General features: G+C 43.0%; 1 protein-coding gene and 1 pseudogene across 2 annotated transcripts; both read right to left on the bottom strand.

The window, feature by feature from the left end:
* Window positions 1-17,399: 17,399 nt before the first annotated feature.
* LOC129015152 (regulation of nuclear pre-mRNA domain-containing protein 1A-like) lies at window positions 17,400-18,719 on the bottom strand (annotated as a pseudogene).
* Window positions 18,720-27,995: 9,276 nt separating this feature from the next.
* Window positions 27,996-39,702, bottom strand: CNEP1R1 (CTD nuclear envelope phosphatase 1 regulatory subunit 1). Of its 2 annotated transcripts, XM_054454548.2 has the most exons (7): window positions 39,555-39,702; window positions 39,194-39,244; window positions 38,426-38,497; window positions 35,078-35,151; window positions 31,377-31,486; window positions 30,908-30,962; window positions 27,996-29,656 (listed from the first exon to the last, which is right to left on the bottom strand). In XM_054454548.2, the coding sequence occupies exons 1-7, from the start codon at window positions 39,577-39,579 to the stop codon at window positions 29,615-29,617; spliced, it is 429 nt and encodes a 142-aa protein (XP_054310523.1). In that variant the 5' UTR covers window positions 39,580-39,702; the 3' UTR covers window positions 27,996-29,614. The 2 variants fall into 2 exon arrangements, with proteins under 2 accessions (XP_054310523.1, XP_054310524.1); XM_054454549.2 differs by lacking the exon at window positions 39,194-39,244.
* Between the last annotated feature and the right edge of the window lie 26,542 nt (window positions 39,703-66,244).

Here is a 66,244-nt window from a genome sequence, read left to right as displayed (position 1 = left end):
CCCCAGCAGCTCCCGTAGCTCCTGTCATAGACAGAGACGAGTTAATGTTTTGGAACGAATGTGTGTCTATATTTGATAAAACAGAATCGCTTAAGAACCTAATCTCCCTGCCTTAGTTTCCTCATCAGTGAAGTGGGGACATCGATAGTATATACCTCATGGAGTTGTTACGAAGACTAAATGTGTTCATATATTTAAGGTGCTAAGAACAGAGACTGGCAGATAATAAGCACTATGTAAATGTTTGGAAACTTATTTAACAAAGAGATTCTTTTGCAAATATTTGTTGAGTACTAGGTACAGTGCTGGGCATTGGAATAAAACAGTAATCAGTAATCAAGACAGTTTGCTTCCTGTGCTCTCTCCCTGTCCTTATGGAGTTTACAGTCCAGGGAGAGATCTGTTGAATATATAATTATATGAATAACTTTGGTTATAATTGTGGTAAATACTAAGCAGAGGGAAAAGTACAGGATAATCTTAGGTGGTCTTTATAATTAGACATGTAACGAGTGAGTACTCTATATGCATAGCTTTGGGTCAACTTTCTTTTTTTCTTTTTGTTTTCGAAACAGAGTCTCACTCTGTTGTCCAGGCTGGAGTGCAATGGTGCGATCTCAGCTTATTGTAACCTCTGCCTTGGAGTTCAAGCAATCCTCCTGCCTTAGCCTCCTAAGTAGCCGAGATTACAAGCATGTGCCACCATGCCCAGCTATTTTTTTTATTATTATTTTTAGGAGAGACGGGGTTTTACCATGTTGGTCAGGCTGGTCTCGAACTCTTGATCTCAAGAGATCTCAAATGATCTCAAATGATCTGTCCACCTCAGCCTCCCAAAGTGCTAGTATTACAGGTATGAGCCACCACTCCCAGGCTCAGGTCAACATTCTACTGAAGAAAAGTTCCATTCCATGGTAACCCTACTGTCAAAGAGTTGACTGTCCAATAAGGGAAATAACATTAATTACTATGGCAAATTTTAGAGAGTAACAGAAGTGTAGCTCATGTTGCATTTGGGCGTATCAAAGATCAATCTTGGGCTGGGCACTGTGGCTCACACCTGTAATCCCAGCACTTTGGGAAGCCAAGGTGGGCGGATCACCTGAGGTCAGGAGTTCAAGACCAGCCTGGCCAACATAGCGAAACCCCATCTCTACTAAAAATACAAAAATTAGCCAGGCATGGTGGCGTGTGCCTGTAGTCCCAGCTACTTGGAGGCTGAGCCAGGAGAATCTCTTGAACCTGGGAGGCGAAGGTTGCAGTGAGCCGAGATCACGCCACTGTGCTCCAGCTTGGGTGATGGAGCGAGACTCTGTCTCAAAAAAAAAAAAAAAAATCAACCTTGGAGCTACTAAATACATGTGGCTGGGTTTTACTTCCTGTATATCTTATTGGGCCATCGATCTGCCTGCCACCTACCTAGTCCAGGCAACCGTCTTTTTGTTTTTGTTTTTTTTGTTTTTTTTTTTTTTGAGATGGAGTCTCTTTCTCGTTGCTCAGGCTGGAGTGCAATGGCATGATCTCGGCTCACTGAAACCTCTGCCTCTCGGGTTCAAGTGATTTTCCTGCCTCAGCCTCCTGAGTAGCTGGGATTACAGGTGCACGCCACCACGCCCAGCTAAATTGTATTTTTAGCAGAGATGGGGTTTCGCCATGTTGGCCAGGCTGGTCTCGAACTCCTAACCTCAGGTGATCCACCAGTCTCGGCTTCCCAAAGTGCTGGGATTACAGGCGTTATCCACCACGCCTGGCCTAGGCTACTGTCTTTTATCTTGAGCACGTGGCTTTCTGGTCTCTCCATTTCCACCCTGCCTGTCCCCCATCCATTGAGCAGCTAGCATGATCTCAAAATATCCCTCCACCTTTCTCCTTATATTGTATTCACTTCCTCACTTAAAACCTTTCAGTGGCTGCTGGGCATGGTGACTCACGCCTGTAATCCCAGCACTTTGGGAGGCCGAGGCGGGTAGATCACTGAGGTCATGAGTTCAAGACCGGCCTGGCCAACATGGTGAAACCCCGTATGTACTAAAAATACAAAAATTAGCTGGGTGTGGTGGCGTGGGCCTGTAATCCCAGCTACTCAGGAGGCTGAGGCAGGAGAATCACTTGAACCCAGCAGGCAGAGGTTGCAGTGAGCCCAGATCACACCACTAGTCTCCAGCCTGGGTGACAAAGCAAGACTCTGTCTCAAAAGAACAAACCAAAGAAAACAAAAAACTTTTCAGTGGCTTCCCTTTCTCTTTGGATAAAGATCAAAATCTTACCAGGGCTGCAGGGTTTTACCCCGGCCCCCAGCCTTACCTTTTCATTTTGCTCTTTTAGCCAACATCTATGGGGCCTCAGGGGTTTGCACAAACCCCAGCCCCTACCCTATGAACTAATGAACACAGTCTTCATAGGCAGAGACAGGGACTTCATACTGAGAGACAGGTCTCCCTTGAGACAGCATGTACCTCGTTTCTTTGCTTCAAAGCACATATCAAAATTACAGTCGTAATTTTCAATTTCTTTGTGAACAGTTATACAATTGCCTTTCTCCCCAACTGAACACTAGCACCTATAAAGACAAGACAGTGCCCATTTTCACACATCATGGTATCCCCAACACTAGTCCAGAGCCTGGCACAAGATAGTCATGCAATTTCTTGAATGAATGGAGAGACCACGTAGGAAAGAGTAAGGCATTAAATCTAGATGGAATAATATGACGAGAATTTAGATGAGATAGAAACAGATTCCTCCTCTTTCTCTCACTGTGGGGATGAGCAAGAAAAAAGTGATTCAAAAGTCAGGCTGGGCGCTGTGGCTCATGCCTGTAATCCCAGCACTTTGGGAGGCTGAGGCGGGCAGATCACCTGAGGTCGGGAGTTCCAGACCAGCCTGGCCAGCATGGTGAAACCCCGTCTCTACAAAAAAATACAAAAATTAGCCAAGCATGGTGGTACATGCCTGTAGTCCCAGCTACTCGGGAGGCTGAGGCAAGAGAACCACTTGAACCTGGGAGGTGGAGGTTGCAGTGAGCCGAGATCATGCCACTGCACTCCAGCCTGGGCGACAGAACGAGACTCTGTCTCAAAAACAAACAAACAAAAAAAAACCTTAACTAGATGAGCACAGAGGAATTTTAGGGCAGTGAAAATACTTTATATGATATAATGGTGGATATATGTCATTGTACATTTTTCCAAACGTCTAGAATGTATAACACCTAGAGCAAACTCTAATGTAAACTACGGATTTGGGGTGATAATGGCATGTCAAGGTAGGTTCATGGTTGTAACAAATGCATCATGGTGGAAGGTGTTATCATGGGGAAAGCTGTGCATATGTGGGGGCTGGGAGTATGTGGGAAATCTCTGTACTTCCCTCTTTTTGCCGTGAACCTGAAACTGCTTTAAAAAATAAAGTCTTTGGCCAGGTTCAATGGCTCAAACCTGTAATCCCAGCACTTTGGGAGGCCATGGCAGCTGGATCGCTTGAGCCCAGGATTTCATGACCAGCGTGGGCAACATAATGTGACCCCATCTCTACAAAAAATTAAAAAATTTGCTGGGTGTGGTGGTGTGTGCCTGTAGTCCCAGCTACTTGGGAGGTTGAGGTGGGAGACTCACTTAAGCGTGGGAGGTGGAGGCTTCAGTGAGCCGAGATCACACCACTGCGCTCCAGCCTGGGTGACAGAGTGAGACCCTGTCTCAAAAAATAAAACTAAAGTCTTTAAAAAATATAAATAAATATAAATACCATAGCTAGAGCAGAACTTTGTGGTCTGTTATCATTAGTTACTCCTTCCAGTGATAAATTACCATTGCTGCTAAAATGAATGATGAGCTTTACTTAATGAGCTTAAGAGCCCTTCTGGGAGCCGCCCTCAGTCAATTGTCAGTCTTGGAAGGAGCCCAGTGATCTTTAACCAGTCTAATCTTCCTTCACCAGTCATTTTTTAAAATGCTGTGAAGTAATGATTATCTAACCATCCCTTTTTCCTGCAAATTATCTTTGTCAAGAGGGAATTTTTGAATTAGACTGCTTAGAAGCCTCTTCCCTTGAGACAAGTTGGAAATAAGCTTGTCATCAATTATTGGTCTGACAAATTAAAAAAAAAAAAAAAAGGGGTTAGACTGGGTGCAGTGGCTCACCTGTATTCTCAGAACTTTGGGAGGCCAAGGTGGGAGGATCACCTGACTTCAGGAATTTGAGACCAGCCTGGGCAGCATCAAGAGACCATATCTCTACAGAAAGTTTAGAAATTAGCCAAGCACAGTGGTGTTTGCCTGTAGTTCCAGCTACTTAGGAGACTAAGGTGGGAAGATCGCTTGAGCCCAGGAGTTCGAGACTGCAGTGAACTGTGATTGCACCACTACACTCCAGCCTGGGCCATAAAGTGAGACCCTATCTGAAAGAAAAAAAAGAGCTGCTCTGCCAGACTCCTGTTCCTCCCACTTCGAATTTTTATAATGTAATCTTCCTATAACACACTCAGATCAATATTTTCTGGAACATTTAGACAGTCCCATGGTCTTATACAGTCAGGTTCAGCCTTTTACATGACATACACAATGTGGCCACAGCACTCTGCCATGTCCCTCCAACACCACATCTCCAGCCTCCTCAGTCTTCCCAGAAACTCTCTGGGACTTTGCTTTCCTTAGGCCTGGAGGACTGTAGAGCTGGGTAAGCTTTTATAACTCACACTGGCGTTAATCATCACCATTCTCCTAGTACACAGTCTCTGATCCACTTACAGTTCCTGTGAGCTTTAGGGACTCATTGTGGGAAGAATGAGAAATATAAACCCAAAAGATGGTCAACCCCTGGGGCCTGGCCTACTGTCCTCCACTTCCTGCTGCCCCAGCAGATGCTGCACCCTTGGGCCAGCCGTGTACTTTATGTGCCGTGTACCTCTCTCAGAATTGTTCATGAAGCCAGGTGTGGTGGTGCACGCCTGTAGTCCCAGCTACTCAGCAGGCTGAGGCAGGAGGATCGCTTGAGCCCAGAAGTTGGAGGCTGCAGCGAGCTAGGATCATACCACTGCACTGCAGCCTGGGTGACAGAGCGAGATCCTGTCCCAAAAAAAAAAGTAATTGTCCATGAGTTGTCATCAAAGGTATATGTGTGAGGCCAGGCACGGTGGCTCATGCCTGTATTCCCAGCACTTTGGGAAGCCAAGCTGGGCAGATCGCTTGAGCCCAGGAGTTCAAGACCAGCCTGGACATTGTGGCAAATCCTGTCTCTACAAAAAATACAAAAAATTAGCCAGGCATTGTGGCACAAGCCTGTGGTCCCAGCTACTCCAGAGGCTGAAGTGGGAGGATCACTTGAGCCCAGGAGTTTAAGGCTGCAGAGAGCTGTGATTGCACCACTGCACTCCAGCCTGGGTGATGGAGTGAGACCCTGTTTCAAAAAACAAAAAATGTATACATGTGAGCTGCCCACACTAGCCTCTGAATTAGCAGTGCCTGGCACTTCGCTGAATTAATGTCCCTGACTTGTCTACTCCCTCCTCACAGTTACTGTCGTCTGTCTCAGCTGGCCCTACATAGAGTGACTCAGTAGTCACCAACAAGGAATGTCACTGCTGGTAAAGTCATCTGCAAGATGATTAGACACTGGGTCTCTAGTTCCAGTTCTGCCACTAACAGGCTGTCTGAATAAGGGAAGTTTTCTTTATTTACATAGACTTGGTAAGGGTTTTTGAAATATTAGAGGCCTGGGAACCGTTTTGATGATTTCAAGAAAGGAAGGAAAATCGCCTGTTGTGTGCCTCCTGAGCAGGTGTCAGAATCTGGGATAGGCACTGTTGCTGGTCATCCCCCACTTGGTCCTCAGAACTTGCTGAGATAGGTGTGACAATTGCATAACTGCTGACAGCCAACCCAAGGAAGTCACTGCAAAGGAACCTACTACCCACTGAATTTCACACCATTCACTCATTCATTCATTCATTTAGCAGATATTTATAATTGAGGGCTTGCCAGGTATCAGTACCTGCAGCAGGTGCTAGGGATAATGAGAGAACCAAGCTCCAGTCCATGATGTCATGGCGTTTACAGTCTACCTAGCCTTGCAGCTCTATGCTGCCTTTAACAAAGGTCCTGTAGAAGAAATTATTACTCACTCACTGCCACTAGCCCACACACCGCATCCTCCCGCTGCTCAGCCACCCGCTTCTCCACGATGGTGATGGAAGAAGAACTCATCGGGCTCATCATTGACAATGGCTTTGGCAGGTGCAAAGCTGGCTTTGCTAGGAACGATGCCCCCCCAAACCATGTTCCCCTCCATTGTCAGGTGCCCCTGGCACCAGGTCATGATGGTGGGCATGGATGGGCCAGAAGGACTCCTATGTGGGCAACGAGGCCCAGAGCAAGTGCAGCATCCTGACCCTGAAGTATCCCATCGAGCAGGGCATGGTCACCAACCGGGATGACATGGAGAAGATCTGGCACCACACATTCTACAACGAGCTGTGAGTGGCCCGGGGGAGCACCCAGTGCTGCTGACTGAGGCCCCCCTGAACCCCAAGACCAGCAGAGAGAAGATAACTTGGATCATGTTTGAGACCTTCAACACCCTGGCCATGTGTGTGGCCATCCATGCCATGCTGTCCCTCTAGTCTGGGCATAACAGTGGCATTGTCACAGACTCTGGAGACGAGGTCGCCCACATGGTGCCCATCTCCCCTAACCAACTACCTCATGAAGATCCTCACCGAGTGTGGCTACAGCTTCACCCCCACGGCCGAGTGGGAGATCGTGCGTGACATCAAGGAGAAGCTGTGCTTCGTTACCGTGGACTTGAAGCAGGAGCTGGCCACCACCATGTTCTCCTCATCCCTGGAGAAGAGCTATGAGCCACCTGACAGCCAGGTCATCACCATCTGCAGCGAGTGGGTCTGGTGTCCAGAGGCAACTTTCCAGCTTTCTTTCCTGGGCATGGAACCTGTAGCATCCACGAGACCACCTTCAGTTCCATTGTAAAGTGTGACGTGGACATCAACAAATACCTGTAGGCCAAGACGGTGCTGTCCTGCGGCACCACCGTGTACTTGGACATCACGGGCAGGATGCAGGAGATCACCACCCTGGTGCCCAGCACCGTGAAGGTCACAATCATCGAGTCTCCTGAGCACAAGTACATGGTGTGGATTGGCGGCTCCATCCTGGCCTCCCTGTCTACCTTCCAGCAGATGTGGATTAGCAAGCAGGAGTACAAGGAGTCAGGCTCCTCCATCATCCACCGCAAATGCTTCTAAATGGACTGCGAGCAGATGCCTAGCATTTGCTGCGTGGATTAATTCAGAAGAATAAATTTGCCCCTGGCAAATGCATACACCCCATGCCAGCCTCATGAAACTGGAATAAGCCTTCGAAAAGAAATTCGTCCTTGAAGCTTGTATTTGATATCAGCACTGGATTGTAAAACTTGTTGCTGATTTTGACCTCGTATGCAAGTTAACTGTTCCCTTGGTATTTGTTAAGTATCCTGTACATATCTTGAATCTCAACCCTTAGTACATGTGGCTTGGTCTAAGAACCACATGTGACTGAGGTAAGTACGTGCTTGTGGAAGACAAGTCCATGGCTTGGTGGGTCTGTGTGGCCAGCAGTCTCCCACCAGTGCAGGGTGTTAATGTGTTAGGGATGAATGTTCTGGGATTTCTCTAGAGGCTGGCAAGGGCTCCTGAACCAGTTTCTGTCCTGCTGGTCTGTCAGGGTTGGAAGGTCCAAGCTGTAGGACCCAGTTTCCTTTTTTAGCTGATGTTTTCCTGCCAGAGTACCATGGCTGTTACTTGCCTTGAGTTGGAAACGGTTTGCATTTATACCTGTAAATGTATTCGTCCCTTTAATTTACGTAAGGTTTTGTGCGTGTGTGTGTGTGTGTGTGTGTGTGTATGCAATTCTCAATTCTTTAAGAGATGACAACAAATTTTGGTTTGCTATAGTTATGTGAGAACATTAGGTCCCAACAACACATGAGTGCGTAAGGAAAAATAAAAGTGCTGGTGGAAAAAAAAAAAGAAAAATTATCCAAAACTTGGAAATAAGGAAAAAGGATAGCTGCACATTTTTTGTTTCTTTTCTTTATATATGTTTTTTAAATCTTTTTTGAGACAGGGTCTTGCTCTCTTGCCCAGGCTGGAGTGCAGTGGTGTGGTCTCAGCTCACCGCAACCTTCACCTCCTGGGCTCTAGCCATCCTCCCACCTCAGCCTCCTGAGTAGCTAGGACTACAGGTGCCCACCACCATGCCCGGCTGATTTTTTTTTTTTTTTTTTTTTTTTGTAGAGACGGGGTTTCACCATGTTGCCTAGACTGGTCTCGAACTCCTAAGTTCAACTGATCTGCATGCCTCAGCCTCCCAAAGTCCTGGGATTAAAGGCATGAGCCACTGCACCTGGCCTGCATATTTTTTCAATATTACATTGTCCCAATGTCTAACAGACCAATGAAATGATTATTTCTCTAAGGCAGTACCATCAAGCAGAATTTTCCACAAAGAGGAAAATGTTCTCTGCCTGCCCTACCCAGTAGAGTAGCTACTAGCCAAACATGGCTATTTTGTTGTTGTTGTTGTTGTTGTTTTTATTTTCTTTTCTTTTGTAGAGATGAGGTCTCTCACCCTGTTGCCCAAGCTGGTCTTAAACTTTTGCCCTCATGCAATCCTCCTGACTTGACCTACCAAAGTGCTGGGATTACAGGAGTGAGTCACTGCACTTGGCCCACAATTGGCTACTGAACACTTGAAGTAAAGCTATTGCTAGGAACTAAATTTTCAATTTTGGTTAATTAAAAACATTTTTTTGTTGTTGCCTGCCCAATTTTCCAACAAGCCAGATGTCCATAGAACTGAAGCTTGAGAAACGTATGTTTCTTCTGTGGGATGCCCCTGCTGCCTGTTGACCAACTCTTCTTCCTTGCTGCTCCTGTTATCCTCCCATGATGTGTAAACACCTAACTTTAGTCAGGGAGGAGGAATGGATTTGAGGTTTATTTCCTGTCTCTCCCAGTGATGTCACCTGAAGAAAGCTTTCTTCCCTGCAATACTTGTTGTCTCAGTGATTGGCTTTCTGTACATCAAGCAACAGGACCTAGACTGAACCCCTGGTGTTCATTAACATTATGACATTAAAAAGTAAATAAAAATAAAATAAAAAATAAAAATAAATAGCTACACGTGACTAGAGGCGATGGATTTGTAAAGTGCAACTCTAAAGCAGTGTGTTTGACCTGGGGGCAATTTTGCCTCCCTGTGGGACATTTGGCAATGTCTGGAGACATTTTGGTTGTCACAACCGTGGGGGTGCTACTAGCATCTAAGAGGTGGGTACCACTGACAGTACGGCCTGGATAATTCTCTGTTGTGGAGGTTGCCAGTCTGGGCTGGATAATTCTTTGTTGTGGAGGCTGTCCTGTGCATTGTACAATGTTTAACAGCACCCCTGGCCTCTACCCACCTGAGGCCACTAACACTCCCCAGTGGTGACAACCAAACATGTCTTTGGCCATTGCCAAATGTCCTCTGGGAAGAAAAATCACCTTTAGTTGAGAATCATTGCTCTAGAGAAATATATGTTTTTGTTTGACTGACCATTTTCTTAGGGGCCTAGACTATATGAAATTAGATGTGAATTTATATATGAATAAATTGCAAATGATTTTGATTTTGTCCAGTTGAGATGCAAATTATTTCTCTCTAGCAGAAAAGATAACCCCAAAGGATAGAATTTCATTGCCTTGTAGAATATTAACCAGTTTCATATCTAACCTAGAAATCCCATTTAAATACATTTTTCCACACTGACTATATAAATTTCTGTTTCTCTATTGAACCAGTTTTACCATCCTCCCAGTTCCTTCATTAAAGAACATGTACATGCTCAGCCTATGTGTATATGAAGGTCAAAATTTTAACTTGAAAACCATCCTTTGATACTGTTTATTCATAAGGAAAGAAAGGTGTTCACCAGGCACTATGAAGTAAAAAGGCAGGTTACAAAGCAGCATAAATAGCATAATCACACTTTTGGAAACACAACACAGAGAAAAACTCATGGAAGTATATATACCTGGACCTTTCACATTTGTGAAAATGGAAAAAAAAAAAAACAAAGTGTATATACCAAAATGTTTCCTGTGTTTGCCTCTGGGCAGAATTAAAGGATATATATATATATATGTATATATATATATTTTTTTCAGATGGAGTTTCGCTCTTGTTGCCCAGACTGGAGTGCTGGAGTGCAGCAGTGTGATCTCAGCTCACTGCAACCTCCGCCTCCCAGGTTCAAGTGATTGTCCTGCCTCAGCCCCCCGAGTAGCTGGGATTACAGGCGCGTGCCACCACGGCCGACTACATTTTGTATTTTTAGTAGAGACAGGGTTTCACCATGTTGGCCAGGCTGGTCTCCAACTCCTGACCTCAAGTGATCCACCCACCTTGGCCTCCCAAAGTGTTGGGATTACAGGCGTGAGCCACCGCGCCGGGCCAGATATTTTTTAAAAAGTCTTATTATTGCCCTGTTTGTATTTTCTGGGTTTTCCAAAATGATTGGGTAGTATTTACATAATTTTTTAAATTATCAAATATTTTTTAGAAGAAATGCAATGCAATTCTGGCCTCCTCCACACAGTTCCCATCCATTTCTATTTCCCACATGCCCACCTATGACCCCCCAGTGGCTGCCTTTGGCGCTCAGAAGACTCATTTGGTAGCTGGACACCAGGTTATTTGCAGCACAAGTATTTCATGTAGTACAAAGATCTTACATTTGTAGGACTTTTTTTTTTTTTAAGAGACAGGGTCTCACTCTGTCACCCAGGCTGGAGTGCAGTGCTGTGATCATAGCTCACTGCAGCCTTGAACTCCTGGGCTCAAGTGATCTCCTTGCTATAGGCCCACACCACCACGCTAGGACCAATTTTTTTTTTTTTTTGAGACAGGGTCTCACTGTTGACTAGGTTGGAGTGGAGTGGTGCAAACATGGCTCACTGCAGCCTTGACCTCCTGGGTTTGAGTGATCCTCCTCCTTCAGCCTCCCATGTAGCTAGGACCACAGGTGTGTGCCACCACGCCAGGCTAAGTTTTTGATATTTTTGTAGAGGCAGAGTCTCTCTTTATTGCCCAGGCTGGTTTTGAACTCCTGGCCTGAAGCAATCCTCCTGCCTCAGACTCCCAAAATGACATTTGTAGAATTCTTTTTTGTTTTTTTTTTTTGAGAAAGAGTCTCGCTCTGTCGCCCAAGCTGGAGTGCAGTGGTGCGATCTAGGCTCACTGCAACCTCCGCCTCCCAGATTCAAACGCTTCTCCTGCTTCAGCCTCCCGTGTAGCCAGGACCACAGATGTGCACCACCACACCTGGCTAAGTTTTTGATTTTTTTGTAGAGACAGGGTTTCACAATATTGACCAGGCTGGTCTCGAACTCCTGACCTTGTGATCCATCTGCTTCGGCCTCCCAAAGTGCTGGGATTACAGGCATGAGCCACTGCACCCAGCCGACATTTGTAGTATTCTTATAAAATTTTCCACTTTAAAAAAATTATGATTTTCTGCCAGGCACGGTGGCTCACGCCTGTAATCCTAACACTTTGGGAGGCTGAGGCAGGTGGGTCACTTGAGGTCAGGAGTTCCAGACCAGCCTGGCCAGCATGGTGAAACCCCATCTCTACTAAAAATATATTTTAAAAAATTAGCTGGGCGCAGTGGTGGGCACCTGTAATTCCAGCTACTTGGGAGGCTGAGGCAGGAGGAGCGCTTGAACCTGGGAGGCAGAGGTTGCAGTGAGCCAAGGTTGAGCCATTTCACTCCAGCCTGGGCAACAAGAGTGAAACCCTGTCTTAAAAAATTAATTAATAAATTAAATTAAAAATTATCATTTTCCAAGTAAACTCACTTAATATTGCAGTTTCTTTTCTTTGATCCCAGGTGGGCAGCATTTCCTTTCTATTTGTATTTTCTTGTTTCCTTTGCTCAGCTCTCAATGACCCCACTCTCAGTCTAGGAACTTCTAGTCTCTGCTGAAGAGCTGGTATGTTCCCATCTAGTTTTTAAAAAAATTGATACGTAATAATTGTGCATATTTATGGGGTACACGTGATACTTTGATACATATAATCCATACAATGTAATAATCAAATCGGGGTAATTAGCATATCCATCACCTCAAACATTCATCATTTCTTTGTGTTGGGAATATTTGAAATCTCTTCTAGCTATTTTTTATTTCTTTTGTTTTAAATTTTGATTTTTTATATTGACAAGCAATAATTGTATATATTCATGGGGTACCTAGGGATGTTTCAATATATATAATGTATAGTGCTCAGATCATGGTAATTAGCATGTTCATCATCTGAAACATTTATTATTTCTTTGCGTTGGGAACGTTCAATATTCTCCTTCTAGCTATTTTGAAATGTACAATAAATTGTTGTTAATTACAGTTACCCTATTGTGATACTGCACACTAGAACTTGTTTTTTCTATCTGACTGTGTGTTTGCACCCATTAACCAAGCTCCCTCCTCTACTTCCTTCCAGTCCCTGGTAACCATCATTCTACTCTCCACTTCCATGAGAGCAACTTTTTTAGCTTCCACATGTGAATGAGAACATGCAATATTTGTCTTTCTGTGCCTGGCTTATCTCACTTAAAATAATGACCTCCAATTCCATCCATGTTGCTGTGATAGGATTTTATTCTTTTTTGTGGCTGAATAGTATTCCACTGTGTATATATACCACATTTTCTTTATCCACTCATTTGTTGATGAATACTTAGGTTGATTCTGTAACTTGGCTATTGTGAATAGTCCTGCAATAAACATGGCAGGAGCAGGTATACCTTTGATATACTGATTTCCTTTCCTTTGGATAAATACCCAGTGGTGGAATTGCTGGATTATACAGTAGTTCTATTTTCAGTTTTTTGAGGAAACTTCATGCTGTTTTCCATAATGGCTGTACTAATTTACACTCCCACCAACAGTATATAAGAGTTCCCTTTTCTCCACATCCTTGCCAGCATTTTTTATTTATTTATTTATTGTCTTTTTGATAATAGCCATTCTAACTGGAGTGAGATGATAGTTCATTGTGGTTTTGATTTACATTTATCTGATGATTAGTGCTGTTAAGCATATTTTCATATACCTGTTGGCTATTTGTGTGTCTTCTTTTGAGATGTGCCTATTCATGTGGTCTTTGCCCCTCCTTTTTTTTTTTTTTTTTTTTTTTTTTGAGATAGAGTCTCACTCTGTCACCCAGGCTGGAGTGCAATGGCATGATCTTGGCTCACTGCAACCTCCGCCTCCCAGGTTCAAGCAATTCTCCTGCCTCAGCCTCCAGAGTAGCTGGGACTACAGACACATGCCACCATGCCTGGCTAATTTTTCTGTGTTTTCAATAGAGACGGGGTTTCACCATGTTGGCCATGCTGGTCTCGATCTCCTGACTTTGTGATCTGCCTGCCTCAGCCTCCCAAAGTGCTGGGATTACAGGTGTGAGCCACCACACCCAGCCTTTGCCACTTTTTAATGGGATTATTTGTTTTTTTGCTGTTGAGTTCCTTGAGTTCCTTGTATATTCCGGATATTAGTCCCTTGTTGGATGAATGGTTTGGAAATAATTTCTCACATTCTACAGGTTGTCTCTTTACTCTGTTGATTGTTTCCTTTTGTTCTTAGTTTAATATAGCCTCTTTTGTCTGTTTTTGTTTTTGTTGCCTGTGCTTTTGAAGTCTTAGGAATAAAATCTTTGCCTAGACCAATGTCCTGAAGCATTTTCCCTATGCTTTTTTCTAGTAGTTTTATAGTTTCAGATCTTGTATTTAAGCCTTTAATTCATTTTTAGTTGATTTTTGTATGTGGTGAGAGAGGGGTCTAGATTCATTCTTCTGCATAGGGATATCTAGATTTCCCAGCACTGTTTATTGAGAGTGTCCTTTCACCAGTGTATGTTGTTGTCACCTTTGTCAAAAATCAGTTGGCTGTTTGTGGCAGATTTCACACAGAAAAAAAAATCAGTTGGCTGTAAATATGTGGATTTACTTCTGAATTCTCTATTCTGTTCAGTTGGTCTATGTGTCTGTTTTTATGCCAATATCATGCTGTTTTGTTTATTATGGCCTCGTAGAATCTTTTGAAGTCAGGTAGATGCCTCCAAACTTTGTTCTTTGTGTATTGCTTTAGCTGCTTGCATTCCCATCTGGTTTTAATTATGTCAAGGCAAGCCCTGATTCCTCTAAAGGTTACTCTATTTTTGTACTTTTTTAATTTATTTTTAACTGATCAATGGGCTAATATCACTTCAGTATTTAAATAAGTAACTATTAATATTAGTGATTATGTATTTTTGTTTTTGTATTATCTTCCATGCTACATCAAAATCAGGATTTATCAAATTTTCAGGTAACAATGGAGGTAAGAAATTTTTATTTTTATTTTCTTTTTAATTAATATTTTTGAGACAAGGTCTGACTCTGTTGCCCAGGCTGGAGTGCAAGGCATGATCTCAGCTCACTGCAGCTTCCACCTCCCAGACAGAAACATTCTTCCACCTCAGCCCTCCTGAGTAGCTGGAACTACAGGTGTGCACTACCATGCCTGCCTAATTTTTGCATTTTTGGTAGAGACAGGGTGTTGCCATGTTGCTCAGGCTGGTCTCGAACTCCTGGGCTCAAGTGATCCTCCCAACTTGGCCTCCCAAAATGCTGGGATTACAGGCGTGAACCACCACACCCAGCCTGGAAGTAAGGATTTTTTAAAAGTAACTGATGGAGTGACCGGGCGTGGTGGCTCATACCTGTAATCCCAGCACTTTGAGAGGCCAAGGTGGGTGGATCATTTGAGGTCAGGAGTTTGAGACTAGCCTGACAAACATGGTGAAACTCCGTCTCTACTAAGAATATAAAAAAATTAGCCGGGTGTGGTATCGAGCGCCTGTAATCCTAGCTACTTAGGAGGCTGAGGCAGGCGAATCACTTGATCCCAGGAGGCAGAGGTTGCAGTGAGCTGAGGTCATGCCACTGCACTCCAGCCTGGGCAACAGAGTAAGACTCTATCTAAAAAAAAAAAAAAAAAAAGTAACAGATGGCTTGTTTTATGTATCTCAAATAAATAAATAAAATGTTTACAATTGATTACTTAGGGAATCTGTCAAATGTGGTAAAACATGCAAAGTTAGGTAAACTCTAAAGAATCATGTCTGTTGATGCCACATTATACTTGCAAAAGAAATAGATAACCTTGGCTGGGCGCGGTGGCTCACATCTGTAATCCTAGCACTTTGGGAGGCCGAGGCAGGCCGATCACAAGGTCAGGAGTTGGAGACCAGTCTGGCCAACACAGTGAAACCTTATCTTTTCTAAAAATACAAAAAATTAGCCAGGCGTGGTGGTGTGTACCTGTAATCCCAGCTACTCGGGAGGCTGAGGCAGGAGAATCGCCTGAACCGGGGAGGTGGAGGTTGCAGTGAGCCAAGATTGTGCCGTTGCACTCCAGCCCAGGCAACAGTGCGAGACTCTGTCTCAAAAAAGAAAAGAAAAAGAAAAGGAAATAGATAACCTCTCTATAAAACATTCAGACTTACAATGTTCATTTCACTTATTTAACCAATAGCAAAAGGGACAAAAATAAACCAATTGCTGATATAGCCTTTCAATTATTTATTTTGTGCTAAGAGGTTAAAAATTTTTTCAAATAGAGAACTAATATTTAAAAAATTTTTTGGCCAGGTGTGGTGGCTTATGCCTGTAATCCCAGCACTTTGGGTGGCCAAGGTGGAAGGGTCATTTGAAGCCAAGAGTTTGAGAGCAGCCTGGGTTATATGACAAGACCGTGTCTCTATGCAAAAAAAAAAAAAAAAAAAAGGCTAGTGTGGTGGCGCATACTTGTCGTCCCAAGTACTCAGGAGGCTGAGGCAGAAGGATCATTTGAACCCAGGATTTCAAGGCTGCAGAGAGCTATGATTGTGCCACTGCACTCCAACCTGGGCAACATAAATTCCATCTCTAAAAAATAAAAATAAAAATATGAAAGTAAAAGTTTTTTTTTTTTGACAAAGCCGATAGCATTGCTTGAGCCAGATCAATTTTGTGTTGTAGCATATTTACATCTTTACCTTTGAAATCTATTGCCTGCTTTGTTGGCTGTTTAGCCAAGATGAACACTGAAAAGCAAACAAACAAAAACAAAAACCACCTAGGTTTCAACAACAAGAAGTCACACCTACTTGGTAGGATTTATTTTTTATTTTTTTATTTTTTATTTTTTTTGAGACAGGGTCTCCCTCTGTCACCCAGGCTAGGAGTGCAGTGGCATGATCTTGGCTCACTGCAACCTTTGTCTCCTGGGGTCAAGCGATTCTCTTGCCTCAGACTCCCAAGTAGCTGGGACTACAGGTGTGTGCCGCCATGCCCGGCTGATGACCTCCATGTTTAATGTTAAATGACCAATCTCTAGGGAATATGGAATCAAAGGCATGGAGACAGAATCCATATTTTGTTTGGGGAAAAGGGGGATAATCTTTGTTCCAACATAAGATTATGTTGGGACATTTAGTCTCATCTACAATCCAGTCCTAATGATACCACAATAAAGTCTCAACCAACTCTGATTGGTTCTTCCCCTTTTAGGAATCACGTAGTATACAGTGATTAGATACTGAAGAAAATAAAGAAAAACAGTTGAAAATATATGAAGAAACAGAAACATGAGATTTCTCACAAGGCCCTGGATAAAAAAAAAAATTACCAAAAGACCTTTTGAAAATAATCACTATTTGTGAGCTTATTAATACACAGAGATCTTTTTTTTTTTTTTTTTTTTTTTGGCAGAGTCTCATTCTGTTGCCCAGGCTAGAGTGCAGTGGCGCATCTCAGCTCACTGCAACCTCCACCTCCTGGGTTCAAGAGATTCTCCTTCCTCAGCCTCTCAAGTAACTGGGACTACAGGTATGTGCCACCATGCCCAGCAAATTTTTGTATTTTTAGTAGAGATGGTGTTTTGCCATGTTGCCCAGGCTGGTCTTTAACTCCTGACCACAAGTGATCTGCCCACTTCGGCCTCTCAAAGTTCTGGGACTATAGGCCCAGCCCATCACTTTGTTTAAATGAAGTACATAGGTCAGGTGCATGACCTATGTACCTGTACTCCAGTGTACTCCACTGTACTCCAGCCTGGATGACAGAACAAGACACTGTGTCAAAACCCCACCACCCCAAAACTAATTCATGCTAACTTACCAAGAAAATAGTAAACAAACCAACATTTCAAACATTTTTACTAATTGTCATTTATTTTGCTAGTGTTTCTGTCTCAAAAATATGCAAAAATACCACTACAGGACTATCCACCTGTCTCCACCTCTTGCAGTCTCGGGACCGGGAAAGAGGCTGGTCCATTAATCTTCACTGTAGATGTCCCTGCAAAGGGCAGGTGCATGCGGCTGCCAGTGACATTGGGTAATCAAGATTAGTCTGACGGGCTCTGGATCGGGGACCTGAATTTGCACACCAGGGAAACTCTGGCTCACTTGCACTTGTATTCTTCCAATTTATGCTTTCTCTGCAAGGGCTTCCATTGGACAATGAAGAAAATCTGCTAACATTCGAGTGAGTTGCTTCCTCTCATCTATTTCTGCTGCCATTCTGCCATTGTAATCTGCCGGCAACATACACGCATCCATCATTTTAGAAAGCCATTCTCCAGGTTCTTTATCTGCTATTTTATCTAGTAGAGATACTTCTTGGTCTACAGCAGGCAAAAAAGCGATCCTCTAGTGAACTGCTGCATCACCTACGGCTGCATTTTCTGGATTTTGTAATGCTCCCACGAGATTTAGAGTCTGTGGTGGTGGCTCATTTGCAGATCCCAGAGAGGAACAGTTTTTATTTTCATTCATCTTTATCTGTTTATAAATTTGCTTCCTAGGCTTCTTATCACCACACAGAGCTTAAGTTGCTCTAATACATTGTTTCATTGTTTCTTGTTTGTTTGCTTGTTTGTGGTTTTTTTGAGACAGGGTCTTGCTCTGTCGCCCAGGCTGGAGTACAGTGGTGCGATCATGGCTCACTAAAGCCTCAACCTCCTGGGTGGAAGTGATCCTCCCACCTCAGCCTTCCGAGTAGCTGGGACCACCGGAGCACACCACCATGTCCAGTTGATTTTTTTTTTTTTTTTTTTTCAGAGATGGAGTCTAGCTATGTTGCCCCGGCTGGTCTCAAATTTCTGAGCTTAAGTGATCCTCCCACTTTGGGCTCCCAAAGTGCTGAGATTATAGGCGTGAGCCACCACGCCTGGCCTCTAAATACATCATCTGCATAAACAGACCTTTCTTCCCAAATAGACAACACTCTTCCAATGTGCTTCTGTGCTTCTTACAACTCTCATCAGTTTCACTTGAAACATGCTTAAAAGCCTCCACTATAACCAGTGCAAATCTTTTGTAAGCTCTGGCCCCTTCCTTTTGCTTTGTATTTTAGTAGAGACAAGATTTCACCATGTTGCCCAGGTGGTCTCACTGGCAAGGTAAGAAAAGTAAGCTTCCTGTTTGGCTTTGCTCTCTGCAGCTCCAGCTACCACGCGGTGACCACGGGCCTGGGTGCTTCTTGCTGTGATGAATGAGCCACAGGGACCAGGTGTTCCTGCTCTGCCGCACAATGCTTAACCCCGACAGCTCCTTCTCCAGTGCCGCCTCAGAGACATCCCTTCCACCCCACATTCACGCCGTCCCACACTGGGGTGACAGGAGGAGAGTTAAGTTGCCCTCTCGCAGCCTCGCCCCCTCACCTCACCCTTTCCACACCCTCACTACCACACTGCTTGGTAGGATTTAATCCTAATACATATTACCCAAAATCCCATCTAACTCATCCGAACTTTGGAAAGTGACACACCTTAAGTGGTTGTGATTAAAACAGGCATTAACTTCTTTTGCTCCAGTGTGCTAAGAAACATTTGAAGGACATCCTTTTGGTTTTTTTGTTTGTTTGTTTTTGAGACAAGGTCTCACTCTGTCGCCCAGGCTGGAGAGCAGTGGCGCCATCATACTCACCATAGTCTTGAACTCCTGTGCCCAAGTGATCCTTCCATCTCAGCCTCTTGAGTAGCTAGGACTACAGGCACACACCACCATGCCTGGCTAATGTTTTTCAAAATTTTTTGTAGAGATGAGGTCTCTCTGTGCTGCCCAGGCTGGTTTCCAACTCCAGGTCTCAAGCGATCCTCCCGCCTCGGCCTCTCAAAGTGCTGGGATTACAGGCATGATCCACTGCGCCTAGCCAGTTTGATGGTTTTTAATAAAGCCACATACATAGGCAGCTCATGACCCAGCAATTCCACTCCATGGTATTCCCAAGGAAAGTGATGTATCCACACAGACTTGTACATGATTATTCATAGAACCTTTATGAATTATAGCCCCAAACTGAAAACAACCCAAATGCCCATCAATCCGTAAATGGATAAACAAAGAAAGGAACAAATTGCCAACATGCGTGTTAACATAGATAAAATCTCAAAAGCATGTTGACAAAAAAAAAAAAATCAAAAGCATGTTGAACAAAAGAAGCCAGAGACAGGATTATTGTACTGCATTATTATACTATGATGTCATTTGCATGAAAATGAAAAAAAAGACAAATCTACAGTGATAGAAGCGGGACAGTATTTTCCCGAGGCCAGGAATTGGGGATGGGACCTGGTAAAGGAAACATTTAAGAGGATAACAATATTCTGCATCTTGCTCATGGTGATTGTTACACAGGTGCCACATTTACTAAAATTCACACTGTACAGCTTAAATGGATGCATTTTATTATATGTAAAGTTTTTTTTTGTTGATGTTTTGTTTTTTTGTTTTTTTTTTGAGACAGAGTCTCACTCTGTCACCCAGGCTGGAGTGCAGTGGCACGATCTCTGCTCACTGCAACCTCCACCTCCTGGGTTCAAGTGATTCTTCTGCCTCAGTCTCCTGAGTAGATGGGATTACAGGCACATGCCACCACGCCCGGCTAATTTTTCTATTTTTAGTAGAGATGGGGTTTCACCATGTTGGTCAGGCTGGTCTCGAACTCCTGACCTCGTGATCGTGATCCGCCCGCCTCGGCCCCCCAAAGTGCTGGGATTACAGGTGTGAGCCACCATGTCCAGCCTAAAGTTAATTTTTTTTAAAGCCCACAAAACCTGTCTCTGTTTTGATTAGTTCCCCAGATTCATTGTTTTTTTTTTTGTTGTTTTTTTCTTTTTTTGAGTTTCGCTCTTGTCACCCGGGCTGGAGTGCAATGGTGTGATCTCGGCTCACTGCAACCTCTGCCTCCCAGGTTCACGCAATTCTCCTGCCTCAGCCTCTGGAGTAGCTGAGATTACAGGCGTCCGCCACCACTCCCGGCTGAGTTTTGTATTTTTAGTAAAGATAGGGTTTCACCATGTTGGCCAGGCTGGTCTTGAACTCCTGACCTCAGGTGATTTGCCTGCCTCAGCCTCCCAAAGTGCTGGGATTACAGGCATGAGCCACGGCGCCCGGCGTCCAGATTCATTGTTAATGTTAATGGGTTGCACTCCCTATTTGGAGAGTGAGCGTCCTGCTGATGGTCAGTATGTATGTATGTATGTATATTTTTTTGACAGCAGGTCTCACTTTGTTGTCCACAGCTCGCTGCAGCTTCCTGGACTCAAGCAATCCTCCGGCCTCAGCCTCCTGAGTAGCTGGGACTACAGACATGCACCACCACACTCGGCTAATTTTTTTTGTATTTTTTTGTATTTTTTGTATTTTTTTGTAGAAATGGGGTCTCACCATGTTGCCCAGGCTAGTCTGGAACTCCTGGGCTCAAGCAATGATCCCGTCTTGGCCTCACAAAATGCTGGGATTACAGGTGTGAGCCACCGCACCCGGCCGGTCACTATTTATTGATCCCTCGATATGTGCCAAATGCTGCTCTAAGAGCTTTGCATATATTAAGCTACTAAATCTACCAACCATGCCACACAATGTCAACAGCTCCATGTTAGAGATGGGAAAACTGAGGCACAGAGAGGGCAAGCCTCTTGCCTAAGAGCACAGCATGTGAGTTTGTAAGTGACAAACAGGATTTAACCTACATGGTCAGGCTCCAGAGTTTAGTTTGTAATAATTGCCATACACTGTCTCCTACTGAATTTGCTGATAGATACCTAAGAGCTAGTAAATTAAGGAAATCAAAGTTTTAATTAATAGATAACACCAGGTAAAATGAGGAACATAGAAAAATGACTAAATATGAGAGCAGGGGAAGGGTTCCCAAATTGGGCAATATGCTCTCTATACCTGTTTCCCCACTTGTGAAATAAACTACTCCACCTAGCAAACTCACACTTAGGCACCTCACTGAGAAAAAAGTATTTCATGTGCATACACAATTTAAGAAGTTAAGGGCCAGGTGTGGTGCCTCATGCCTCTAATCACAGTACTTGGGGGGCAGAGGCAGGAGGACCGTTTGAGTCCAGGAGTTGAAGACCATCCTGGGCAATATAACAAGATGCAGTCAAAGAGAAGAGAAAGAGAAGAGAAGAGAAGGAAAGAAATTCTGGAAGGAAGGAAGAAAAAAAAAAGAAGAAAAAGAAGGAAGAAAGAAAGAAAAGAAAAGAAAAAAGAAAAGAACAGAACAGCAGGTTCTTGCCTTCTCTAGAATCCCAAGCCCTCTATGGGAAGTAAACACTCCAGCCCCTTCTGTTTCTCCTGTTATTATCTCTGTATTCCCAAATGATAAGCTATCACACTTTCTGATTTATCAGTATCGTGTTATCTCTTGATTTGCTGGCCTGATAGGTAAGGACTTAGCTCTCCAAAACTCTCTCCCCCATTTCTCCTTTGCCCAACAAAATTGTACCGGAATTCTCTATTAAATCACTCTAAATTTCTAGGACAATGCAAATTTTGCTCACTGCTGAACTAAGAAGTCCACTAAACCACAATTCCTTTCTTTGTTCTTAGAATTAGTAATCGCCTTTTTTTTCTTATCCTGATTTTCCATCAATTTGTCATTATTTTTTTCCCTGATGTCCAACATCTTTGTCTATCGCTGCATACATTTAAACATACCCATTCCACTTTCTTCCTGATGGTCTCCTTCCTAACCCCGTGCTGTCATCGGGACTGGGTGCTCTCTCTCTAAGGATGCGTTGTGGCTTGCATGCTGGAGTCCCATTTCCCGTGTGGCTGTTAGCACGTGAAGAGATGGTAGTGATGTTCACCGTGATAATGCTGCTGGTTTATTGTGGAAGCGCTCAGCAGAAGTCACTGTATGTCATTTTGTTATCTCTTTCCTTTTTAAAAAAAAAATTTCTGTACCCATCCATCCACTAACTGTATGTCATTTATTGAAAATGTATTCCATATGCATAAATTGAGTTCACATATGTAATCAGATAGAATTCAGAAACAGGGATTTCAGAAACCTAGGTCCTAGGTTGTGAAACTGCTAGTATTCAAGTATCCTTTTCTGGATCTCAATTCAAATAACCCAACTCTAAAGGAACATTTATGGGACAGTTGGAGGAGTTAAGCAGAATATTTGGTATAAAATTGCTACAAAATTATTAGCATTTCAGGTATGATATAGTATTGTAGTTATATGTAAAATTTTTCTTAACTTTTGGAGATAGTTACTGGAAGATTTCTGTATCAAGTGATGTCTGTGATTTACTTCAAAATAATCCTTTGTGGGAGTGAGGGAGCAAGCTGAAGTAGGGTAGGCTGAGCATCTCAAAACTGAAAATCGAAAATCTGAAAAGCTCCAAAATTCAAAACGTTTTTGTTTTGAGACAGAGTTTCACTCTGTCGCCCAGGCTGGAGTGCAGTGGCACAATCTCGGCTCACTGCAACCTCCGCCTCCCAGGTTCAAGCGATTCTCCTTCCTCAGCCTCCCAAGTAGCTGGGATTACAGGCACCTGCCACCACGCCTGGCTAATTTTTGTATTTTTAGTAGAGATGGGGTTTTGCCATGTTGGCCAGGCTGGTCTTGAACTCCTGACCTCAGGTGATCCGCTTGCCTCGGCCTCCCAAAGTGCTGGGATTACAGGCATGAGCCACTATGCCTGGCCCGAAATGTTTTGAGTGCTAACCTGACACTTAAAGGAAATGCTTGTTTTGCAGCATTTAGATTAGAGAGTTTTGGAGTTGGAATGCTCAACCTGTAAACATAAAGCAAATATTCCAAAATCTGAAATCTGAAACACTTCTTGTCCTAAGCATTTTGGATAAAGGATTCTGAACCTGTATAAGAAACAAGATTGGCTATGTGTTGATAATTTCTCAAGTTGGGTGATGAGAGTTCATTATACCACTCTCTGTATGTTTACATGTGTTTAAAACATTCCAGAACAATTTGTTTTTAAATGGTTTTCAGGGTAGGTCAGGAAAAAAAATAAATCTGATAATTGTAGAAAACAGAATTTAAAACTCATCTTCTAGCAAGGATATATTTCTTTTTTAATTTACTTAATGAACTTACAATAGACTTAGTTATTTTAGTTTCCCTACTGTTATTTAAATTACAAATCTGAGGCCGAAGCGGGATGATCACTTGAGCTCAGGAGTTCAAGACCAGCCTAGGCAACATAATGAGACTCTGTCGCTACAAAAAATTAAAAAGTTAGCTAGGAATGGTGAGAGCCTGTAATCCCAGCACTTTGGGAGGCTGAGGTGTGAGGATTTCTTGAGCCCAGGAGTTGGAGGCTGCAGTGAGCTATGATTGTGCCACTGCACGCCAGCCTGGGTGACACAGCAAGACCCCAACTAAAAAAAAATAAAATAAAATTTATGTTTTAGTGTGTTTATGTATTTATATACAAACTCAATTTCAGTACCAAAGTCAAGATTCATGCATTTGTTCAACAGCAATTGAGCATCTTCCATAGATGCCAGCACTCTTGGATACTCAAGATACACCTATAACAAGGACTCAGAATAGCGACTGAAAAATTAGTTTGTGATTAAAAAAAAAAAGCTGGAAAGCTATCTTTTACATACATTATTTCATTTCATCCTTCTAGCTATTCTGCAAGATAGCTATCTAATAGGCCTAAATGAAATTAAGATTCAGAGAGAATAAATCACTTGCCCCACTGGCTAATGGAGGAAATGGGACTGTAATCCACGTTGATCTGCCAAGTCTGGGTCCTTCCACTGCACATGGCCCTGAGCTCTCTCACTTGCCGGATGGCATGAGGCTTGATTGGAAGCACTCTCATCTGTTAAATCAACTCTCCACAGCGTGCTCCTGGAACACAACTGCTGTGTACCACTCTAGCAGTCAAGCAAGCAAGAGAAGCTGACTTTGAGTTAACTGAAAGCCAATTATTTAAAGGATATTGGGTACTTCAGGATTTTGGAGTGGTCTAGAGAGATTGGTTCAAGGCTAAATTTCCAGAAGAAAAAAATGCCCAAACCCACCTTACGGAACTGGTCGGATGAGGAAACTGATGCCACCACCACTGAGTCCCACTGAGTGCCCTGCCACGGAAACACAGCTTTACCACCTCCCCACATGCCTGGGTCCCAAATGCAGGAGTCCAAAGTTTTCTGGGTTGTCCTGAGAGAGGATGGACTGACATAGCCAGCATTCCCCAAATCTAGCATGGGTGCTCAGAGGGAGCTGGGCAAGGCAACCAATCTGTGATTCTGTCTGTGGGATGTTCAATACATTTGCATGCCTCTTCAATTAAAAAAGAGGAACTGGACAGACAGAAACCACAACAAACACCCGCCGTCCCCCAAATAATGTGAACAAGTCTTTGGTGAAATGGCAGAAAAGCAGGCAGTGTAACAGATTTCTCTACTGCAGGGCCACTTGGGACATTCATGCATTCATTCATTCATTCGTTTGAGGCAGAGTGTCACGCTGTCGCTCAGGCTGGAATGCAGTGGTGCAATCATAGCTCACTGCAGCCCCGGCCTCCGGAGCTCAAGCGATCTGCCTGCCTTGGCTTCCCAAGCAGGTGGGATTACAGGCGTGAGCCATCGTGCCCAGCCAACATGGAGCTTTTAATATGCTTTACAACATGAACAATCTCCAGGAGGAGGATGTAGTAGTTCCCAAATATCGGTGATCATGGAACTTTTATTTCTGTAACAGGCTAAATATGATGGAAAAAGTGGTGCTGGTGGTAGGCTTTATGCTCAATTGCTTCTTCTCCTGTCCTCTGCTAAGTCCTGTTCATTTGACATTAAAAAATTTTCTTTTTCCTTTTTTTTGAGACAGAGTTTTGCTCTTGTTGCCCAGGCTAGAGTCCAATGGCGCGATCTCGGCTCACTGCAACCTCTTCCTCCCGAGTTCAAGCGATTCTATTGCCTCAGCCTCCCGAGTAGCTGGGATTACAGGCGTTAGCCACCATGCCAGGCTAATTTTTGTATTTTAGTAGAGACGGGGTTTCACCATGTTGGTCAGGCTGGCCTCTAACTCCTGACCTCAGGTGATCCACCTGCCTCGGCCTCCCAAAGTGCCGGGATTACAGGTATGAGCCACCACGCCCAGCCTATTTTTTTAACATTAAAAAAATTCCCCACTCGCCAAGGCTGACCTATCATTTGCCCTCTAAGAGGTTTTTGGGTAAGCCCAGGCAAATATTTTTTTTTTTTTTAAAGGTTTTATTTCTGATTCCACTCCCCGAACTCTAGTTCTGGGGCCCACATATCTCATCTGGGCTACAGCAGCCACTTCCAACTGGCCTCCCAGGTCCCGCCCTGTCATCACAAATGCAAATCCAGTTGTCACTTCCTTAACTGAAAACACTTTGATGGCTTCCCATTGCCCTCGTGAAATGCCATGTTCTGGTTCCTACTTCCTTCCCGTTTTCTCTCTTGTCACGGCCCCTCCCCCACAAAACTTCTCCCCTACTGGCAACACACACCAGATATTTGCTAATCACCTACTTTGGAAAGCTGGTCTGGCTGGGTTCTCTTCCCATGGACTCCTGTAGCATCCTACATTTTTACTTTTCATAGCACTTAAACCGCATGGTAACTGCTTGACTACTTGACCACTGGTCTGTACTCCCCACCAGATAACAAGTTCTGAGGTTCTGAGAGGACAGAAATTCATTTTGCTTTTTTTTTTTTTGAGACAGTCTTGTTCTGTCACCCTGGCTGGAGTCCAGTCACACAAATCATAGCTCACTGCAGCCTTGAACTCCTAGGCTTAGGCAATCCTCCCACCTTAGCCTCCTGAGTAGCTGAGACTGTGGGTGTGTGCTACGCCCAGCTAATTTTCTCACACATTAATACCCAGCAAAACACTTGCCATGTAAAAGTGAGTCTATAAAGTGATGAACACACTTTAAAATAGGGTAATAAATATCTTTTTATTTTTCTCTGTCTCACAGTCAGACTGGCATAGCAGGTATCAGTGGTACACTAAAAACATCAGATTTTAATGTGTTCCATGATGAAGCAGACAAGATGCACTTCCTATCTTTGGTGGGAAAAAAAGAAATTATACTTACCCTTTGTAAAAGCATAGAGAAAGTTTAGAGCTGAAGAGTAAGACTCAAATTACTATGGTTTCAATAGGACAGGGAGCGAGAGAAACCTCAGTTGCTGAGGGCAGGGCATTTGTCAGTTAGAAGGATTGTTAAATCTTTATAAAATGCCAATCAAGATGGCTAGTTCTAAATGAGAAAAGAGCATCTCAAAAAGCAGCACTATCAGATAGTCACAAGCTTGAATGTTTTCAGAGAGGTTCCTCAGGAAAACACCGAACATTTTCAGAATGAGAGGCCAAATATCCTCTCTTTGCCTTTAGTCCAGTTTTCAGGAGTTTGCTTAATTCAAAGATTAGGTGAAATTTCCTCATGGTTATCTCAACTAAGATGTTGGACAAAGTTGTAACAATGAGGTTTTGGTTTTTTCTTCCCCCTTAAAGATTTGGGTTAACACACTTACTGAGCATTGACTCTGCAGCTAGGCACTATTTAAGTGCTTTACATGAATTAACACTTTAAGACTTGAAATAAGCCTGGAAGATTAGCATTATGCCTGTATCCTATATATTATCTCGCTGTACCAAAGAAACGGACATTATGCCCATTTAATAAACGAGGAAACCAAGGTTGCATAATTTAGCTAGTTACAAAACTACCAAGTAGCAGATCTGAGATTCAAATCCAGGCAGTTTGGCCTAACAGTCTACATTCTTAACAGTAATATTATAATGGCTCTTGAATAAATTCACTTCACACACATACATAAAGATCCATTCAACGTGAGTCAGAGATTTGGATTTTGGTGCTGGCTCTGTCTTTAGTAAGCTGTGGTGATTTCGTGTAGACACTTTGCAAATCTGAGACTCTCTACCCCACCTGTAAAATTAGATGATTGGATTCAATCAGTCACCTCCTAACAACGTGAGAGGAGATGAGAAGGTAGAGGTGGTGGTTAGACACTAACATCACAAGGATCCTTGGCCCATTCCAAACAAAGACTCTTTAGGAAAATGAGTTGTTCTGCTAGAAGTTAAGGTATGAAAAATCTCTGGACTATAACAGATTGTTTTCTTTTGAAGCCCATGGAATCCAAGTAATGTGGCATCTGGAAGTCCCCTCCAAGTGCATGCAAAGACACAGGTGGGTTTTCCTAGAGGAGGAGTCAAGTCTTTTATTAAACACTCAAAGGAATTCATGACTCCAAAAAAGATGAAGGGCCTATAAAATACTTCTTCAGCTTTATGCTCTTGGAGGAAACTGGTAATCCAAGTTTGTAAACAGCAATATGACAAAACCTGTATTTCCCGATTAACAGCCAAGTGTTATTAGACTATGATGAATAAGACATATTAAAAGTAATCATAACCTAATAAACTGGGTACCTACACATGCTACTTAAAATTTGCTGTCTTGGACACAGAGCTAAAGTAAAATATCTCACCTGGAACTAGCTTATATCTGATACAGGCAATATGTTTTAACACTTTTTTCAGAGTTACAAACTTACAATAAACCAAAGAAAAAGTCCAATCACGAGTTATATATAAAGTATTTATTTTTTATGCACATATTTACCTACAAAATTTACAGAAAATAAAACAAAGCAGAATATATAGAATACCCTCTTAAGACTTCTTAGGAGCAGAGGGTTTTATTGCTGCAGTTCAAAGAATAAAATTTTATACAAGTGAAAGCTAAGATGAACACATTTAAGTTAAATGGCAGCCTTGTTAAAAAGCTTTTTTATCCTGTTATTGAATCTTCAGCTTTATGTTAAATGAAATTTAAGATTGCTCATGAAATAATTTAAACCTTTTCAAAATCTAATAAACAGGTAAAAGGCACCTCCAGTACTTTAAAATATTTACAGCAATCCCAATAGTTTAATTTTAAGGGCTACTATAGTACATGTGGCTATTATGCATACACAGTATGTCATTAACACTCTCTAAACAGTGAGAATTGTAGACTCTAGTTTGTGGCACCACTCCCAAGTTATTCTGGTGAAGGCGTAGGATGACCAATTACACCTGTGCAACACTAGTGTCACAGCCTGTCTACCACAGCGTAAAATCCAGTTATCTAAAACAATGACTATCAAATTCCCAGACAATACATAATTTATCAGTAGACTTGTATATTCACAAGCCTTTAGGGTATTTAAAAAATTATTAAAGAGGCCAGGCACGGTGGCTCATGCCTGTAATCCCAGCATTTTGGGAGGCTGAGGCAGGAGGATCACGAGGTCAGGAGAGCGAGACCATCCTGGCCAACGTGGTGAAACCCCGTCTCCACTAAAAATACAAAAAAATTAGCCGGGCGTGGTGGCATATGCCTGTAGTCCCAGCTACTCGGGAGGCTGAAGCAGGAGAATCGCTTTAACCTGGGAGGCAGAGGTTGCAGAGCCAAGATCGTGCCACTGCACTCCAGCCTGGCGACAGAGCGAGACTCCGTCTAAAAAAAAAAAAAAAAAAAAGAAAATTATTAAAGCAATATAAAGGATATTTAGCATTAAATGAAAACAATGAACTAAAAATATAACCACAATAGTTGCTGGAGTTCAATATCTGGTTTAACAAAAAGTGTTTCTCAAAACATCTATAATTTCTTACAACATAATGGAGAGTTTTCCTCAGTCTAAGCTGAATCCAATGTTTTTCCTGCAGTATGATTAGAAATGTAAGAATGAAAGGCACACATAATAGCCAGTTTTAAAGAGCTGTGGGGATGGCAAGCAGATGTTCCTGAAATATCGGTGCAGGAGAACAAAGTCCATACAACGTTTTCTTCTTTGTTTAACATTGGCATTGATTTGCTATTTACAGTAGTTTGCAAAAATACATTATAAAAACTGAATGAGGTTCTGTTTCTAAGTTTAACTTAGTAACATACATACATACTTCATCTGCAAAAATCTTTGCAGGATCTGAAGTACTAAAGTGACACTAATACTGAAACACAGGTAATCAAAAGTACCAAAGCACTGATAATGAGTCACCATCATCAAGATAATCCAGGTAAATATTGCACACTTCTTGTCAGTTGCTGCTATGACCTTTACATATCCAACCGCAAAAGGAATCCTTTATGGCTTTTTGCTGTATCACTTATTCGAAGAAAGGCTATTTTAAGTCCCATAACAATGAGTGAAGATTGTCATTGAACATGAGGCCTAGGTTTCAAAATTAGTTTTCCTGTCTGCAAAAATGAAAACACAAAATTTTTTCAATACACAGTTCTAGTAAAAATACCACTGCTTATTTATAAACCTTAAAGGGTATGTGCAAGGAATAAGAACACTTCTCTATAGTCAAGATTAAACAATTAATAGTTATGCTTTCAAAGCTTCCTTTGTGTGAAGCTTCCTTCTGAGCTCTTTATTTTAAAATACTACATACATCTTTTTTTCTCCTCTTTTCATTTTTTGTAGAGACGGTGTCTTGCTATGTTGCCCAGGTTCATCTCAAACTCCTGGACTCAAGCAATCCTCCTGCCTTGGCCTCCCAAAGTGCTGGGATTACAGGCGTGAACCACCATGCCTGGCCTCTTTATTCTAATTTCTGTAATGAATAGGTATTACTTGTTTAATGACTTTTTAAATTGAAGGCTAAGACACTTCTATAAATAAAATAAGCAAATCAAAATAGAAGCTACCTATCAAAATTGTGAGACACCCTTATTATACACTGGTACATGACAGTTTTTAATTTACTTAAAGACAGGGTCTCACTGTCGTCCAGGCTAGACTGCAGTGGTATGATCACAGCTCACTGCAGCCTCAAACTCCTGGGCTCAAGCAATTCTCCTGCCTCAGCCTCCCAAGCAGCTGGGACTACAGGTGTGTGCCACCTGCCTGGCTAATTTTTACATTTTTTTTGTAGAGATGGGGTCTTGCTAATGTTGCCCAAGCTGGTCTCAAACTCCTAGACTCAAGAGATCCTCCTGCCTCAGCTTCCCAAAATGCTGAGATTAGAGGCATGAGCCACCATGCCCAGTCTCCCATCATCTACTTTTAAAAACACAATAGGTTCCTATGTCCATAGTCCACAAATTAATCTATGACTCTATTTACAAATAACATATATAGCATATCACTTAATAACAACAGTTTATAAAACCAATATCCGCTGAGCCATTTTTGGTCAATAACAACCACTGTACTTCACTGAATCTAAGATGCATCAGTTATAAGATGCATCATGACTTTATGTCATTAAGAAAGATTAAATTGTCAACTCTCCCAATTTGTCAGATCTCATTGATTGTAAGATGGATCTCAATGCCAAAGATGTTAAATGTAAAAGTATCTTAGAATCAATGCTCTAAGTATATACTCACTATTCATTCCACAGAGAAAATTTATTGCTAATAAAATATCTACCTTTCTAAAGGCAAAAATTTCAGTGTTTTCATGAAGGTCTATAATCTTCTAACCAAAAAAATACTTACATCATCACAAGACATATTGTATTCTGCTAATACCGTTCGACATCGAGCAGCTATACTGAATACATGCAGTCAAAGGAAAATATCTCATTTCAACAGTACGCTTTGTTTTTCTTTTTGAGACTGTTTTGCTCTGTAGCCCAGGCTGGAGTACAGTGGTGATTTCAGCTCACTGCAACCTCTGCCTCCCGGGTTCAAGTGATTCTCCCACCTCAGCCTCCCAAGTAGCTGGGACTACAGGCACAGATCACCACACCTGGCTAATTTTTTGTGTTTTAGTAGAGATGGGGTTTCACCATGTTGCCCAGGCTGGTATCGAACTCCTGAGCTCAGGAAATCCACCCACCTCAGCCTCCCAAAGTGCTGGGATTACAGGCGTGAGCCACCACGCCTGGCAAGAGTAAGCTTTTAACCATTACCTATATCAAGAAAGCACTTCAGAGAATGAAATTTAATCCTTGGTAAAGGATACATTGATGGTGCAACTACTCTCTTGTGTATTCCAGCAAAGAACAAGCCTATTAGAGTGATACAGCTAATGGTGAAAAATGGGTGATTCCATAATGATGTGAAGAAGGACACCTGTAAAAGAAGAGATGAAAATACAAAAATGTTAAAAATCTTAGGATGGCTGATTCCTACCTCCCCACTTGTACATAAACACATATAATATTTTTAATCATATAAACTATGAGGATTTGAAGACTTCTAATAATCTTAGTTCTCTGTGTTGCTGCGTTGTAAAAATAAAAATGTATAGGCTTTCTATCTTCTATAAAGCAAGATAAATATAGCAGTATTCCCTTCATTCATTTCAAATACTTGAACTATTACAAATTCATTCCTATAATCAAAAAACAACCCTATCAAAAATATTTACTGAACTCTGAACGAGTGAAGATGAGGCCTCTGGTCTCAATGAAAACACAAATCAAACATGATTTAGTTATCTTCCCTGTTTTTTTTTTTTGAGACAGAGTTTCACTCTTGTCACTCAGGCTGGAGTGCAATGACATGTTCTCAGGTCACTGCAACCTCCACCTCCAGGATTCAAGCGATTCTCCTGCCTCAGCCTCCCAAGTAGCTGGGATTACAGGCGCCCGCCACCACGCCCGGCTAATTTTTGTATTTTTAGTAGAGACAGGGTTTCACCATGTTGGCCAGGCTGGTCTTGAACTCTTGACCTCAGGTGATCCGCCCGCCTCGGCCTCCCAAAGTGCTGGGATTACAGGCGTGAACCACCACGCCCAGCCAACCTTTACTGTTAAAAAGCTTCCTTAAAAGAGTTGAGCAAACTCTGCCATTCATAACCTGGTCCCAGTCTAATTTTCATCTCCTGCCATATTTCCACACATATGCCGCCTTGTTCACCTCTCTCCCTCCACCTGGCTAACTCTTACATATCCTCATAACACTCAATTCCAGCATCACCCCTTCCTCCCTGCAGAGGCAAAAAAACAAATTTGGTTTTGAAGCTACTGAGATCTAAATGACCACAGGACATTCAAGTAGGGAAAAACGATTAGTAGCTATCCATAAAGAACTAGAATGAAAGAGAAAGAAAGGGCTGATTTCAGATCTGGACATATCAAATGATAGCAGAAAACAGGACAATCCACAAGTCTAAGAATATGCAGAGGGACAAGGGTCCAGGATCCATGACTGGAACAAGAGTAGGCACCGAAATGGAAATGTCGACTGGAGACACAGAGAAGACAAGCATTTAGAGCCTGTGTAGAAATAAATCAAGTGGATTAGTAACTAGATGGGAACAAGAGAATCAAGTTAAGCACATCCCCACTCCACTCTCACAGCAGGAGACGCGCAGGTATGTCTTTCAAGACAGAAGCGCCAGGTAGATGGCCCAGCATGGTACTGGTTACAGAAGTTTGTCAGATGAAGAAATGAGAGGCTGAAAATACCAGGAAAGAAGCTCCCAGAAAGATGATGACCCAAGGAAAAGTTAATATTCCAGAAGAACGTCTTCTTCAAACCTCCAAGGACAGTTTCTCACAAGCCAGCTATGTTGTGTGTGGCCTGCAGCAGGTTAGCATATACAGTGCTTTATGTCTTCATTTTAATTAGGCCATCAGTTTCAGCCTTCCTCCCTCCATGGCAACACTCCAGTGCATCGAAACAGCAGTTCTCTCCAGGCCAGGCAGTCAGGTACTTCCTGTCTGCCATATTCTTTCTCTCCCTAGGTTCTTCTAGCTAGCCACTGGCTCCTGAGTTTGCAACTCTTGCTACAGACACAATTGCTGGTTAAAACTCCTGTCAGGTTTGGGGTTATTAAATACTGAAATATAAAGAGCCAACCCTTAGGTGGATAGTTATATTCTCATCTAATTTAGAAAATTATATTAACTACATAGTTTTGGGCCTATTTCAAATTACATTTAATTCTGTGTTTTATTAAGATCTCAACTAGCTGAAATCAGCTTATATTTTTCCCAATTAGAAGTCAGACTCATTTCCCAAGATGGATCTTTTTCAATCTTCTTGCCAGCCTCCTTCCACTCTTCCCCTAAAGATGACTACCAAGTGCAGCCTTAAGATCAGATTTTTATAAATGAACACACAAGAGAGTTTCCTGTCTGCCATAAAAATCCTCTATTAACATAAAATTCCATCACCAATCTCCCCTTGCTTCCTATCCTTTTAAATATCTCCACCTCAGCAGATAAAGTTAGGGAGACTATATGTGAAATAAACCCCTCTGGCTGTCTGAACTGCCTTGGAGACTGATGACAAAAGCCTTCTCTTAGATTTTTCTTCTGTAAAACCTAAAAGGTACAAATAGAGCTACTGAAAGTAGTCTACTTAATTGTAGCTTAAAGCAGGGAGGGGATTTTTAAGATTTGTGAAAATTACATCATTACTCCCTAAATAAAACTGCACTGGGGGAAAGAAACTTCACTAAAAAATTGCAGACTAACTACTTCTGTAATAAAAAAAAGCCCTGAGTTTGAAATCAGGCACATGTTAGTAGAAAGAGGTGGAAATTTGAGAAACATGCTATCAGCTTTCATCAAAGGATGCTTCAAGGAATAACATTATGAAATCAGTTATTTCATTTGGTATAGGGATATTCTTGCACAGTGCCCAATGGGAGATCCCTCAGTGTTTCCTATATTAAACTTCAGGCAAGAAATTTTTTTTCAGAGATAAATGCTGGGAAAGAAAAGCTTTGCTAGCCCAAGGAACTGATATATGTGTTATCTTACAGACAATGAAAATCACAGAATTAACTGTGACTTCACTGATTAGGTAACTCAGAGACTAACTTATAATCCAATTCTGGCAACTGTGTTGGGCAACATGGCCTATACATCAGTGAGCTGGTTTCCTTTCTGGTTTTGACCTCATGGTCCAACTTGTTTTTATCTAGTCCTGATTTTTTATTATACTTGTATTTTGCTATTTTATCATATGTGTTTCCTGTAAAGTCATCTCCAGTGTTTTATGGGATGAAGAAAGGTATTAACAGAGATAACTCATAGAAGAAAATGTTATTTTATAACTTTTTTCTCTCCCTCTTTTTTTCTGAGACAGGGTCTAGCTCTGTCACACAGGCTGGAGTGTAGTGGCACAATCATAGCTCACTGCAGCCTTGATCTCCTGAGCTCAAGTGATCCTCCCACCTTAGCCTCCCAAGTAGCTGGGTACAGCATGCTACACCTGGCTGATTTTTAAATTTTTTGTAGAGATGGGGTCTTGCTATATGACATTGCCCAGGCTGGTCTTGAACTCCTCCCTTGGCCTCCCAAAGTGTTGGGATTCCAGGTATGAGCCACCATGCCTGGCCTAGAACTTTTAAAAGCTGGCACTGATGACACTCAATGAACAAAGCAGAATGAAGAGAATATTCACACTGAAGTAAAAATGAGAGATATAAAAAAATGTAAAAATGATAAATTCAGAAGTGAATGACAAATAACAAATAAATGTCTAAGAAATAATAGCATCTCTTAGACCTTTTCCCTGTAAAGATTCTTAATTCACAACAGCCAGCCAAAATCTTCCTTGAGCAAATTAATAAAAGGCATATTTTTAATATGACAATATCACTAGTAGTAGTAATAGGTAGTGTTTGAATACTTTATCATTAACAAAGCACTACAATATCCATTATCTCATTTAATTATGCTAATGATTTTAAAACAAAACTTCTACCTTTTGTGTCTCAGGGTCTATTAACCAGTTCCAGGCACCAGTAGCTGTACAGACAGATACCACTATAAGAAGCACTGATGAAAGATAAACACGAAATTAGTAAGCAAATACATACTTAATATGTGATACTATCACCACCAGTTCCTACTAAATGACAACCAAAGAATACAGCACTTTATTAAATGGAAAATGCACTAACTAGACTCAGGAATTAGGAGGCTTGCCATCTGGCTTTGAGGACTTCTCTTAAACATTGTGAACCTTAGTAATTAAGGATACTGTTTCTCTTATGATTTGGTCAGAACTTATGATGATCAATGAAATAAAAAGCAATTCGATGGTGACACTTCAGTAGAAGAGTCTATGCTATGTAATGTTCACTGTGCTTAGTGAAGATTTTGCAGATCTTGTAAACTCAAATTAAAAAAACAACAAACTCATTTTCTACTGTAAACAAACCATCAAAGACTCCTTTTTGAATGTACTGAGAAGACTGATTAAAGGATTTTGCTTTGCAGATGACTGCCATGGTTACATTAAAGTCAGTGCAGGAAGTATGGAGCACACCAGTTAGTATCGGATTTTCTTTAAGGGACTTAAAGCAAGGTAGGGTAGAAATTACTGCCAGTAAAACTTAGAAAAGGTCTTTCTCTCCACTGAGCTAGAATGATTTTAGAAATTCTAAATAAATCATAAGTAAAACTTAAGAATGGTATTAGTAAAAAATAATAAAGGGGCAGCAAGACCCAGTTAATATTCTGGAGATGACGACCGTTGCCTGTCTTTCAGCTAGGATGCATACATTTTTCAAATGTGGAAATCCAGTTTCCAAGAGCAACAGAAATATAGCAAATATAGAAATATAGTAAAACCTTAATTATCTAGAATTCCTTGATGTACTTTTAGAAGAGGTAAACTAAAGAAAAAAAAATCTTATTTTAGGTATTTAGTAATAGGATCAAAATATCAAAACTATGTTCCAAACTCAGAACAGACTGAACTTGATTTCTTATAATTCTGTATTTCCAGAAATACACGCACTATATTACACATGTATGTTTTAAAAAAATAAGCAAAAGCAAAATCAATACACTAGAAAGGACCTCATACACATGCTTTATTTGACTAGTTCATTAACCAAGTAAGTGCTAAGACCATGAGTCAGAGAAAAAGTAAAGTATATTTATATCACATTTTATAAGATAGGGCAGTATCATATACATTTTAAAAGATTTTCAGGTAACAGTGAAACATAGGTTTTGGGGATAATTCCTAGGTAAACCAGAGAACCTAGGAAAATCATTACCTGTAAATTCTGACCAACCAGAATTCTCACAGCATACTAATAAAACTTTGCAAATAGATTTAATAAAAATTGCACAAAAAATCTTGCCAGATCCTTGGATCCTTAGCTTCAATAGTGCTTTTTTGGTCCAGCAAACTGATTTACACTTTGAAATAAAGTAAATCCTCAATGTGTGCTACATTTCCTTCTAGATAGGAATTAAATTTCAATAATGACCATCCAGGAAATTAAAACTATTTGGCCCAGCATGGTGGCTCACACCTGTAATCCTAGCACTTTGGGAAGCCAGGATAGGAGGATCACCTGAGGTGAGGAGTTTGAGACCAGCCTGGCCAAAATGGAGAAACCCGGTCTCTACTAAAAATACACAAAAAAATTAGCTGCCCATGGTGGCAGGCACCTGTAATCTCAGCTACTAGGGAGGATGAGGCAGGAGAATCACTTGAACCCAGGAGGCAGAGGTTGCAGTGAGCCGAGATGGCACCACTGCACTCCAGCCTGAGCAACAGAGCGAGACTCCATTTCAAAAACAAAAACAAATAAAAACCATTCCAAACACATATTAACAAAGCATTTTGTTTGATGATCTCATGGCTCGTATATTTGCCCACATTTCCTATATATTTCCATGGGCAAATAAGCACTGTTCAAATTATATTTTGTAGCACTCATGATACTTATGAATACATAGTAATAATGTGAATTTTCTAGGTCAGACTTCAAAGCAGCACAATTATGCTTTGTTAAAAATCAACTAAGGGTAATTCTGTAACTTTTCCAAGTATATATTAAATAACATGACTATTTTTTTTAAACACAGGGTCTCCCTCTTTTTTTTAAACACTCCCTAAGCTGGAGTGCAGTGAACATAGCTCACTTAGCTCACTACATAGCTCACTACAGCCTCGACCTCCTGGGCTCAAGTGATCCTCCCAAGTTGCTGGGACCTCGGGGTATGACACCATGCCTGGCTAAATTTTTTTTCTTTTTTGTTTTTGAGACGGAGTCTCGCTCTGTCGCCCAGGCTGGAGTGCAGTGGCGCAATCTTGGCTCACTGCAAGCTCTGCCTCCCGGGTTCACGCCATTCTCCTGCCTCTGCCTCCCGAGTAGCTGGGACTACAGGCGCCCGCCACCACGCCCGGCTAATTTTTTGTATTTTTAGTAGAGATGGGGTTTCACTGTGTTAGCCAGGATGGTCTCGATCTCCTGACCTCGTGATCCGTCCGCCTCGGCCTCCCAAAGTGCTGGCATTACAGACGTGAGCCACTGCGTTGGGGTCTCTCCATGTTACTTAGGCTGGTCTCAAACTCCCATGCACAAGCAATCCTCCCGCCTCGGCCTCCCAAAGTGCTGGGATTATATGCGTGACTCACTGAGCCCTATCAATATGACTCTTCTTACTAAAATTTTATTCCAGTAGTTTGTAGGCAAATTATGAAACTGCTAAACGGGCTACTGAAATTTTTATTAAGTATGTCTTTATCAAAACTGTAATAGTTAATTCAAAAATTTAAATATTTTTATTATTTATTTATTGAGACTGGGTTTTGCTCTTGTCGCCCAGGCTGGAGTGCAATGGCACAATCTCGGCTCACTGTAATCCCTGCCTCCCGGGTTCAAGCGATTCTCCCACGTCAGCCTCCTGAGTAGCTGGGATCACAGGCAGCGCCACCACGACCGGCTAATTTTGTATTTTTAGTAGAGACGGAGTTTCACCGTGTTGGCCAGGCTAGTCTTGAACTTCTGACCTTAGGTGATCCGCCTGCCTGGGCTTCCCAAAGTGCTGGGATTACAGGCGTGAGCTACGGCGCCTGGCCAAAAAATATGTTTTTTAATGGAAAAACAAAAACAACCACACGAAATAGACTGTTCTTTTGAGAAGGCCAGTTATAATTTCTTTTTCTTAAAAATTTCTTCATAAGGCATTGTTTACGATGTTAAATAAATTTACACAAACATTTTACATAAAAGCAAATCATTCCTATATTACGATAAAAGTATCAATTGTTAGTTTTCCCTTAAAATAACATTCAGGAACTTACTTCTCCAGCGTCCAGTAGCAGGTTGCAAACAATGAATATATTCAGTAAGTCTCCTCTCAAAAGCCTTGAGATCTAGGTATAAAGATGTCAATTTTCTAATTAGCCACTCTTACTCGTCTGACGAAATGTCAGAGTATTTACCTAACATTAAGACGACATGTGAGATACTCTTAACTGCTTCAGGTCTTACACACTAACTTCCATGCATCACTGCACTGTTTATTTCATTTACTATGACAGCTTTTTAAGCACTTGACAAAAACATTAGGGTTCTTTAATTCCAATTTCTCATATAAGAAAACTTGCTGATTCACTTTTAGAAGCTTCATAAATGGTATGGGGAGAAATAAGCAGCAGCCTCGGCCAGCGCCAAAAGCGAACATTTTCAGGGTTGCAAATAAAATTAAAATCAGGTCGAGTTTTAGCTCTCTGGGAACCAAGAACTTCCTATTAGAACCACGTAGTGCCTAACATCAAAGTCTTCGAGGTCTACCCGACTGCAATTACCCGCCTCCGGTTTCCAGCTCTTATATTTAATTAATGGCTACGCTGTCTGGCCTTACTAGACTTCTTGACACTGATAGCGAGTGGGTGTGGAAAGACATTCCCCTTGCCCCCTCCGAAGGGGGTACAGGTGATCTTCGTGGCACCCAGGCAGCGCCTAGTTCTAGAAGACAGGGGCGTCTAAGCTGCTCCGAGTGAGTGGTGGGGTATCCTTTCCGCAGTGGTGTGCTTTAAACTTTAAAACACCGAGCAGCACTTCCTAACCTTGGCAGTTACCGGAAACCACCGCAGGAATCAGGGATACAACTCGCGGGGCTGTGAGAATGAAATGAAATGAATTAGCAGGCTGCAATGCACGGAGTGCAAGTGTCTGCCAATGAATAGAAAATAAAAATAGAAGCTGGCGAGGAGCTCGACCCTCTAGGCTTGTGGGGACTGAGGGAGCTGAGGCACCGCCCCCCGCGTCCGGCCAGGTACGGCCGCCTCTGCGCCCCCAAGCTCCGGGCCCCGAGCTCCATCCTCCGCGGCCTCCTCCCGGGGCGGGGGTCTTCACGACGCCGGCCCCGCCGGAGCACCGCCAGCTTCCGAGGGGAGACGTGGGACGGGCCCGGGCGGCCCACCCTACCTTCCGCCTGCTCCAGCGAGTTCATGTCGGGCGGCAGCTCCGGTCACCGCCGCGGCCCCGTCCGCATCTCAGCTTCCGCGGCCCCCGCCCGGTCCGCAGCGCCAACTCCCACCTCCAACCGCTCCCTGCTGCCCCTCCCCGTCGCACCGCCCCTTGCCTAGACCCGCTACGCTCATTGGGTTCCTCTAGTACACCTCCAACTAAGACAGCTTTCTATTGGCTTTCTCCTGCACCGGCCTCGGAGCCTAGCGTTGGACGGTCAGCCGGAGGGACCAAGAACTGCCGGCGGCCAGACGGGCGTAACGCTGGCGCCGCCTCCTGCCCCGGGGAGGAACTGCAGCCCTCTGGAGCCAGTTCGTTCATTCATTTATCCCCCGTTCCCCGCTTGGTTCTTTCAGTCCTCAAATGTTGATTGAGCGCCCACTACCTTCCAGGCATTATTCTGGTCGCCAGCGAGGGATACAGAAATCAAAGAGCTGGTTCTGTCCTCAAGGATCTCAAGGAGTAATGAAATCTGTACAGAACTAACTAGAACCCTAAATAACCAGTTTCCTTAATTATGGTATCCTAGATAACCAACCCCTTAAGTAAACACTTCTCTCTTGGTTACTTTCTTCTCACATCACCCAGCTTTCATAATTCCTAAATGAGCCAAAGTATAAGCCCAAATACCTATAAGTTAAAAAGAGATCTGTAAGGGATTGACTACATTTACATTTGATCACAAGGCCTTCTTGTTCATTTATTGGTGGCATTCTTTCATTCAAAACCATTTTATTGCCTAACATGCTAGACACTGTATTGATACGCGTGTGAGCCAGGTAGACAGGATTCCTGCCCACAAAGAGGAAGGGCTACAGCAGGGAACAAACATGCAAATAAGTAATTGATTTCAAATAAGAATAGTTCTGTTAAAATAGAGATCCTGGCCGGGCGCGGTGGCCTACGCCTGTAATCCCAACACTCTGGGAGGCTGAGGCGAGTGGATCACTTGAGGTCAGGAGTTGAGACCAGCCTGGGCAACATGACAAAACCCTGTTTCTACTGAAAATACAAAAAAATTATACAGACGTGGTGGTGCATGCCTGTAATCCCAGCTATTTGGGAGGCTGAGGCACGAGAGTCACTTGAACCCAGGAGACGGAGGTTGCAGTGAGCCACTGCGTTCCAGCCTGGGTGACAGCGTGAGACTGTCTCAAAAAAAAAAAAAAAAAAGATCCTAAGACTGATGGACTAGATTTTTTTGTGGCAGCAACATACCAACTTATAAACAAGACCTAAGGCCCTGCCAGGCAAGGGTTAAATCACTCACCCAGACACTTAAAGAATAAACGATGTTCTAACCGCCACAATGTTCATTTTTTTCCTCTAGCAGCTAAACAAGCAATATTAAAACAATTGCAGCTTACCAACTACCAGTCACTGACTAACTGATCCCTTTGTTCCACAAGCCATAACTCCTGCTTTCATTAGACAAGAGACAGATTTCAGTAACTTTCTCCTGATAAGAGACCACCCACCATAGACTGGCCCTAGCCAGTTTACAGTGGCTGCACACTGAGTGCCTTTATGTTCTCTACTTTGCCTTTTGACGTAAAGGGTCTAATTGTAATGCCTTTAAATGTTAAGTCTCTACCCCAAAGTGAACATGTGACCCATGTAACGTGCATGGTTGTTTATTATGCATGTGTGTACCCCTCTTTCCTGAATAGCTTCTCCTATAACCTGTTAAATATGTATACTTGGCCAACCCATTTGGCATAAATTCCTGCTTCACCCTTCTCTCCTTCAAAGTGCCTGCTTTTGGTCTCTGCCAGAGACCATACTTCCCAGCCTATAAGGATGGCCAGCCTACAGCCTCCAACCCTTCAGAAATAAACCTCTTCAGGCCGGGCACAGTGGCTCATGCCTGTAATTCCAACACTTTGGGAGGCTGAAGTGGGAGGATCACTTGAGTCCAGGGTTCCAGACCAGCCTGGGCAACATAGTGAGATTCTGTCTCTACAAAAAACAAACAAAAAAGACATTTAAAAATTAGCTGGGCATGGTGGCATGTGGCTGTGGTCCCAGATACTCAGGAGGCTGAGGCAGGAAGATTGCTTGAACCCAGGAGTTCAGCGCTGCAGTGAGTTATGATTGCACCACTGCACTCCAGCTGGGGCAACAGAGCAAGATCCTATCTCAAAAAACAAACAAACAAACAAACAGAAATAAAGCTCTCCTCCCTAAATTTATGAATCTCGTGATTCTTTAGTTGACAGTTCTATGGAGGGAGTAACAGTAATAGGATACAGTGAGAAAAAGGAAGGTTAGCAGGAGCTCATGCTTTGGGAGGGCTTCATGAGGCACAGGCATTTGAGCTGAGAATGAAAAGATGGATGAGAAGAATCCAGCCACGCAAAGATGAGGGCTAAGAAGGTTCTAAGCAGCACTGAAATTTTTCCCCTATTGGTATTTTGTGTATTTAATTCATCCTCAACCTTCCTCCTTCCCATTTGTCAGCAGAATTAATTGACACCCCCCACCCACCACTTCATTTTGAAGGTTCCTCTACTATAGCACTTTTCAGTTCTCCATTTAGGGAGCCTTCCTTGGGACCAAACCCTTTCTATGTGTTATCACCCTTAACCCTTTCAGGTGATATTTTTTAAACTGTGAGTCAAAATCGAGAGAGGTTTGTAAAATCTATGTACTGAGTCATGACTATTATTATTATTTTTAATTTTTTTGTAGGTACATGGTAGCTGTATATATTTACAGGGCACATGATGACTTTTTTTTTTTTTTTAATGAATTAAGGCCAGGCACTCTGGCTCAGGCCTGTAATCCCAACATTTTGGGAGGCTGGGACAGATGGATAGCTTCAGCTCAGGAGTTTGAGACCAGCCTGGGCAACATGGCAAGACCCTATCTCTACAAAATATACAAAAAATTAGCTGGGCATGGTGGTGTGTGCCTATGGTCCCAGTTACTAGGGAGGCTGTGGTGGGTGAATCATTTGAATCCAGGAGGCAGAGGTTGCAATGAGCTGAGATCACACACACCACTGAACTTCAGCTTGGGTGACAGAGTGAGACCCTGTCTAAAAAAAAAAAAAAAAAAAAATACTAAAAAGAAATCTAATTGGAAGTGAGGATGTGGGGTATCATGGCCCGTTGTTTCCGTTGTGTGTGGGTGTGTGTGCATGCTCACCATGTTCTCATCACAGTACAAAGCATATACCTGAGAGTTCCGTTTAAAAAAAAAAGTTTGAAAGTTCGAAAGTCATCAAGGCCCATTTCACAACAGAGAAAGTAAAAATCAGTTTGCCCGGATCTCACAATTATTGTCGTAGCTTGAATTTAAGCCCTAAGTCAAACTACCCCTTTTGACTTCTTGCTCAATGTTCCATTTCTCCATCTCCAAGTCTAATTCATCACATTTCCCTTTGGCACGCAGCAGTGCTTAGAGAATGGCTATTGAACATCTGTTATATGACAGGCTCTCCTGGGCTAGATCCTGGGGAGGTGAGGAGTGAAGACAGACTGATGAATAGGGCATTGCAAAGCATTGTGGTGAGTGGAGGCTTTGCTGACTTGCCTTCAAAAGGGACAGTTCTGTTAACTGCAGGGCTTTTGTTTGCCTGAGGGGGGTGTGCAAGTTTCTAGCAAGAGCTTGGGATAACAGAGGGAACAGTAAGGGCTACCTCCTGGGGTGTTGCCTTGCTATCCTTCTTTCTCAACTGTGTTAAAATAAATGTTGAACATGCTTTTGAAAGGGTGCATGTTATTTGTCTGTCATTGATGTCTACATTTATGGATAGAGGGATTGGGGGACATAGGGGAGGGAGACAGGAAAACAGGGTCTCATAGTCAGGTTAAGGAATTTGGACCATGAGGTAGTTGGGGAGATGAAAAGGAACAGATTTCAGAACTTCATATCCATGGGACTTGGAAAGGAGAAGATAGTAACACATATTTAAGGAAGACATGTTCCAGGCACTAGGGTATGAGCTGAGGATGCAAAGATGTGTAAGACTCACTCCTACTGTCTATGAAGGTAGAGTTTAGTGTAAAAACAAAAGAAGACAAAACACTAATGACTCTTAAAACAGCAATGATAAGATGAAGATCAGCTGCTAAGAGGGAGCACCTATAAAATAGCTAAAGTTGGTTATCTTTTACTAGGGGGTTGCCACTCTGCCTTTTATTAGTTCAGGAGCATTGAATCTTCTTTAGACTTCACAACAACAGCTCTATGAGCCAAGGGGTGCTATCAAATTCATTTTAGAGATGAGTTTATAGATGAGTAGATGAGTTGATCAACCCTGAACCCTGTAGCTGGAGATATATTCTTTCTCTCTCATTCTCTCTTTCCACGTGGTACATCAGATCAGATAGCAAACCCTATTAGCTCTACCCTCAACATATATTAAACATTTCAGTCTGGACAACACGGTGAGACTCTGTCTCTGAAAAAAATAATAGCTGGACATGGTCCCAGCTACTGGGAAGGCTGAGGTAGGAGGCTTACTTGAGCCTGGGAGGTTGAAGTTGCAGTAAGCTGTGATCACACCATTGCACTCTAGCCTGGGTGACAGCAAGACCTTGTCTCAAAAACAACAAAAACAACAACAAAGAATCACTTCCCACCATCTTCACTACTACCTGGTCCACAGCACCATTTGGGCTTGATTACTACAGTGGCCTCTAACTGGCTTCCAGCTCTACTCCGTCTCCAACAGTGCTTTGTAAAACACTAAAAGATAGCATGGCTCTCCTGCTCAGAACCGTCTGGTGGCTCCCTAAAATGATTATAACAGTGACAGTGATCTTCAGACAGTTTCTCTTGCTGTACCTCGTAAAATAATTTTGACAAGATTATATGCCACGTCACATGTTTTTAAAATGACATCACAAATTTTCATCATGGGTTTAAATACTTGTAAAAGATGTAATTTCTGGTAAGTTGTAGATATTGACATTTGGAAAGAAAGCTATTGCATCTATTTTTTTTTGAGATGGAGTCTCACTTTGTCACCCAGGCTGGAGTGCAGTGGCGTGACCTCGGCTCACTACAACCTCTCCCTCCCTGGTTCAAGAGATTCTCCTGCCTCAGCCTCCCTGAGTAGTGGGACTACAGGCACGTGCCACCATGCCCAGCTAATTTTTCCATTTTTACTAGAGATGGGGTTTTGCCATGTTGGCCAGTCTGGTCTCCAACTTCTGAACTCAGGTGATCTGCCCGTCTTGGCCTCCAAAAGTGCTGGGATTACAGGCGTGAGCCACTGCACTTGGCCCATTGCATCATTCTTTTAAATGTATTCAATGGAATAGAAATACCATGGCAGGTTGATATTCACCACCATCCTTTAAAAAATATATGAATATCTCAGCTGGGCATGGTGGCTCACACCTGTAATCCCTGCACTTTGAGAGGCCAAGGTGGGCAGATCACTTGGGGTCAGGAGTTCGAGACCAGCCTGGCCAACATGGCAAAATCCTGTCTCTACCAAAAAATATAAAAGTTAGCCAGGTGTGGTGGTGTGTGCCTGTAGTCCCAGCTACTTGGGAGGCTGACACACAAGAACCACTTGAACCCAGGAGGAGGAGGTTGCAGTGAGCCGAGATTGCACCACTGCACTCCAGCCTGGGTGACAGTGTGAGACCCTGTCTCAAAAAAGAAAAGAAAAAAAAATGAGTATCTCTTATGAACATAGACAAAAAATTCTCAAAAAAATTAGCAAATCAAATTCAGCAACATATCAAAAGTATTATATACCATGATAAAATATGATTTATCCCAGGAATGCAAAGTTAGTTCAGCATCAGAAAATGAGTTCATGTAATATGTCATATCAGTAGAAAAAAGGACAGAAAACACACAATTTGATAAGGATGCACTCATATATTGCTAGTAGGAATTTAAAATGGCGCAGCCACTATGGAGAATAGTTTGGCAGTTCCTCAAAAAGGTGAACATGAGATAAACATACAGTTACTATAATGAACCAGCAATTCTTCTCTTAGGTATATATCCAAGAGAATTGAAAACATACATTTAAGTAAAACCTTATGCATGAATGTGCATAGCAGCATTATTCCTAATAGCCAAAGAGTGGAAACAATTCAAATGTCCATCAAATAATGAATGGATAAACAAAATGTGAGGTAAATACACAATGGGCTATTACTCTATTTTGCAAAAATGAAAAAGAATTAAGTACTGAAATGTTACAAAATGAATAAACCCTATGTTTCCATTCACATGAAATATTCAGAGTAGGTAAATCCATAGAGGCGGAAAGTAGAATTGTGGTTGCCAGGGAAAAAGAAAATCAGGAGTGACTAACAATAGATATAGGATACTTTATGAGAGTGATGAAAATGTTGTGGAATTAGATTGGGATGATAGTTGCACGACTTTGTAAATATAATTAAAACACTGAATTGTGTGTGTGTATATATATATATATATATATATTTTTTTTTTTTTTTTTTTTTTTTTTGAGATAGAATCTCACTCTGTCACCCAGGCTGGAGCACACTGGTGCGACCTTGGCTCACTGCAACCTCCGCCTCCTCGGTTCGGGTGATTCTCCTGCCTCAGCCTCCCGAGTAACTGGGATTACAGGCATGCGCCACCACGCCCAGCTAATTTTTGTATTTTTAATAGAGACAAGGTTTCTCCATGTTGGCCAGGCAGGTCTCAAACTCCTGGCCTCAGGTGATCCACCTGCCTTGGCCTCCGACTGTTCTGGGATTACAGGTGTAAGCCACCGAGCCCGGTGTACTTTATACTTTAAATTGTATACTTTAAAAGGGTTAATTGTATACTTTAATTGTATACTTTAAATTGTATACTTTAAAAGGGTTAATATTTTTACTTAAAAAAAATTTCAATAGGTTTTTGGGGGAATGGGTGGTGTTTGGTTACACAAATAAGTTCTTTAGTGGTGATTTCTGAGATTTTGGTGCACCCATCACCTGAGCGGTGTACACTGTACCCAGTGTGTAGCCTTTTATCCTTCACCAGCTCCACCCTTTCCCTGAAGTCCCTGAAGTCCATTGTGTCATTCTTATGCCTTTGCATCCTCATAGCTTAGCTCTAAAATGGTTAATTTTATGGCATGCAAATTATATCTTAATTTTAAAATATACCATTAACTTCTGTGCATCAAAGGATAACACTGAGAAAGTTAAAAGACAACACACAGAGTTTAAGAAAATATTTGCAAATCATATATCTGGTAAGGGACTTGTATCCAGAATTTATTTTTTAAAAGAAAAAGCCTCTTACATCTCAACAATAAAAATATAAGTAACCAGGTGGCTCACGTCTATAATGCCAGCATTTGGGAGGCTGAGGTGGGCAGATCACTTGAGGTCAGGGATTCGAGACCAGCCTGGCCAACATGATGAACACCCACCTCTACTAAAAATACAATAATTCGCTGGGTGTGGTGGTGCATGCCTGTAGTTCCAGCTACTCAGAAGGCTGAGGCAGGAGAATTGCTTGAACCCGGGAAGCAGAGGTTGCAGTGAGCCAACATTATGCCACTGCCTCTAGCCTGAGTGACAAAGTGAGACTCCATCTCAAAAAACAAAAACAAAACAAACAAAAAACAACAACAACAAAAAACAACAAACAACCAAAAATAGAAGTAACCCAATTTAAAAATGGACAAAGGGCCAGGCGTGGTGGCTCACGCCTGTAATCCCAGGACTTTGGGAGCCCCAGGTGGGTGGATCACTTGAGGTCAGGAGTTCAAGACCAGCCTGGCCAACATGGTGAAACCCCGTCTCTACTAAAAATACGAAAATTAGCCAGGCACAGTGGCACGTGCTTATAACCACAGCTACTCAGGAGGCTGAGGTGGGAGGATCAGTGGTGCCCAGGAGGTCTTGGTTGCAGTGAGCTATGATTGTGCCACTGCACTCCAGCCTTGGCAATGAAGTGAGAACCTGAAATAAATAAATAAATAAATAAAGTAAAATAAAATACAAAATGGACAAAGGATCTGAATAAATACTACTGCAAAAAAGGTATATGAATGGCCAAGAAGCATAGACAAAGATGGTCATCATTAGCCACCAAGGAAATGCGAGTCAAAATCACACCACAGTGAAATACTACCTCACATATATTAGGATGATTATAATAGTAATCACGATAATAATAATAAAACATAGTAACAATTGGTGTAGAGGATAGATACGTATAGATTAGAATCCTTATCTATTACTTATGAGAATGTAGAATGGTGTGGCTACATTGGCAAGCAGTTGGGCAGTTTCTTAAAAACATAAAGTCATCTGGGTGAGGTGGCTCATGCCTGTAATCCTAACACTTTGGGAGGCTGAGGCAGGAGGCTCTTTTGAGCGTAGGAGTTTGAGACCAGACTGGGCAACATAGGGAGATCCTATCTCTGTAAAAAATAAAAAAATACCAGGGCATGGTGGTGCAGGCCTATAGTCCCAGCTACTTGGGAGGCTGAGGTGGGAGGATAACTTGAGCCCAGGAGATGAAGGCTGCAGTGACATGTGATCACACCACTGCATTCTAGCCTGGGCAACAGAGCAAGACTCTGTCTGAAAGAAACAAATAATACACAAACACGGAGGTTGCAGTAAGCTGAGATGGCACCACCGCACTTCAGCTTGGGTGACAAAGCAACACTGTCTGAAACAAAAACACAACAAATGAACCTGTAAAAATCACCATATGACCCAACAGTTCAACTCTCGTCTACCTAAGAAAGATGAAAACGTATGTCCATAAAAAGGCTTGTATGTGAATGTTCATAGCAGCATTATTTATAAAGTAAAAAAATGGGAGCAAATGTCTACCAGCTGATGAATGGGTAAGCAGAAGGTGATAATATATCTGTACAATGGAATATTATTCAGCAATAAAAGGGAAGGAAGTTCTGCCACATGCTACAACATAGATGGGCCTTGAGGCCACTGTGCTAAGTGAAATCAGCCAGTCACAAAAAGACAAATACTCTGAATCCACTTATATGAAGCACTTAGAGTAGTCAAACTCATACAGATGGAAAATAGAACGGTGGCTTCCAGGGGCTGGGGGTGGAGAGAATGGAGAGTTAGTGTTTAATAGGTATGGAGTTTCAGTTTTGCAAGATGAAGAGTTTCGTTTCATGCATGGATGGTGGTGATGATTGCGCAGCAGGATGAAGGTATTAATATTGAACTGAATTGAACTGTACATTTAAAAATGGCTAAGATGGTAAACTGATGAGTATTTTACTACAGTTTTAAAAAATTAAAGTCACATAGTGACCCATCATCAAAAAAAAATCTTTGTCTTGCTCTTTCTAGATAGATCCTCCTGCAGTATTGTGGAAACTTCCTGTTTTGCTAAAGATTTCTTGTTTTTTTTTTTTTTTTTTTTTGACCGAGTCTTGCTCTGTCGCCAGGCTGGAGTGCAGTGGTGCAATCTCTGCTCACTGCAACCTCCGCCTCTTGGGTTCAAGCGATTCCCCTGCCTCAGCCTCCTGAGTAGGCTGGACTACAGCTGCGCACCACCACGCCTGGCTTTTTTGTATTTTAGTAGAGATGGGATTTCACCATGTTGGCCAGGGTGGTCTGGATCTCCTGACCTCGTGATCTGCCTGCCTCGGCCTCCCAAAGTGCTGGGATTTCAGGCCTGAGCCACCACGCCTGGCCTTGCTAAAAGTTTCTTACTTGGTCAGACTGTCTTACACCCTCAGTTTCTGGAAAATGTATCAAAAAGGCTTTACTAAAATGTGTGAAATTGGAACAAATGTTACCTATTCTTTCTTCACTTAGAGACAACTTGTTTAGCCCAATAGGCTCAGAAACAATTGGGGAAATTGTAATATTGGTGATATAAGATACATCTTTGCTAATGTTTTTTGAAAAATAGAAAAGCTTTTTATCTTATCACATATCTTAAATATATTTTCATCAAAACCTCGGAGTCAATTTAGTTCATTTGATTTGGAGACACTATTCACCGTTTTCTTTAATGCACAAAGCCAGTTCTTATTGTCAAAGCGTTCAGTAAAATCAGGCTTCATTTCTCTCAGAAATTTTACTTCATTTTTCAATGCAAATCCTCGTGAAAACTCAACATGTTGGTAAAAATTGTTTGTATTCAAAGCAATGCTTTACTCATTTTTTTTTTTTTTTTAGATAGAGTCTCACTCTGTCACCCAGGCTGGAGTGCAGTGGTGCAATCTCAGCTCACTGCAACCTCCACCTCCCAGGTTCAAGCGATTCTCCTGCCTCAGCCTCCTGAGTAGCTGGGATTATGGGCATGCGCCACCACGCCCAGCTAATTTTTGTTATTTTAGTAGAGATGGGGTTTCACCATGTAGGCCAGGCTAGTCTCCAACTCCTGACCTCAGGTGATCTGCCTGCCTTGGCCTCCCAAATTGCTGGGATTACAGGCGTGAGCCACCACACCTGACATTTTTCTTCAGACAGGGTCTCATTCTGTCACCCAGACTGGAATTTAGTGGTGCAATCACAGCTCACTTCAGCCTCAACCTCCTGGGCTCAAGGGATTCTCTTGCCTCAGGCTCCCAAGTGGCTGGGACCACAGGCGGGTGCCACCACATCTGGTTAATTTCTAAATTATCTGTAGAGAGGGGGCCTCCCTTTGTTGCCCAGGCTGGTCTCAAACTCCTGGGCTCCAGCCATCTTTGCTGTGACCTCCTAAAGTGCTGGGATTACAGGCATGAGCCACCGTGTCCAGCCAGTGCTTCACTCTTAACCGAGAATCTAAACAGGACAAGAAAGCCAAGAGTGCAGGATGGATTTATTGCTCATGGTTTAAGGAGTTTCAAGCGTGTCCTTATTTTGAATAAGATGTCCTTCTTGTTCCTGCAGCCAGTGCTGTCTTCCATGCACCTGGGCACAGCCCCATTGTAACTCAGCGGGGCGAGAGATGGGCCTTTCTTCTGTAGACTGGGGTTAAGGGCGATGGTGAAGCAGGGGAGGGAAGGAGGACCAAGGTCTTGGAGCAGGACAACTGGGAATTCTTGCCCTCGAGAGTCTCCCTCCCTTCTTCCTCAGTCTGGGGGTCAGAGGAGGCTTCTTAGAGGACATGGGGCTCAAGTTGATTCTCCCCAGACCTGCTTTTTATCCATGGTCACCATTTTAGTAAATGGCCCTGTGTCCCCCCACTACTTACTCAGGCAAGAACTGGGGATCATCCTTGAGTCCCCTTCTTAATCTCACATCCATTATCCAATCCATTAGCTCTGTCACCTTACTTCCAGAATGGATCCCAAATCCAGTCACCTCTCACCCTTACTATGGTCACCCAAGTCCTGGCCATCAGCACAGTTGCCTGGAAGGTTGCAAGCGTCTCATCACTATCTCCCTGCTTCACCTCTTGCTCTCCTTCTGGTCCTCCTTGGTACAGTAACGAGAGAGGGCCTGTCCCTCCCTATGTAAAACCTCCTCATTACTTTCCTTTGCACTTAAAATAAAATTTGAGTAATATTCCACCGTGTAGGGTGACCAACTTGTCCCAGGCAAACCAGGACAGTTGGGCGGCCTACACAAGACCCTGGAGGCTTGGACCTTGCCTACCTCTGCAGATGCTTTTCACAGGTCTCCCCCGCACATCCCACCTCTACCCTCACTCCCCGCACTCTCCCAGGTTTACTTGGCTCCAGCCCCATTGGATCCTTCAAAGAGCCATGCTTGTTTTAGGATTTTTGCATTTGCTGTCTCTTCTCACTGGGACTCTCCTGCCCTGGCTTGCTCTTGCAATGTCAGGCTTCAGCTCAATGCCCTTTCTGCAAAGAGGCCTTGGATCACTCCAGCTTAAGTACTTCTCTTTTTCTCTTTCTCTCTCTCTTTTTTTCTTTTTTTTTTTGAGACAGAGTCTTGCTCTGTTGCCAGTCAGAAGTGCAGTGGTGCAATCTTGGCTCGCTGCAACCTCCACCTCCCGGGTTCAAGCGATTCTCCTGCCTCAGCTTCCTGAGTAGCTGGGATTACAGGCACGTGCCACCACGCCTGGCTCATTTTTGTATTTTTAGTAGAGATGGGGTTTCACCATGTTGGCCAGGTTGGTGTTGAACTCATGACCTCAAGTGATCCACCCACCTCAGCCTCCCAAAGTGCTGGGATTACACCCCTCCCCCGGCCATAAGTATTCCTCTACCATCACCACCTGGACCACTGCATCCTGCTTACTTGCTGTGCAGTTTGAAGCTCTCTGTGCTTTACTTTCTTACCCATGACTGAGGCAGGTGCTGTCCTCAAAGAACTGTAGAAGGGATCCTGTGAGATAATTCTCGCCAAGCCCTCGGATCGCTGCTGGAACATAGAAAGTGCTCCATACATATGGTCATAATTACCCTGTTCTGTTTTCTTTCTAGCACCTGTCAATATCTGACAATTGTATTTATTGATATTTCTTCCATGTTTATTGTCTGTCTCTCCAACTAGAATGTGAGCTGCATTAGGGCAAAGACCTATTTTGCTTTCCTCAGTGACTATACCCATGCCTGACGCATATCAGGAGCTCAAGGTGTGTGTTCAGAGAATGAAACTTAATGGTTGCTCAGCACGGTGAATGTACATGTACTACTGAATTGCATGTGTAAAAATGGCTAAAATGGTGAAATTATGCTATATATGTATTTTAAGATTGTGTATATTTACCCCCATGAAAAAGCACACTGATGTCCCATAATAAATCTTTAACAACTTTCCTAGGTTAAAGCAAAAGTGAAAGAAGCTAAGTCTGGGTACTCTTGGAGGAATTAGCTGCTCAGAGAGGGCGCAGCCTGGGCTTGTGGCTTTCTGGGACTCGTTTTACATAACACCGCTTCTCTTCATGACCTCTCATTGGTGTGCACACCTTCCTGAGGAGGTCAGGGAAGGTGGGGACTGGAAATCCCAGGAGACCCTGCCAAGGCTGAAGTGCTCTGTCCAGGTGTGTCCACAGCAGGCTGAGCTCCACACATCTGGTGTTGTCACTCTTCCATGGTGGTGTCTCTGCAGCTGATCAGTGCTGTGCCAGTTAACAGCTGTGTGATCTCAGGCAAGTTACCCAACCCTCCTGTGCTTCAGTTCTTCCTCTGTGGAGTGAAATAGCAAGAGAAGCTTTCTCATAGGATGACTGTGAGGATTGAATGGATAGTGCCTGCAAAGTGTTTAGAAAAGTGCCTGGCCTACACCCACAAGTGCTATATAAATATTAGCTATTATTATTAATATTTTTGGCCTGGAGTTGGTGGTTCATATCTGTAATCCCAGCACTTTGGGAGGCTGAAGCAGGAGGATTGCTTGAACCCAGGAGTTCATGACCAGCCTGGGCAATATAGTGAGACCCCTTCTCTATCAAAAAATCAATGTTTGTATTACCCATTCAGTTGCTTAAGCCAAAAATTTAGGAGTTATACATGCCCTTCCTTTTTTTTTTTGCATGTAGCAATCGTTTATTCTTTTTTATTGCTGATTAATATTCCATGGTATGAATATGCCACAGTTTGCTTAAAAACGGTTACTGAAGGACATATGCATTGTTTCCAGTTTTTGGCTATTACTATAAAGCTGCTATAAACATTTGTATACATTTTTTGTGAACATAAATTTTTTTATGACTTCTTTTTTTTTTTTTTTTAAGTATTTATTGATCATTCTTGGGTGTTTCTCGGAGAGGCGGATGTAGCAGGGTCATAGGATAATAGTGGAGAGAAGGTCAGCAGATAAACACGTGAACAAAGGTCTCTGGTTTTCCTAGACAGAGGTCCCTGCGGTCTTCTGGCCTTCCGCAGTGTTTGTGTCCCTGGGTACTTGAGATTAGGGAGTGGTGATGACTCTTAACAAACATGCTGCCTTCAAGCATCTGTTTAACAAAGCACATCTTGCACCGCCCTTAATCCATTTAACCCTGAGTTGACACAGCACATGTTTCAGAGAGCACGGGGTTGGGGGTAAGGTTATAGATTAACAGCATCCCAAAGCAGAAGAATTTTTCTTAGTACAGAACAAAATGGAGTCACCTATGTCTACTTCTTTCTACACAGACACAGTAACAATCTGATCTCTCTTTTCCCCACATTCCCCCTTTTCTTTTCGACAAAACCGCCATCATCATCATGGCCCGTTCTCGATGGACGCTGTCTCTTCGGAGCTGTTGGGTACACATCCCAGACAGGGCAGCCGGGCAGAGGCGCTCCTCACTTCCCAGACGGGGCGGCCGGGCAGAGGCGCTCCTCACTTCCCAGACGGGGCGGCCGGGCAGGGGCGCTCCTCACTTCCCAGACGGGGCGGCCGGGCAGGGGCGCTCCTCACTTCCCAGACGGGGCGGCCGGGCAGGGGCGCTCCTCACTTCCCAGACGGGGCGGCCGGGCAGAGGCGCTCCTCACTTCCCAGACGGGCGGCTGGGCAGGGGCGTTCCTCACCTCCCAGACTACGGGCAGCCGGGCAGAGGCGCTCCTCACTTCCCAGACGGGCGGCTGGGCAGAGGCGCTCCTCACCTCCCAGACGGGGTGGCCGGGCAGAGGCGCTCCTCACTTCCCAGAGGGGACATGCCCTTCCTTTCTCCCCATTTCCGTCAGCAAATCCATTCTTTAAAATGTATCTTAACTTCTTCCACTTTTTCTCCTAAATGTTCTCAAGTTTTGCTTTTCACACTGAAGCCTTTGGGCTGGTCAGGAATGTATTCAATCTCTCTTTATTTCCATATGGACCACCAGTTGTGCCAGCACTGTTTACCAAGCCCTTTCTTTGTTGCCCTGCTTGGCCAGTGCCATCATAGGCTATAGCCAGTTTCTACGTCTGCGAGGGTCTGTTTCTGGGCTCTGCTCTGTTCCACTAGGAAGTCTTTTTCTTTTTTTTTTTCTTTTTAAGACAGAGTCTCTGTCTCTCAGGCTGGAATGCAGTGGCATGACCTTTGTCCACTGCAGCCTCAACCTCGTGGGCCCAAGTGATCCTTCCACTTCACCTCCCTGAGTAGCTTCCTTCCTTTCTTTCTTTCTTTTCTTTTCTTTCTTTCTTTCTTTCTTTCTTTCTTTCTTTCTTTCTTTCTTTCTTTCTTTTTTCTTTCTTTCCTTCCTTCTTTCTTTCTCTCTCTCTCTCTCTCTCTCTCTCCCTCTCTCTCTCTCTCTCTCTGTCAGTTTGTCACCCAGGCTGGAGTGCAGTGGCATGATCTCAGCTCACTACAACCTCCGCCTCCTGGGTCCAAGTGATCCTCCTGCCTCAGCCTCCTGAGTAGCTGGGATTAAAGGCATGCACTATCATGCCTGGCTAATTGTTTTGTGTTTTTAGTGAAGATGGGATTTCACCATGTTGGCCAGGCTGGTCTCGAACCCCTGACCTCAGGTGATCTACCTGCCTTGGCCTCTGAAAGTGCTGGGATTACAGGTGTGAGCCACCACACCTGGCTAATTTTTGTATTTTCTGTAGATACAGGGTCTCACTTTGTTGCCCAGGGTGGTCTCAAAATCCTGACTCTGGGGCTCAAGCACTCTGCCCACCTTGGCCTCCCAGCATGCTGAGATTATAGGTGTGAGCCTCGGCCTCCCAGAGTGCTAGGATTACAGACTGCGCCTGGCCTGGGCAGTCATTATTGAACTTCCCTCCTCCTCACTCCTTACATGCAATCCATCAGCAAGTCCATCCTCCCTCCAAACACAGCAAAAGCCCTTCTACTCCACTCCTCATCACTGCTGCTGTTATTTTTCTTTTTCATTTTGAGACAGGGTCTTGTTCTGTCACCCAGGCTGGAGTGCAGTGGTGTGATCATAAGTCCTGAAGCCTCAACCTCCCTAGCTCAAGTGATCCTCCCTCCTCAGCCTCTCGAGTAGTTGGGACTACAGGCACATGCCACCACACCTGGCTAATTTTTAAAAAAATTTATAGAGATGAGGGTCTCACTGTGTTGTCCAGGCTGGTCTCAAATTCCTGGACCCAAGTGATCCTTCCACCTCAGCCTTCCAAAGTGGTGGGATTACAAGCCTGAGCCACTGCACCTGGCCTACTGCTGTTCTTTTTCTTTTTAAACTTTTATTTTAGGTTCAGGGGTACACGTGAAGGTTTGTTACATAGGTGAACTCTTGTCATGGGAGTTTGTTGTACAGATTAATTCAGCACCCTGTGTATTAGTCTGCTCTCACTTCTATAAAGATATACCTGAGACTGGGTAATCATAAAGAAGAGGTTTAATTGACTCACAATTCTGCATGGCTGGGGAGGTTTCAGGAAACTTACAATCCTGGTGGAAGGTGAAAAGGGGAAAAGGGAAGAAAGGCATGTCTTACATCGAGGCAGGGGACAGAGTGAGCAGGAAGGGAAGTGCCACACATTAAAACCATCAGCTCTCATGAGAACTCACTCCCTATCATGAGAACAGCAAGGGAGAAATCTGCCCCCATGATCCAATCATCTCCCATTAGGCCGCTGCTCCAACATGTGGGGATTACAATTTGAGATGAGATTTGGGTGAAGACACAGAGCCAAACCATATATTTCTGCTTCTGGCCCCTCCCAAGTCTCATGTTCTTTTCACATTTCAAAACACATCATGCCTTTCCAACAGTCCCACAGTCTTAACTCATTCCAGCATTAACTCAAAAGTCCCAGTCCAAAGTCTCATCTGAGACAACGTAAGTCCCTTCTGCCTATGAGCCTGTAAAATCAAAAACAAGTTAGTTACTTCCAAGATACAATAGGGGTACAGGCATTGGATAAATGTTCCTGTTCCAAGTGGGAGGAATTGGCCAAAACAAAGGGGCTACAGGCCTCATGCAAATCTGAAACCCAGAAGGGAAGTCATTAAATCTTAAAGGTCTGAAATAATCTCCTTTGACTTCATGTCTTGCATCCAGGGCATGCTGATGCAGGGGTGGGCTCCCTAGGGCTTGGGCAACTCTGTCCCTGTGGCTCTGCAGGGTACAGCCCCCATGGCTGCTTTCATGGGCAGGTGTTGTGTGCCTGCAGCTTTTCCAGGTGCACAGTGCAAGCTGTTGGTGGATATATGATTCTGGGATCTGGAAGACTGCAGCCCTCTTCTCACAGCTCCACTAGGTAATGCCCCAGTGGAGACTCTGTGTGGGGGCTCCAACTTTACACTTCCCCTCTGCATTGCCCTAGTGGAGATTCTCCATGAAGGTTCCATCCTTGCAGCAAACTTCTGCCTGGACATCCTGGAGTTTCCATACATCCTCTGAAATCTAGAGGGAGGTTTTTAAAGCTCAACTCTTGTCTTCTGTGCATCCTCTGGTCCAACACTATGTGGAAGCCACTAAGGCTTGGGGCTTGCACCTTCTGAAGCAAAAGCTGGAGCTATACCTTGGCCCCTTTTAGCCATGGCTGGAGCTGGAGTAGCTGGGATGCAGGGTGCCATGCCCTGAGGCTGCACAGAGCAGTGGGGTCCTGGGCCTGGCCTACCACGAAACCATTTTTCTTTCCTGGGCCTCCAGGCCTCAGATGGGAGGGGCTGCTATGAAGATCGCTGAAATATCCTGAAGACATTTTCCCCATTGTCTTAGCTATTAACATCCAGCTTCTCTTTACTTATGCAAATTTCTGCCACCAGTGGCTTGAATTTCTCTCCAGAAAATGGGTTTTTCTTTTCTACCATGTGGTCAGGCTGCAAATTTTCCTAACTTTTATACTCTGCTTTCCTTTTAAACATAAGTCCCAATTTCAGACCATCTCTTTCTTCAAACATATGCGCATACACTTTTTGAAATAGCCAGGTCACTTCTTGAACACTTTACTGCTTAGAAACTTCTTTGTCCAGATACCATAAATCATCTCTCAAGTTCAAAGTTCCACAGATCTCTAGGGCAGGGGCAAAATGCCGCCAGTCTCTTCACTAAAGCATAGCAAGAGAGACCTTTACTCCATTTCCCATTAAGTTCCTCATCTCCATTTGAGACCACCTCAGCCTGGACCTCATTGTCCATATCACTATCAGCATCTTGGTCAAAACCATTCAACAAGTCTCTTGGAAGTTCCAAACTTTCCCACATCTTTGTCTTCTTCTGAGCTCTCCAAACTGTTCCAACCTCTGCTCATTACTCAGTTCCAAAGTCACTTCCACATTTTCAGGTATCCTTATAGCAGTACCCCACTCTTGGTACCAATTTTCTATATTAGTCCATTCTTACACTGCTATAAAGTCATACCTGAGTCTGGGTAGTTTTTAAAGAGAAGAGATTTAATTGACTCACAGTTCTGCATGGCTGGGGAGGCCTCAGGACACTTAAAATCTTTTTTTTTTTTTTCTTCCTGAGACAGGGTTTTACTCTGTCACCCCAGCTGGAGTGCAATGGCACAATCTCAACTCACTGCACCCCTGACCTCCCAAGTTGAAGTGATTCTTGTGCCTCAGACTCCAGACTAGCTGGGACTACAGGTGCATGCCAACATACTTGGCTAATTTTTTTTTTTTTTTGAGACAGAGTCTCTCTCTGTCACCCAGGCTGGAGTGCTGTGGCACAATCTCGGCTCACTGCAACTTTCACCTCCCAGGTTCAAGTGATTCTCGTGCCTCAGCCTCCTGAGTAGCTGGGACTACAGGCATGAACCACCACATCTGGCTAACTTTTTGTATTTTAGTAGGGACAAGGTTTCACCATCTGGCTAATTTTTAAATTTTTATTAGAGATGGGGTTTCACTATGTTGGCCAGGCTGGTCTCAAACTCCTGACCTCAAGTGATCCACCTGTCTAGACCTCCATGTACTGGGATTACAGGCATGAATCACCATGCCCAGACAGGAAACTTACAATCATAATGGAGGGTGAAAAGGGAAGGAGGCATGTCTTGCATGGCAGCAGGAGAGAGAGCGAGCAAGGGGGGAAGTGCCACACTTTAAAACCACCAGCTCTCGTGAGAACTCACTCCCTCTCATGAGAACAGCAAGGGAGAAATTCACCCCCATGATCCACTCATCTCCCACCAGGCCCCTACTCTGACATGTGGGGATTACAATTCAAGATGAGATTTGCGTGGGGGCATAGAGCCAAATTGTATTGCCCAGGAATAAAGCCCAGTACCCAATAGTTATCTTTTCTGCTCCTCTTCCTCCTCCCATTCTCCACTCTTAAGTAGACCTCAGTGTCTTGTTTCCTTCTTTGTTTTTAATTTTATTAAAATAGTGTCACATTGTGAATATTCCTTTGAAATTGGTTTGCTTACCATTATTAATTCTAAGATTCATCTGTGTTGATGTATGAGTTCTCATCATTTAGCTTGCACTTATAAGTGAGAACATGTAGTATTTGGTTTTCTCTTCTTGCATTAGCTTGCTGAGGATAATAGCCTCCAGCTCCATCCATGTTCCCACAAAAAACATGATTTTGTTCTTTTTTATGGCTGTTATTTTTCAGCTGGACAGTTGCGATGGTTCCCACTCCCCACTTCCACTCTGGAACCCCTGCACCCCCTGTATTTCTCCATATTGCAACCCGAGTGCATGTTCCCCTTTCATCCCTTTTAAAATGACAAAATAATTAATATGTACAAAAACATATAAGTACATATATGTAAGCATATGGAGGTGGTGAGGCATGGCCATTAAACAGCCCCTGTAAGCACCCCTTGCACCCTAGGAAATGGAACAGTAGCAAATCCTGTTATGTCTCATTTGCCCTTCTCAATACTCTTGGAAACTGGTTTTCTTTCTTTCTTTCTCTTTCTTTTTCTTTCTTTCTTTCTTTCTTTCTTTCTTTCTTTCTTTCTTTCTTTCTTTCTTTCTTTCTTTCTTCCTTTCTTTCTTTCTTTCCTTCCCTCCCTCCCTCCCTCCCTTCTTTCTTTCCCTCCCTCCTTCCCTCTCCCCTTTCTTTCTTTCTTTCTTTCTTTCTCTCTCTCTTTCTTTCTTTCTTTCTTTCTTTCTTTCCTTCCCTCCCTCCCTCCCTCCCTTCTTTCTTTCTTTCCCTCCCTCCCTCCCTCCTTTCTTTCTTTCCCTCCCTCCCTCCCTCTCCCCTTTCTTTCTTTCTTTCTCTCTCTCTCTCTTTCTTTCTTTCTTTCTTTCTTTCTTTCTCTCTCTCTTTCTTTCTTTCTTTATTTCTCTCTCTCTCTCTCTTTCTTTCTTTCTTGAGACAGAGTATGGCTCTGTCATCCAGCCTGGAGTGCAATGACACGATCTCATCTCACTGCAACCTCCACCTCCTGGGTTCAAGCGATTCTCCTGCCTCAGTAGCTGGAATTACAGGTGTGCACCACCATGCCCAGCTAATTTTTTTATTTTTGTATTTTTAGTAGAGACGGGGTTTCACCATGTTGGTCAGGCTGGCCTTGAACTCCTTGCCTCGTGATCCACCCGCTTCAGCCTCCCAAAGTCTGGGATTACAGACGTGAACCCCTGCACTCGGCCTTTTTTTCTTTTTTTTTGAGATGGAAGTCTCACTCTGTCTCCCAGGCTGGAGGGGAGTGGTGCGATGTCGGCTCACTGCAACCTCCACCTCCTGGGTTCAAGTGATTCTGTTACCTGAGCTGTGACTACAGGCGCACACCACCACGCCCTGCTGATTTTTGTATTTTTAGTAGAGATGGGGTTTCACCATGTTGACCAGGATGATCTTGATCTCCTGACCTCGTGATCCACCCGCCTTGGGCTTCCAAAGTGCTGGGATTGCTGGTTCTTTCTAAAATTATTCCCTTGCTTTCCTTTAGAGCTTTACTACGTGTGTAGTATTCCTAAGTAATTTATTATTTGGTTTTGCTTGTTTGTAAATTTTATTAAAATAGTGTCATATTGTGAATATTCCTTTGAAATTCGTTTGCTTGTTTACCATTATTAATTCTAAGATTCGTCTGTGTTGATGTATGTAGCCATCAGTCAGTCATTTTCACCACTATTGAATGATCCATTGTAAAATCCATGATTTATACATTCATTCTACTGTTGATAGCCATTTGGTTGCTTCTTCTTTTCTCTTCTCCTTATTTCTGTTATGCACAATGCTTGTACCTGTCTCCTGGTGTACAGGAGATTCTCTTGGGTAGTGGCTAAAAAATAGTTAGTACTTTTCTCTCCCTCCACTCTTGATAAGAAGTGTCTTTAATGCCATGACCCAGTACACACAGACACATGTAGTTATTGTGACTTTTGGTGATGCACTTTGGTGGCATTTTCTATGCTATTCTATTTCATTTTTTTAGAAGATGTTAGCCAGGTACACTGGCTCACACTTGGAACCCCTGCATCTCTGGTAATTCTTTATAGTGCAATCCAAGAGGGCATGTTCCCCTTTTATCTCCTTTAAAATGAAAAAGTATTTAATATGTACAAAAATATATGAGTACATATATGTAAGCATATGGAGGTGACAAATGAGACATCAGAGGATTTGCTACTGTTCCATTTCCTAGGGTGAAAGGAGGGCTCACAGGGGCTGTTTTATGGTCATGCCTCACCACCTCCATATGCTTACATATGTGTACTTACATGTTTTTGTACATATTAAATATTTCGTCATTTTAAAAGGAATAAAAGGGGAACATGCCCTCTTGGGTTGCACTATGGAGAATTATTGGGGGTGCAGGGGTTCCAGAGGGGAGGTGGGGAGTGGGAATCATTGCAACTGTCCATTGCATTGCTAACCGGGAGGCTGAGGTGGGAGGATTGCGTGAGCCCAGGATTTTGAGGCTGCAGTAAGCTATGATCACATCACTGCACTTCAGCCTGGGTGACAGAGCAAGACCCTGTCTCTACAGAAAAGGAAAAAGAAGAAGAAGCTGATACAGGTTACAAAAGGATTTCATGTCTAACAAATTCGTAGTGTGAAAAACGTTGAGTGCATATATGTACGCATACACAGATGATGAGGCATAGGGCAATTTGAGCATAGACGTAGGAGTGGAATTGCTGAGCCATGGGGTATATATGGACATATTCAACTTTATCAGATAAGCCAAATGGTTCTGCAATGTAGTTATAGTAATTGACTCCTCCCCAACCCAGAATAAGAATTGACATTTGCTCTACATCCTCACTTTTAATTTGTGCCTGTCCAGTGGGTGTAAGATGATATCTCATTATGATGTAGTGATATGCCTTTTCATGTCTTTTGCCATTTTATTAGTGGATTTTTTGTCTTCGCGATTTGTTAAAGTTTTTATATTTCATGGATACTAATATTTTATTGATTATATTTAATGTAAGTATCATCTCCCAGCTTATATCTCATTTTTTCACTTCCTTTATCAGCAAAGGATGATGAACAGAATTCTTAATTTTAATTTAGTCAAATTTGTCAATAGTTTCCTTTATAGTATTTTTTGGATCTTGTTTAAAAAATTCTTCTCATTTCTGAGGTCATAAAGATATTGTACAAAGTCTTCTGCTAAAGAAAATTTTGAAACTTTGAATCTCTTAACACCAGGCATTTATGCAAGTTCTCTTTATTCCCATATGGGTTAACAATTGTCCCAGTACCATTTACTAAATAGCCCATTCTTTTCCCACTGACCTGCTGGGGCAAGGCTGTCATGATCAAGCTTCACCAAGTGTATGGGTCCCTTTCTGCCCTGTCCTCAGTTCCCTTTGTCAATATGTCTATCCCTGTCAATACCACACTATTGTGGTTAAGCAGTGTCTTGAGTATTCTTGGCACTTTGTTCTTCCACATCCACTTTAGACCCAACTGGTTTTATGAAAATCTATGTTGAGACTTTGGAATTGCATTGACTCTAGAACATCTTGATAATATTGACTATTCCACCAAAAACATAGGACAGCTTTTCATATATTTACACGTTCTTTAATGTCCTTCAATAATGATTTGTCATTTTATCCATACTGTGGATTTAAAAGAGGATTTTACAAATATTAATTAGGCTGGGATGTTGGCACACTCCTACAACCCCAGCACTTTGGGAGACTCAGGTGGTAGAATTGCTTGAGGCCAAGAGTTCGAGACCAGCCTGGGCAACAAAGCAAGATCCCATCTCTACAAAATAAAATAAAATAAAATAAAATAAAATAAATAAAATGAAATAAAATAAAATAAAATAAAAAATAAAATAAAATAAAATAAAATAAAATAAAATAAGCAATCACGGCAGGAGGATCTCTCGAGCCCAGGAGTTTGAGGCTGCAGAGAGCTACGATCATGCCAGGGCACTCCAGCCTGGATGACAGAGTGAGACTATGGCTCTCAAAACAAACAAATAAAATCTAAGTTATATGTCTTCCCTTTCATTGCTCTTAAAATATAGCCCAAATTCCTTACCTGGATGTGCAACCTAGCCCCAGCTACTTCTTCAACTTTATGTTATAAAACTAGCACCCTCATCCAAGATTGGCCAGTCTCACGACTCTGGTCGGTTCCTCTTTCTCAGTCCAGGAAAGCAGCAACAGCCAGGCAGGGTTTACCCTCTGGTAGGAAGGGCTCCCACCCTCTGCCCGGCTAACATCTATCTCAAATGCCTCTACTTCTTCACTTCTTCTTCTTCTTCTTCCTCTTTTTTTTTTTTTTTTTTTTTGAGATGGAGTCTTGCTCTGTCGCCCAGGCGGGAGCGCAGTGGCGTGATCTCAGCTCACTGCAACCTCCGCCTCCCAGGTTCAAGCGATTCTTCTGCCTCAGCCTCCTGAGTAGCTGGGATTACAGGTGTGCACCACCACGCCTGGCTAATTTTTGTATTTTTAGTAGAGAGAGGGTTTCACCACGTTTGCCAGGCTGGTCTTGAACTCCTTACCTCAGGTGATCCACCAACCTTGGCCTCCCAAAGTGCTGAGATTACAGGCATGAGCCACTGTGCCTGGCCAAATGCCTCTACTTCTGAGAACTTTTTTGAACTTTTTTGAACTTCCTATTCAATATTGTCCAATCCTGCCCTTTTGTAGCCAGAAGGAACACCCTGTTCTCTCCCTTCCAACTGTTAATCACTTTTGGCAGTTTATGATTCACTACTGTGTGTTTGCTTAATGTCTGGCTTCCTGAACAGCCTGAAAGCTCCCTGAGGGATCTTGGCTGTTTGGTTCACCAAGGCACCTGGAACATTGTTTAGCACATAATATATGCTCGATAAATGGTTGTTAAAGGAAGGGTGGAGAAGAGGGAGGGAGGGAGAGTGGCAGGGATGTAGGGATTTCCATCCTATCCTATAGTGAGGAAAGAATAAACAAAGCCAAATAAGGGACATTAGGAGCAAAAATGAGTGAATTTAACATGGGCTTTGATATAGTTTGGATGTTTGTCCCTCTAAATCTCATGTTGAAGTGTGACCTCCACTGTTGGAGATTAGGCCTGGTGGGAGGTGTTTGGCTCGTTGGGGTGGGTCCCCCATAAATGGCTGAGTGCCATCCTCACAATAACCAGTGCATCCTGGCTCTGTTAGTTCAGAAGAGAGCTGGTTGTTTAAGGAGCCTGGTGCCTCCCCTCTCTCTTGCTCCCTCTCTTGCCATGTGACATGCCTGCTTTTATTTTACCTTCTGTCATGAGTAAAAGCTCCTTGAGGCTTCACCAGAAGCTGAGCAGATGCCAGCACCATGCTTCCTGTACAGCCTGCAGAACTGCAAGCCAAATTAGCCTCTTTTCTTTATAAATCACCCAGCCTCAGGTATTTTTTTAATTGCAATGCAAGAATGGATATATATATATATATATATATATCCTCTTGGTTTTGTCTCTCTGGAGAATCCTGACTAATACTCATACGTATAAAAATCTATATGTGTGTGTGTGTGTGTTGAGAGACAGACACACACAAAGAGATTTATTTTAAGTAAATGGTGCACATGATTATTGAGGCTGGCAAGTCCAAAATCTACAGGGTAGTTGTCAGGCTGGAGACCCAGGGAAGAGCCGATGGATGTTGCAGTTCAAGTCCAAAGGACTTCTGCGGGAAAATCCCCTCTAGCTGGGGGGAAGTCAGTCTTTCATTGGATTCAAGCCTTCACCTGATTGGATGAAGTCTGCCCACATGGTAGAGGGCAGTCTGCTTTACTCAGAGTCCCCTGATTTAAATGCCAATCTCATTTCAAATCACCTTCACAGAAACGTGCAGAATGATGTTTGTCCAAATAGTTGGATAACTTGGCCCAGTTAAGTTGACACAAAATTAACCATTACATTCATGAACACATATCTTTGTGCAAATGTATAAACTTTTATATGAACTAGATTTCTAGCAATGCAATTGTTGTTTCAAGGGATACAGACAATTGTCAAATTTGTGGAAACATATTGCTATGCTATGCTCCTAAGGGGCTACGGACTAAGAGGTGCTAACTCCCTCCAACAGTATATGAGCGTGAGTTTGGGCATGTGTGAACCTGGCCACTTTGAATACATGTTTCTCTAAATCTCTGCTTTGTTTCTGCGTCAAGGCCTTTATACAAACTTCTTTGCAGCCTAGAATTCCTTTTTTCCCCACAACATCCTTTGCTTAGTTACTCTCCTACGCAAATTTATCTACCTATACCCTCACCTAAATTAGGTCAAACTCTCCTGTTTATTTTTTATTTTTTGAAAGGATCAAGCATAATTTTATTTACTGAAAAAATTGTTCCAGCTTTGCTGAGGTATAATTGACAAATAAGATTCATAAGGGCTGGGTGAGGTGGCTCATGCCTGTAATCCTGGCCCTTTGGAAGGCCTAGGTGGGAGGATCTCTTGAGGCCAGGAACTCAAGGCCAGCCTGGGCAACATAGTGAGACCCTGTTCTACGAAAAAAATGTAAAAATTAGCCAGATGTAGTGGTATGCACATGTAGTCCTGGCTATTTGGGAGGCTGAGGAAGGAGGATTGTTTGAGGCCAGAAATTCAGGGTTACAGTGAGCTATGATTATACATCTGCACTCCAGCCTGGGCAACAGAGTGAGACCCTGTCTCTTAAGAAAAAAAAAGGCATACATTTCAGGTGTAGGACATGATGTTTTGATACACACACACACATTGTGGAATAATTACAACAATCAGGCTAATTAACATACCTATCATCACATAGTGACTTTTTTCTGGTGAGAATACTTCAGATTTACTTTCAGCATATTTATTTATTTATTTATTTATTTTTGAAATGGAGTCTCGCTCTGTTGACCAGGCTGGAGTGCAGTGGTGCGATCTCGGCTCACTGTAACCTCTGCCTCCCAGGCTCAAGCGATTCTCCTGCCTTAGCCTCCTGAGTAGCTGGGATTACAGGCACGAGCCACCACACCTGACTAATATATATATATTTATTTATTTATTTTTGTATTTTTAGTGGAGATGGGGTTTCATCATGTTGACAAGGCTGGTCTCAAACTCCTGACCTCAGGCGATCTGCCTGTCTCCGCCTCCCAAAGTGCTGGGATTATAGGTGGGAACCACCGTGCCTGGCCACTTTCAGGAAATTTCAGGTATATAATACAGTATTTTCAGCTACAGTCATCTTGCTGTACATTAGATTGCCAGAACTGATTCATCGTGCGTAACTGAAAGTTTGTGCTCCATGGCTGACACCTCCCGCTTCCCCACCCGATGCTCCTGCCTCATGCTCTTCGATACCATCCTGCCCTTCACAGCCAATGTCACCTCCATCTGCAACTGCATGTTCGCCTCTGTTCTGCAGGCTCACTGGCCTTCTGTCAGCTCTCACATGTATCAATCCTGTCCTGCCCGAGTCTCTGCATTTGCTATTCTCTCTGCCTGGATCTCTTCCCCCAGTTCTTCCTGAGACTGGCAACTTCTCATCCAAAACCTAGCTTCAAGGTCACCTCCTCAGAATGGCTTTCCTGACTTGCCCATCTATCTCTGAACCCATTCC

This window comes from Pongo pygmaeus, chromosome 18 (assembly GCF_028885625.2).
Source record: "Pongo pygmaeus isolate AG05252 chromosome 18, NHGRI_mPonPyg2-v2.0_pri, whole genome shotgun sequence".
Classification (NCBI taxonomy): Eukaryota; Metazoa; Chordata; class Mammalia; order Primates; family Hominidae; genus Pongo; species Pongo pygmaeus.
This window is presented reverse-complemented; position numbering and strand designations above follow the sequence as displayed.

Bases quoted from the DNA above. Each gene is read 5' to 3' on its own strand.
- CNEP1R1 (XM_054454548.2), bottom strand. From the start codon at position 39,579: ATGAACTCGCTGGAGCAGGCGGAAG. The intron at 35,152-38,425 runs GTAAGTTCCTGA...ATCTTTCATCAG, and splicing joins TGCTACTGGACGCTGGAGAA to TGCTTCTTATAGTGGTATCT. The intron at 30,963-31,376 runs GTATCCTTTACC...GCATGTATTCAG, and splicing joins AGAGTAGTTGCACCATCAAT to TATAGCTGCTCGATGTCGAA.